The sequence below is a fragment of the Durio zibethinus genome, chromosome 9, assembly GCF_047325235.1.
Source record: "Durio zibethinus cultivar Kanyao isolate XHJ-2024 chromosome 9, ASM4732523v1, whole genome shotgun sequence".
NCBI lineage: Eukaryota > Viridiplantae > Streptophyta > Magnoliopsida > Malvales > Malvaceae > Durio > Durio zibethinus.
Window position 1 is genome coordinate 5,530,805 of NC_143170.1, and position 57,632 is coordinate 5,588,436.

Consider the following 57,632-nt stretch of genomic DNA (forward strand, 5'->3'; position numbering starts at 1 on the left):
ATGAATATTTATGAATATTTATTTCATATATTCTAATTCTTATATTATGATAATTTAATAGGAATCAGTGAGCTCTGACACTGAAGTTTCCATATGGGATGTCTGGAAACAAAAACATCTACGAAATGATGGATCCTTTACAGATGAAACAACCGAAGAAATGACTAAAAAGATTGTATGTATAACTGCTTGTTTAATATCATGTATGATTGGCATTATGGTTGTATGCATAACTCTATACTAGCTTGTATAGATTTGTTGTTACAGCATATGTTATTATTGTCTTTCAAGATGATTATGTTGTCAAAGTTAAATTCAGTAAACTGGCCACCCAGTATGGCAAAAATCCATTAACTTTATCATTAAGTGCTAAAAAAAGGTATGGTAGGGTTTGTGGGGTTGGTAAATTTGTGTTGTCATCAAAATTTTTTAGTAATCAACCCAAAACCCTGAAAACGACAAATGCATAATATAAAGTAATCATTAAGCAACAACAACAATGACTTGATGACCAGGAGCAACTCCTTAATGAGCAATAGCAAAAACTCACTGTTTTGGAGACCATGTTAGCAATAATGTAACATAACATGCCTGTAGGCTAGTCGAATAGCATCGTCCATGTAGGACAAGCTTTCGTTGCAAGTAAAGCAGTGAACCTAACCTCCACTACCAGCCATGAAGTATGATTTTGTTTATAAGTTTAATATTAATCTGTTTATTATATTTATTGATTTGATTTTAATGCTTATATTTCATTAAATATTATAAGAGGATGTTGGGACTCAGAGTATGACCCTTGCTCAGGTTACTATGGATGAGTTATCTAATTATTCGCTCGAGCATTTATCTGGAGGAAACTTCATAACCATTGAGTTTGAAAAAGGATTATTTGATAAACCATTATTTTCTTACATTAGAGTAGATGAGGTTAAAGAATTTTACGAACTAGATAAAATATCAACTGTTGATATTGTTGCTTATATGAGGTTAGCTTATAAAAACAAATATGCATACTCAATATATATTAATCTATATTACGGTGTTCTCATAACTAGTATTTTGATTGTTATCGTTTAGCTTCCTATATAGAGAGCTCAGTGCGTGACAATTGACCAATATATTTAGATTCATTAACCCTGACTTCATAAGTGAGCAAAGTGACACAGTCGCTTATCGTGCTAATCATGTGATTGAATTCATGAAAAGATCGACTGATTATTATTTGCTCCCGTATAATGCGCAATAAGTTATATTTATACAAATAATTATTTCAACCTTATACAAATAATTATTCCAACCTAATCTGAGTATATCATTGTTATTATTTTGTAGTCGTCATTAGGTGCTTATTATGATTGATACCAAATCCTTAACGCCATACTTACTTAATTCAGTTAATCTAACAGTGATGCCTAACCCCGAAATTTAAACTTTTATAAAGAGGTATTACACTTTAATATATTATGTATCTTCTATTTCTTCAAAAGTAATTTTATTTATATATTAAGTAATTATTTCCTTTTCAATTTAAGGTAATATCTGCATTCGATAAGAAGGTAAAGAAAAAATGAGTGTCGTTATCGGTAAATGTGATATTTATTCTTTTATGCTGAGTTTGTGTAGATAAATATTTCTTAAACCCACTCAATTTAATTTTCAGGTACCTCATTAACTCAGAAATATTGAATGTGGATATTATGTCCTTCATTTTATGTGAGAGATAGTTTTATATGATTTTATGATAACACCATTCAAGGTTAGTATAAATTTCATAAACGTGTTATATCTTCAAAAAATAAAAAACTAAATTATGTTTTCATTTATTAACATTTACTTTTGATATTTCATTTTTAGTGGGAGAGTAAAGAAAGCTTCACGGTAGAGAAATTAGATGAAGTCCATAAAGAATGGTGTGAATATGTATTATCATTTATGGATAAACCTTGAGGTTGGATATTATTGGTTAAATGTAATATATGAGGAACAAATTGTTATAATATTTTTAACATGTCATGTTGAATGAATAATTTAAGTTTGTAGATTGGGGTATTGATTTAATATTATTTGTATATATTTGTTTTATATGAATACTCTATATGTACTCAATATATTATTGAGTACGATTATTTGAGAAAAATATATTAATATGGCAACGTTATCAGTTTTAAATTTGGATGTGTGGTTAATTTATTAAAATACAATAATGTTCATAATGTAAATTTCAAAATATAATTCGTAGTATCACATATATAAACCAAATGTTTTCTGGCATAAATCTACAATTGACTTCAAATATTTTTTGCACATACACCTACAACTGACTTTACATATACACAAAAAAAAATTGATGAGATTAATAAAGGCGTTTTTAGCAAGAAAATGACTTGAAGAATCTTTAACAAAATGTTATTGAAGGTTTTTTTAACTAAAATTGCCTTTAATAATCCCACCTAAAAATTTATTATATAGAATATTAAAGGATTTCAAGCCAAAAATGCCTTCAAGAATTCGTTCCAATTTTTTTGTATGGATTATTGAAGGCATTTTTGACAAAAATCACCTTCAATAATCCCAACTAAAAATTTATTGATTGAATTATTGAATGAGCTTTTCGCTAAAAACACCTTCAAAATTTCATTCCATATTTTTCTTATGAATTATTAAGGATGTTTTTAGTAAGAAAATACCTTGAATAATTCCTAATAAAATATTATTAAAGATATTTTTGATCAAAATCACCTTTAATAATCTCACCTGAAAATTTATTATGTGGAATATTAAAAGCGTTTTAGGCCAAAATCGCCTTCAAGAATCCATTTCAACTTTTTTGTATGGATTATTAAAGATATTTTTGACAAAAACCACCTTCAATAATCTCAACTAAAAATTTATTTATTTGATTATTGAAGGCGTTTTCAGCAAAAAACGCTTTCAAGAATCTATCCCATATTTTTTTTTATAGATTATTAAGGGCATTTTCACCAAGAGAAAGCCTTGAATAATCCTTAACAAAATGTTATTGAATATGTTTTTGACCAAAACCACATTCAATAATCTCACCTAAAAATTTATTGTGTGGAATATTAAAGACATTTTGAGCTAAGAACGCCTTCAAGAATCCATTCCAACTTTTTTGTATGAATTATTGAATATGTTTTTAACAAAATCGCCTTTAATAATCCAAACTAAAAATTTATTGATTTGATTATTAAAAGCGCTTTCGGTCAAAAGCGCTTTCGGTCAAAAGCGCCTTCAATATTCTCTTCAAGTTTTTTTAAATCAATTGGTGAAAGTGTTTTTGTCCAAAAAAGCAAAAACGCCTACAATAATTCATTACAAATAATCTCTACAAAAACCCAAAAAAGATTAAAGGGATGAATCGAACCTACCACTTTATGGTTAACATCTGTATGATCCTAAAATTTTGATATAATATTTATTGAAGAGGTTTTTGACAAAAAACGCCTTCAATAAGCTTGTGAAATTTTTTTGTGGAATTATTAAAGGCGTTTCTTGTAGAAAATGTCTTCAATAATCAAATACATGATTATTCAAAGTGTTGTCTGTCAAAAACGCTTTCAGTAATTCCCTATTAAGTTTTTTAACTGGATTATTCAGGTTATTTTCTGACAAAAACGTATTTAGCATTCACTCAAATTTTTAAGATAGGATTATTCAAGGTATTTTAGTCGATAAATGCCACTAATATCAAGTTTTGGATGATGTTTATAAGTAATAACGTCGCTATTTGAATATTTAGTGACGTTTTGATAATAAACATCTTAAATTTTATAAAAACACAAAAGCTAACGATATTTATAAGTGAAATATCGCTACAAAATTATCACTAACCTTTCATTTTCTTGTAGTGCTTTAAAGGTTCCTTTGGCGTTGAACATAACCCCGAGAGGATTGTCCACCAGAATGTGAGTTTGGATGACATAAAACTAGTGAAAGCTGCGATGGGCATGGTAATTGGTACATTTCACCCATTACTTCTTAATTAATTAATTAGTAAGTAATTTAGTTTTTTTTTTTTCTTGAAGTTCATAGAATTAATTCCCCGATTTTATTTTTTCACTAATATTTTACTAGACCGTCAATGATATCATTTTGGGAGTAACACAAGCTGGTCTCTCACGATATCTAAATCGAGAATATGGTGAGTTTTTTTTTCCTTTTATATTTCAAAAATGTAGATGATGAAAATACGATAGTTGTACATATAGCTTTTCTAGTACTCGATGGTCAAAGGACGAGTCTGGATTCCATCGTACTTTCTATGTTATGAAATTTAAGTTCATTTTTGGATCAATTGTATCGTGAGATACATTTGAATAGCATCTCGCGATGCATTGGCCTGGCATCCTTCTGATCTCTTTGGACATTTTAACATTTAGCTGTTTTCTGTAAAAATTGAAAATCAAGATATATTTTAATTATGATAGTCAAATTATTTTGGCGTGGCAATTGAGTGTTATATTCAATTATAACATTATATTTATATTTAAACATATATTTCATTGTTATAATATTTAATTTTATTTAATTTTATTATCATTATTATTTTTAATTTCACCGAAACATATGGATTATTCATCCAAATAAACCTAAAGTCAGGTAAAGGATTTTTTTTTTTTTTTACTTTATTATACTTTAGGTGAAGTGGACAGAGGCAAGGGAGCGAAACAAAAGTCGAATCAACTTCCCATCTAAAGGCAACTGTTTTGGTGAACATTAGACGACCTGCTGGGATCCAGGTGATAATTACAGTTCTTAAACATTAATTTTATCTTTCTACAATATTGATTTAAGCAATTAAAAACCATGGGAATTTTCTTATTCTTCTGTATTCTAATGCTTTTCCATGGACAGGCTTTGGCTGATATGATGACTATGAAGTCCAAGGCCAAGTGGGGTAATAAAATCGGATTCATATTGATCCCTATACCCATTGCTTTACAAAATGATCATCCTTTAGATTATCTTCGAGGAGCTAAATCTACAGCAGATCGGAAAAAGCTATCTCTTGAATCTATATTTACATACTTAACAAGCAAATACACAATCAAGTTATTTGGATCCAGTCCATTTTCTCAACTTATATATCCAACCATAGATAGAAAGAAATTAAAGGCCTGAATGTCATGCAAATATAATCTCTATTGAATGCAGCCATCGGGAGCTTTGGCATATAGAATTACTTTCAACACTACAATGTCGTTTTCAAATTTGGCTGGACCAGTAGAAGAAATTAGCCTTTTTGGTCATCCAATAGCTTTTATTGCTCCCACTGTTGATGGCCATCCACAGGTAAATCCTCTACAAATTTACAAATTAGTTGGCCAATTTTGAAACTTTGTCCAAAAAAAAGGCTGAAACTATTAAACCCCTTGTTCCCTTCTTTCTTTTTATTCCATTTTTTGTTGCAGGCTTGGACATTTCACTTCCAGAGCTACATTAATAAGACGAGCATTGTTGTAGCAGTTGACCCAAACGGGATTCCTGACCCTCATCTTGTTTGCGATGATTTAGAAGAATTGCTCAAAATGTTCAAGCCAGCTGTCTTAACAAACGACGGTGCTTGCTAAGGATGCATCTGCCTTTTTAGCTGGTCGGCCCGGAATTAGTTCAAAAATTTTCTTCTAAACTTCTAACATCTTCTTTATTGAAGATCGAATAATTTAGCATTCTTTTAAACTCTTTTACGTAATTCAAAGTTGTTGAGTGAATAAATTCGGGCTTAAGGTTTATTAGTTCTTCTTAAAAAGTGATAACTAATAAAAGTGATTTTCAAATGTTAATATCTATTTTTATTTAATTTTTAAATTGTAATTTCCCTTGAAAAAAATTTATTAGATGAATAATGAATCTAATAGAATGATAATTCTATTACTATGTTATCTTAATCACGGTATGCCTCAGCGACTGTGTGGCAGATGGCATTTGATCATGGATGATGCTTTGAAGAAGTCTGAAGGAGGATGGCATGGCAACCTTAGCTTGTGAGACTTGTCTCGACCACATGGTGAACTTTCATTTGAGTCGTAAAGGGCGGGCGCCATCATTCTCCAGTCAAACCCAGTTTATTTGTTTATATATGTAAAGCATTCCATTTTCTAAATTAATCTTGGTGATAAAATTCCTATCAAATTTTGGTTGAAGTAAACTCTTGTTAAGAAGAAAAATATAATAATAAAATTTAACTATCATTTACATTTACATTGATTTATTCAGTTTCTCTAATATTCCCATCCATATAACTTTTACTAATTTATTTCATTTTTTATATAAATATAAAAAATTTTCTGAACCAAAATTAAAAAATCATTTAATTCATTATCATTTTATTGTAATAAATTATATTTTTAAATATTTATTTTTCACCAATTAAATCATTATTAAACAAAAATTGATTAATTGTCATTTTTTTCTCAATTTAATGAAAATAAAATATTAAAATTTTAATTAAATAAAAATTAATATTTAAAAACTCAATTAATTATACTAAAACATAAAAGTTTAGATAATTATTTAATTTTTATTAAAGGTTTTCTTTTATATTTAAGCCTCTCATTTTTCTAGTTTACTGGTAATTCGAAAAAAAAAATCCCAATTTCTGATTTGGGTTTTAGGTGCGCTAGAGCCCAAAGGTATACAGACAAAAATCAGAAATGCAGTGTTGAAGTTTCTGCAAGAAAAAATAACAAAGAAGAAGAGAGAAGACAGAGGAAATAGAGATAACAAAGAAAGAAGAGAGAGAGTCAGAGTTTGACAATTCTGCTGTAATATTCATTTCTGTCACATCTCTATCACTTTTATCATTTTATATTCATTACAATCGTAATTCCTTCAACTATTTACTCGCTACAAAATAACTAACTTTGGTTAACTCCTAGCAAGACTGCTGACTACTCTATGACTACTAAAATGGGTTTTTATGGTTAGGATGGTCCCACGGCCGACTCCATTTCAGCTCATATCATAAAACTCAGGCCGACACGGGGCATGCCAGACGGGGAAGTTATTAGCCGCCGACGCGGACCGGTTCGTGTGTAACTTTGTGCTTGGAGTAAGGAATTTGAAGTCATTTTGTCTTAGCATTTGAATTTTTAACAAAAGTTTAAGAATCAACAGCAAAAACATCAATTAAGTGAACTTCAATGACTCACCGAAATGACAGATCAAATATCGAAAAGTAGCACAGACAGGACACGGAGAAGTAGCAAACTATCATGGGTCCACGTGCAAGTTTGTATTGGAGAAAAATATTTCTGGCTTTCTGGCTAAGAGGTATTAAATCACTACCCAAAATTCATTTCCTAAACCCCGATGGAGGGTAATATTTGTAGGAAACTATGAAATTTTGTATTAGATTTAATTAAATTAAAATTAAAATTAAAATTAAAAAATTAAAAAATTTATTATATAAATTAAATGTATAAAATTTAAAAAATTTTGAAAAAATTTTAAAAAAATTTATATATTTTTGGATAAATAATTTTAATAAAAATATTAATAAAATTTTTATCATTAAATAAATATTGATTAAATTTAAATTATAAATAATATTTTTAATAATAATATTTTACATATTATTAATATTAAATTTAACTTTATCAATATATAAATTTAAATTTTTTATTATAACTTTTATTAAATTATTTTTTTTTTAAATTTTGTCAACTTCACCTAAGAAGCAATACTCGCATGAAATTTTTTTTAAGCAAAGTTTTTAGAATTTTTCAATAAAATTAAAATATCTGTTAAAATTACTTACTTAGCATATTATTCACAACAACTTTTTTCACCGCGTTAAAGTTTAAACCCTCAAACGCTCTTCTTTTTATTAGGAAAAAGAAAAAAAGAAAACTCTTATTTAAAATACAAAGAGCGTCAGCCATAAACTCTGTTTCTTATACAGAGTGTCTTTCCCATATTTCTAATACTAGTGATTCTTCTTTTCCCTGTTTCTTAAACTGTCTCTTTTTCAATGAAACATTTTCTTCCCCTGTTTCTTGTACTAGTGTTTTTGTGTTCTGCGTCTCACTCATCTTAGCCATAAACTCTGCACCAAATGCAAAAATCTTCATCTTGTTAAGAGTCATCATCGACTCTCATGGTATACTGCCACTTGGTTTTCATCATCGACTGCTGTAGCCTGATTTGGTATTAGTTTACGTTGTCAGTAGATAGGTTGTTAACTGTGACTACTTTTCTAATCGGTTGTATTTAAATGTTTTATTAGCTTAGCAAAAAATGTGTGTCGTGTTGTGCTATGATTGTAGTGTGCAAAACACTTTGTAATTATTGTGTTAAGTGTTGCAGGGAGTTTTTCCCGAGTACCCAAAGGTTTGTTTGTATGTACTAAGAGCACTGCCTGCTCAATGTTTGATAAAATGCTTAACTGAATTTCCCGTTCTTCGAATTCTGTTCTGTTTTTTCATTTGAATTGATACTCTTTTGCAATGAATGCCCAAGATCGTACCAAGGCAAAAACATCTATCCTTACCATTTGCCATCGCAAAAAAGTCAAGACCTCAATTACAACCAAAAACTAACTTCATCGAGGATAGTAAAATATGGTACTAAGATTGACGCATTAAATAGATGGAAAACAAAGGAATTTAGTTTAATCACTAAAGCCAAACCAAAGAATCTCATGGCATGATAAATAACACATCAATATCTTCTCTTGTTATAGTTGGATATTATTAGAGTCATTGACCGACAATGATGGAGTTTTTCCCTTCTTCAGTCAGTTATAAGTTTTGCTAAGAGGAATTTTGCTTACAAAGGAGAACTTTTGCTTTTGGTGCAGGGCTTATTTATGCGATAAAGGCTAAGTGAAAAAAAAGAAGATGAAGAGTGTTTGAGGATTTAACGGTAGTAAATAAATGTTAAGTAAATAATATACTGACTAAATTTTAACCGATGTTTTAGTTTTATTAAAAAACTTTAAAATTTTCACTTAAATAACTTCGCATAAATTCTTTTACCCCACATAAGCCTTTAGCTTTGTATAATGAAAAAAATTGAAATCCCCAGAGCTGCCCATCTTAAACCAACCCACACATAATTTTTAATAATTTCGTTTGATATTCAAAATTCTAACGTTGACTGGCGGCTGATTCTGATATCTGTATAAGATCAGTTTAGTCAACCGCCTATTTTCATTTTATGTTGCAAAGCCAAAGCTCTTTAGCCAAAGGTCTTATATCAATGGATGCAATAGAAATAACAGTAAATTCTGAAGAAGTAGAAGAAGCCAAGATAGGTGCAGTCGACAAGGCATCAGCACGGAAGGATGAAGGGGCGCCCTTGAGTCCTGCTTCCCTCCTATTTCTTGAACCAGGAACTAACTGCTGCATTATAGCGATGGTGGGATGCAAGAAGAAGCTTGATCCTGGGCTCGTCAAAGAGGGACTATACCGTAACCTGGTTAAGCATCCTCGTTTCTCCAGCAAGCTGGTAACAAAAATCATATAAATTAATTACTATTTATCACTAGAAACTCCGGTGTCTTTCATTTACTTACTTTCGGTTTTCGAATAAAAAATTATTAAAAAAATTAGTTGCGCGTCATATGTTTGGTTATAAAACTACTCCATGAAAACGAAGAACTCGTATAGAAAATTAATCAAGTTTTAGAGATGAAAACTTCCAGGGAGGATGCACATGTACTAGTAGGATGCATATATACAAGTAAGGTGTCCATGGACACTCCTTAAATTTTGGTTTGCGATGAATTGGTAAATATATCTTTCGAGTTTCAATACAATATATTATTATATGTTCTTGAAAAACAATGTTCATATATAGGTGATTAATGGAGGTAAGAAGAAATGGATTCAGACACAAGTAAATTTGGACAAACATGTTACAGTCCCAGAGGTAGACACAGAAATGGAATCTACAAGCCAATTTATTGAGGACTACGTCTCCAATCTCACCACAATTCCACTTGACCTCTCCAAACCATTGTGGGAGCTTCACCTTCTTAATCTCAAAACCCGGGAGGCAGAAGCTGTTGGCATCTGGCGGATCCACCATTCAATCGGAGATGGCATGTCCCTCATATCTCTTCTATTTGCCTGTTGCCGAAAGTCCTCCGACCCGGAAGCCTTGCCTACTCTTCCTAAGCAAAAACAGACAGATCATTCAAGAAACCCACGTCGTTTTTTGTGGTTATTCTCGGCTGTTTGGTCAGTGTTAAAGTTACTTTTCAACACCATTGTGGACGTTTTGCATTTTGTGGCAACATGTATATTTTTGAAAGACACGAAGACTCCTCTTAAGGGTTCATCTGGCGTCGAGCATAACCCCAAGAGGATTGTCTACCGGACTGTGAGTTTGGATGATATAAAACTAGTCAAGGCTGCGATGGGCATGGTAATTGGTACATTTCACCCATTACTTCTTAATTAATTAATTAGTAAGTAATTTAGTTTTTTTTTCCTTTGAAGTTCATAGCCTTAACTCCCCATTTGTTTTTCACTAATTATTTTACTAGACTGTCAATGATGTCATTTTGGGAGTAACACAGGCTGGTCTCTCACGATATCTAAATCGAAAATACGGTGAGTTTTATATATATATATATATATATATATATATATATATATATATATATATATATATATATATTTCAGAAATGCAGATGATGAAAAGTTGTATATGGAGTTTAATTCTAACATTTAGTTTTTTTCTGGACAGTTAAAGGATTATTTTTTACTAATTGATGGGATTCACGAAATATTTTTATTTATTTAATATAAATATGTATATATATATACAAATTAATTTCTTTTCAAAATTATATATATATATATATACAAATTAAATTTTTTTTCAAATTATATTCAAATCATTAAAACTCATAGCATTTATAAAATTTATATATATTAATTTGTCATTAAAAAATAATTTTTTTAAAAATAGTATGAAAAAAATTATGTCTTTCCTTTGGATTTTTAAAAAAAATTATATTTATACACCTATAAGATTATATCAAATAAAAATAAACTATGCTTTTCTTAAAAAAATAAAAATATATATTATTGAATGATAAATTAAATAACAAAAGAAATATTAAAATACTTTCACTTTAGTAATCTTGACTAAATTATTATGTAAAATATGAAAAATGTTAGAAAATATGTGAAAAAATAAATAAATTAAAAAATTATTATTTTTCATAAGAATGAAATTGTAATAACAATAAAATATATCTTGAAAAAAATTATAAAAAAAAATTACAATAGTAATAGAATATAACTTGAAAAAAAAGTTACTAAAAAAATAAAAAAATTTGATGTATAATACATAACATTTGTAGTCTTAAATTTGTAAAAAAATTCTTTAGTCGCAATTAGGATTAAATAGATAATTTTTAAATTAATTTTTTAAAATTTAAAATAGATATAATAAGTGATAAAGATAATATTAAATTTTTTGCATTTATTTGAAATATAAATTTGATAATTAGAGTTCAAATGGATATAATCATTTTGATAGTCTTATTATTTAAAAATTTAAAATAAAAATTTTTTGAATTTTCAAAATCTTATATAAAATTGCTTGAATTTTTAATGTTTTACGTAAATTTTTTAAAAGATAATTTTTTAAATCAAGATAAAAAAGATTATTGAAAGATTTAAATAAACTTAATCTTTGTAATTTTTAAACATATTTGAAAGATTTTGATAATTAAATAATTTTTTAAATACAATTATTTGATAAACAACTAAAATTACTTATTAAAAAAATAAAATCCATATTTCATATTTCATATTTTAGAAACTATATCTCTAAATTGATTTGATTTTTAATTATAATTTGAATAATTTTGATATTTAAATAAATTTAAAATTATTTAATTTATAATTAAAAGAAACTATCTTATTATTTTAAAAAATTATCTTATGTGTCATTTAAGAGAATTATCTACATAGGTGCCCATGTGATAAACTTGTTTATATATGCTATTATAATATATATATATATATTAGATTACATCACAATTACGGTGTGATGCAATATAAGCTTTTTTTGTTCAACTGCACCATAGGGTTAATTTGGATAACATTTTGTGAAACAATTTGTTGGGCTTAGTTTCTTCCAAGTGAAGATGGCCTAAAACTAAAGCCCATTTACCAGAGACTTTTTAGTCCTTTCATGTTTGGTTATAAGATTTTAAATCCTTATATGGCTAAAAAAAAAAAAAAAACCAAGAGAGTGTGGCAACAAAATAGATAGAAAAAGGAGAAAATAAGGTTTTGTGTAGTTTCGGTCAAATAGTTTGATCAAAGTTAATCCGTTGTCCGATTGAGTTAAAAATTTATCAATGTGTTTAGGACTCATTGTTTTTCAGTTTGAATAGTGAAGATTAGGTTTCAAGTTTTCTACCTATTAATTTGTGAGTATTTGTTAATCCCTAAATTTGTTTAGATTTTTCTAATTTTCTCTTACAAGATTGTTTGGTTACCAAGATTGTTTAATCTTAAGATATTGTGGTTGTATACCTCTAGTTTTAGTTAGAGAAAACTTTGTATTCTCATTATTTTAATAGTAGAGATTATTTGTTGTTGTCTGTGATTTTTTACTCATTGTTTTAAGAAGGTTTTTCACGTAAAATTGCTTGTGTCCTTGTGCTCGTAGTTTGGTGATTTATTTGTTAGGTCTATTTGTTTCATTCCTACTAGATTCACACAACAAAAGGATAATTTGATTTTTTTCGCTACATGACATATTTGGTTTGAATATTATTTGAAGTTATTTTATCCCATCAAAGTGGTATCAAAGCTCAGGCTATTTAATTTGTATTTTATGTTGAATAATGGAAGTTAATACAAATAGAATGATTAATTTGAATGATTCAAATTACCATGTGTGAAAAAAAAAGATAAAATACCTATTTTATGTGAAATACTATTATTTGCTTGTGTTTACCACTGAAAAACCTAAAAATAAAACAAATATGGAATGTAATTTATTTCATTAATAGGTGTGTGGTTAGAAGATGAGATACATGGCTTATGGCTTTTTGGTACATTGTTGGACTCCTAGGAGAAATTTAAAATAATGTTATCTAACTTAGCCCTAAATGATATTATTACTATGGATTTGGCTAAGAGTGATGTTTTAAATAAAGATATAAGAAGAAAGTCATAGGGTTTCTCTTCACAGTCTAAGATCTTAGTCACAGAAAATAGGGAAAAAATAAAAGTAATGATCCAAAAAATAAAGATAAAAGCAAGAGTAAGTTCAACAGATTTGTCAATGTTAAATGTCATTGTTATGGTATGAAAGTGCATATAAGAAAATATTGATGAAAGTTGAAAGAAGACAACAATGATAACAAAGATAAGGAAAAAAGAATGATGATGGTAATGATGCTACTAAAGTGTTATTATCACAAATGACTTTCTTATTTTATATGATGATGATGTTGTTAACCTTGCACGCCATGAGACTAGTTTGGTGATTAATACTAGTGCAACAATTCATGTTACATCTTAGAAAAACTATTTTGCATCTTACACATCTGATGATTTTGGGAGTACTAGAATGAATAATGATGGCTCAGCTAAAGCCATTGGTATGAAATATATGTTCTTGAAGACCAATAATGGCATTATATTGGTCTTGAAAAATGTTAAACATATTCTTAGAATTCACATGAATTTGATTTCTACAAATAAGCTTGATGATGAAGGGTTTTGCAATACTTTTTATGATGGTCAGTGAAAGCTCACTAAAGGTTTTATAGTTACAGCTAGAGGTATGAAGTACTCCTCAATGTATTTGATACAGGTAAATGTATCTAATTTCATTATCAATGCAATAGATAATGATGATACAACTGAGTTTTGGTACAAGCGACTTAGTTATATGAGTGAGAAGGGTTTAAAGGTTTTGGCCAAGAAAAATATTTTTTTTTTGGAGTGAAAAATGTATCCTTAAAAAAATGTGATCATTGTTTGGCAAAAAAATAAATCAAAGTTGTATTCAAGACATCCATTCTATCAAAAAAGTCAAGTATATTTGATTTAGTATAATCTAGTGTTTATGATCCTATGAGAACAAAAACACTTAATGGTTCCATCTATTTTATGACTTTTACATATGATCATTCAAGAAAAATATGGGCTTATATCTTGAAATCAAAAGAGCAAATGTTAGATATATTTAAACAATTTCATGCTTTAGTTGAAAGACAAACAAGATTAAAATTGAAATGCATAAAGACAATAAAGGGGGTGAGTACACTGGATCTTGTGATGAGTATTATAGACAACAGGGTACTAGACATCAAAGGTCACCTCCTAAAATTCCTCAGTTGAATGGGTTACCTAAGAGGATAAACAGGACACTAATAGAAAGAGTGAGATGTTTGCTTTCACAAGCATAATTATCAAAATCTTTTTAGGGTGAAGCTTTAAGTACAATTGTACATGTTTTGAATCTCTCACCATGTGTTCCTCTAGATTTAGATGTTTCAGATAGAGTTTGATCAGGCAAAGATATATCTTATGATCACTTGTGTAACTTTGAATGTAAGGTTTTTGTGCATATTTGCAAAGATAAGAGGTCCAAGCTTGATATCAAGACTAGATAGGGTGTGTTCCTTGGTTATAGCTAGGATAGTTTGGCTACAAGTTTTATGATCCAATACAAAAAAAACTTGTGAGAAATAGGAATGTTATTTTTGTTAAAGACCAGATTATACAAGATATTCAAAAAACTGATACATCAGTTCACGATACAGTGATGGTTTGATTGACTTGGATTTAGTTCCTCTAATACATATGCTTACAGAGGTTGAAGATGTTGAGGATAACCAATATAACATATATGATGTTGATACCAGTTTTACATAAGTTGAGGTGGGCGATGATACCTATGAACAGTCACCAGTATCAAAGGTTCAACCGGAGGTTTTACCAAAAGTTTCACTTAAGAGGTCTACTAGAGATCAATAGCCTTCCATACGGTATTCTGTTGATGAGCATGTGCTACTAACTGATAGAAAAAAACTCGAATATTATGCAAAAGCTATAGAAGATGAACACAAGAATAAGTGGCTTGATGCCTTGCAAGATGAGATGAAGTTTTTGTATGAGAATAATACTTTTGAACTAGTAAAGCTACCTAAGGGAAAAAAAGCTTTGAAAAATAGATAAGTATATAGAGTGAAGCAAGAAAAGCACATTTCATAGTCACGTTTCAAAGCTAGATTGGTTGTTAAGGGATTCAATCAAAAAAAAAGTATTGACTTTGATGAAATTTTTTCTCCTATTGTTAAGATATCATCTATTCGTGTAGTTCTGGGTTTAACAATTAGTCTTGATTTGGAGATTGAGCAGATGGATGTCCAAACTACTTTTCTCCATAGTGACTTAGACAAGAAGATTTACATAGAGTAGCTAAAGGGTTTCATAATAATAAAAAAAAAGATTTAGTGTACAAGTTGAAGAAAAGTCTTTATAGGTTGAAGCAAGCACCGAGATATTGGTATAAGAAGTTTGAGTCAGTTATAGGTAAGCAAGGTTACCGAAAAACTACTTCTGACCATTATGTGTTTGTGCAAAAATTTTTTAATAATGATTTTATCATATTATTGCTTTCTATTGTTGACATGTTGATTGTTGGTAAAAATGATATAGAATTGACTAGTTAAATAAGCAATTGAGTAGAACTTTTGCTATAAAAAACTTGTGACTAACAAGCAAATTTTTAGAATTTACATTTATCGAGATAGAACAATCAAGAAATTATACGTATCATAAAAGTACCATATTGAAAAGGTGTTTGAAAGGTTCAATATGGATCAAGCTAAAATAGTTAGCTTTCCTCTTACTACACACTTTAAACTAAGTATTAATCAGAGCCCTTCTACAGCTAAAGAGAAAAAAGACATTAGAAGAGTTTCATATGCTTCAGCAGTAGAAAGTTTGATATATGCAATAGTGTATACTAGGCTAGACATAGCCTATGCAGTTTGTATTGTTAATTGCTTTTTATCAAATATAGGAAGAGAGCATTAGAATGCAGTTAAGTGAATCATAAGATATCTCTAAGGCACTTTCAACTTGAGACTCACATTTGAAAATGAAAAACTAGTGCTAGTTGGCTACACTGATTTAGATATGGCAGAAGATGTTGATTCCCGAAAGTCTATTTCGGGTTATTTGATTATATTCTCAGGTGGGGCTGTATCTTGGCAATTGAGACTACAGAAATGCGTTGCACTTTCTACAATAGAGGCTAAGTATGTTGCAGCCATTAAAGCATATAAAGAGTTGTTGTGGATGAAAAAATTCATACAGGAACTTGGTTTCAAACAGCAGCTATGTGATATTTTGTGACAATCAAAGCACAATTCACCTTGATAAGAATTTTACTTTTCATTCAAGATCAAAGCACATTGTTATAAGGTACCATTGGTTAAGAGATACTTTTAATGATATCTTGTTTGAACTTGAGAAGATTCACTCCAATCACAATGGTTCTGATATGTTAACAAAAACACTACTAAGAGAGAAACTTAAAGTTTGTCATTTGATTACCGAAATGGGGATTCCATCCACATAGTTGGAAATGGGGAGATTTATTGGGCTTAGTTTCCTTGATGTAGCTGTGGCTTAAAATTAAAGCCCATTTACCATGGATTTTTTAGTCCTTTCATGCTTGGTTATAAAGTTTTAAACCTCTATATGGCTGAAAAAAGAAACAAGAGAATGTGGCAGCAAAATAGAGAAAAAAGGGAAAAAAGAAAATTTTATGTAGTTCCGATCAAATAGTTTGATCAAGGTTAATCCATTATTCGATTGAACTAAAATTTTAATAATATGTTTAGGACTCATTGTTCTTCAATCTGAACAGTGAAGATTGAGTTTTGAGTTTTTTATCTACTAATTTCATGGGTATTTGTTAATCCCTAAATTTACTAAGATTTCTCCAATTTTTTCTTGTAAGATTGTTTCTTTACCAAGATCGTTTAATCTTGAGATACTGTAGTTGTATACTTCTAGTTCTAGTTAGAGAGAACCTTGTATTCTCATTATTTTGATAATAGAGATTATTTGTTACTGTACATGATTTTTACTCCTAGTTTTGGAGAGGTTTTTCACGTAAATTGCTTGTGTCCTTGTGCTTATGGTTTGATGATTTATTTGTTAACTCTATTTGTTTGATTCCTACTACATTCACACAAGAGAGAGATAATTTGATTTTTTTTCACTGCATAATATTTGATTTAAATATTATTTAAGGTTATTTTATCCCATTACAGTTCAATCTCTCCGATCTTTGATCGGAGAGATTGAACATTTCTGCAATAGACTATTCTAATGTAAAAATGAAAATGAAAAAAATTTTCAATTATGACAATCTGATTTTTTTTTAATAATTAATTATCATATCCAATCTTATCATCATTGTTATATTTGTATCCAAACATATATTTTATTATTAATTTTAATATTTTCATTATAATACTTAATTTTACTAAATTTAACCGTCATCTTCAATCTCACTTAAATCAATCATCAAAATGAATCCAAATTCAATGAAAGGATTTTTTTTTTTTTACTTGATTATACTTGGCAGGTGAAGTGGACAGAGGCAAGGGAGCGAAGCAGAAGTCGAATCAACTGCCCAGAAACATCCGTCTAAGGGCAACTGTTTTGGTGAACATTAGACAATCTGCAGGGATCCAGGTGATGATTACAGTTCTTTTACAGTAATGTTATCTTTCTACAATATTGATTTAAGCAATTAAACACTATGGGAATTTTCTTCTTCTTCTATATATTCTAATGCTTTTCCACGGACAGGCTTTGGCTGATATGATGAACAAGAAGTCCAAGGCCAAGTGGGGTAATAAAATCGGATTCATATTGATCCCTATCACCATTGCTTTACAAAATGATCATCCTTTAGATTATCTTCGAGGAGCTAAAGCTACAGCAGATCGGAAAAAGCTCTCTCTTGAAGCTATATTTACATACTTAGCAAGCAAATACACAACAAAGTTATTTGGATCCAAGGTCCATTTTCTCAAGCTCAATGATCTCTTCTCTTACTTGCATATCCAACCATAGATAGAAAGTAATTAAAGGCCTGAATGTTATGTAAATATAATCTCCATTGAATGCAGCTGTCGGGAGTTTTGGCATATAGAATTACTTTCAACACTACAATGTCGATTTCAAATTTGGCTGGACCAGTAGAAGAAATTAGCTTTTTTGGTCATCCAATAGCTTTCATTGCTCCTACTGTTTATGGCCAACCACAGGTGTGTATATAATCCTCTACAAACTTTGATACTTTGTCAAAAAAAAAAGCTGAAATTATTAAATCCTTTGTTCCTGTTTGTTTTTTCCATTTCTTTGTTGCAGGCTTTGACGCTTCATTTCCAGAGCTACATTAATAAGATGAGCATTGTTGCAGCAGTTGACCCAAACGTGATTCCTGACCCTCACCTTCTTTGTGATGATTTAGAAGAATCGCTCAAAATCTTCAAGCACGCTGTCTTAACAAACAACAGTGCATGCTAAGGATGCATCTGCTTGATTAGGTGGGGGGGAATTACTTCAAAATTTCTCTCCTAAACTTTCTAACATCGTCTTTATTGGAGACTGAATAATTATTTATTTCATTCATTTTGTTTCACAAATAAAATAGTTGATGAGAGGGAGCATGGGCTGCCTATAAAAACTTGCTTTGTTTTTATAATTCTTTTATTTAGTTCATAGATGTTGAGTGAACAAAACTCGGGTCAATTGTTTTCGTAGAAAAAAGTTATCGAATGAATAATGCATAAAATAGAATGTCAATTCTATTACTATATATTTTAATCACGGCATGCCTCAGAGATTATGTGTGGCAGATTGCATTTGATTATGATAATTTGAAGAAATATGAACGAGGATCGCATGGCAATAGCAATTTTTATTTTTATTTTTAAATTTTTATATTATATCTATCATCATACTTATATTTAATGAATATTTTAAATTTATTTTTATCTTAATTTTTATAAATATTTAATGAGTATACGTAATTTTTGTTCTTATAAATTTTTTTAAAAAATTATAAACTATAATTTTTTTAATTTTTTTATCTTATATATTTAAATAATTTTTTATAAATAATATTAATATATATATTTTTTAATAAAAATATATTAATTTTAATTAATTTAAAATAATAATTTATATTATTTAATAAAAATTTTATCTATTAAATATATACAATATATATAAGAAACAAATATTATATTACTCATTTCTATTTTTATTTTCAACCTTATTTTCGTGTTTTTATTCATAATATAATATCTTTTTCCGTCACGTTCAAATAAAATATTTAAATTTTCATTAAATATGAAACCTTAGCTTGTCTGACTTTTCTCAACCACTAGGTGAACATTCATTGATTGAGGCCTTAAAAGGCACGCGCCATCACTCCCCATTCAAACCCAGTTTATTTTGGTTATTTATGTTAAGCAAGGCATGTGAAATTAGTGAAAAATGATTATATCATTTTAGTAATAAACGATGAAATGACAGACGATTCAGCAAATACAATAGAAAATGAAAAAAAAAAAAAAAACAGAAAAGCCGAAACTTGGAAAAGAAATGTTCTGGAACTCTCGATGAAATTTGGAACTCCCGTCCGTACATGAGCCCTGACGACACTCCAACTGCCAACCAAAAATTAACATACTCTGTTTTTTTTTAGTCATGGCAATAATCTCCGAGTTCCTAGAAGAAGAGGCAAAACCCTTGACTTCTTCATCGCCCCCTCGTAAAGCCGTGACGTTTAACGCGAGCTTGGATTGACCCAGTTGGTTTTTTGGCGAAGGTTTTCGATTTTCTGGCAGAAGAAAGTGATTTTCTTGGGAAAGAGAACGTCGATAAGGAGATCGCGGCGGTTGTAAGAGTTGTGAAGGAGAAGAGCAAGAAGAAGATTGAAGAGGTGGCTTCGAAGGTGGAGATAAAGAAGGAAGAGAAGGAGATCAAGAAAGAAGTGAAGAGGGAGCCAATGGAGGTCGATAAAAACGAGGATAGGAAGGAGGAAATGACTACCTCTGGCTTGAAAGGTTCATATTTCTGAATTTCTTTTAATTTTCTTATTACTATTATTGTTGTTGTTGTTGTAATTCTAATGCATGCAAGGCTAACTGATGAAAAGTTGGGGACAAAAAGGAAATTTGAGGCTTTTTTTAAAAGGTAAAATAATAATCTGAGGTATGCAATGCTAAATGTTTGCTTCCTTGTATTTTAAACTTTAAATGATGGAAAATGTGAGGATATAAATTTGGGGGAGTTTAAAAACAAAGGTTTAAAGGTTAAAGAATGTGTATTTTTGGGTTCTGAGGAACAAATTTGTTCCAAATCCAAGGATAAAGGGCAAAGAAAATTTGTTTTTAAACGCTAGACAAGGGTTTTAATTTGTGTTTATACCACTGTTTGCTTGTGGTTGTGAGGAACGAAATGAAGTAACAACTTGCTTTTTGCTGTCCTGAACTTGAGTTGAGGCTCTTTTATTTTGTTTATGGAAGGGAAAACCCTATGTTAAGCAAGCTTGAGCAAGTTTCAAGAATTGAGTTACATAGTCAAGCTGAGCTTTGTACCGTCTGACTATGGGTTTGGCTCAGCTCAAATTGCACCCCTAATGATGTAATGCTGGTCCTCCTGTTCCGCTATTTGTGTCATAAATTATAATGGTATTATACGTGAATCTCTTTTACTAAAACTGAAGTTAGTAGTTGTCCCTTGTGTGAGGCCTTTTTAGCTGCTTGTTTTGTTATCTGGAGAACACATGGAAATATGTTGGGCAGAATTCTTTTGCCCCTATATGTTTTGGATTTCAGCAGAAGCAGGGATGTTTGATTGAGTAAGCTTAATGATACTCTTGGTGTAAGTTGGGTTTGATTTCCTTGCCCTGAGCTTGACAACTTTTAGAAATGTGGTAGTAAAAGATTTTAATTAACAACAATGTTTAGAAATTGAGGGAGGTGAGGAACCGATGTTATACTTGGTTCAATCACTCACCGAACTAATGTTGAACTTTGTGTAAATTCTTCTGGTCTTTGATGTTTTACATGGTGTTAGATTCTGCAAATTGTTTCTTATATGTTGAATTACATGGTTTTCTCTCTCTGCTTCATCTTTGTGTTGGTGTGTTAGCCAATTTAAATGTGCATTCTCACGATTGGAGCTAATGGTAGTCCTAAATGGTATGATTTTATTATATGTTGTTGTGTCTGTTAATTCCATCAGTTGGCTACAAAAAGACATACACCCTGTTGGAATGCTTGTAAGAAAGAGGACTTTCTTTACTTTTGGTTGTGTGCGTGTCTTCTTTTAATTGGTTAGAGGGTTGGGGGGTTTATAGTTGCATACGAGTTGGGGTTAACATTTGATTAAGTTTTGCATGGAAGATTTCGACTTTGGTACTGTTAGATGTATGTGAAAGTTTTTATTGGTCAGTGAGCTGGGGCAGTTATAATTGCATAAACAATTGGGTTGAGATAAAAAAGAACCATCTAAAAGTTGGACTCAAGGGCCAGCCTTCTGTTATTGATGTAAGTTAGTCCATATTCTCTTCAAATAGGTCCTAGTTGGTTTACATCCTAATAACATATTTCTTTTTATTTGCAGGGGGAACTTTTCTAATCTGTCAAACCTGATGATTGTTACTGGAGCACAGGTATGTTACCTCGAAAATAAGGGACAAATACTGAAAATCAAGCATCACTTTCAACTTTTCCTTTCCCCCTTCAGCTAGAGTTTACAAGTTTGTAATTATTAGGTTATTGCAAGTATATTAACAATGTTGGGTGTGCACAGTTTTAAATTTTTAAATAAAAGCTGTGAATTAATTAAAGATTTGGACCTTGCAGTAAATTTGAAAGTGGCATTAGGATTAATACGTTTTCTTTATGAGCAGAATTTGCATAACTGTCATTAAGATAAATATTTATTGTTACCTACAAATTTTGTTGATCAATTTTTATTTGCATTTAAGTGATAAAAACTAATTTATTTAAAATCCATTTTAGTAAATCTTTTGTCATATCTGAAATCAATGTTATAGTTTTGATTGAAATTGGTTCTTATCTTCTCTCCTAGTTTATGGTATTTCATTCTATGCAAATCACTTGAACACTATGCGAAAATGCTTTTGAATCTTTCTTCTCTTTTTTGTCAAGGGAAAAGAAGTTAATATTTTGGTTAAATTTTACATTGCATTTCAGTCTTGTAAATGTGTAACTTTCTCCTTTTTATTTTCTTGATCTCGAATGTACCCATTGCAATTGTGATCTTGAAATTCCATTTATTAATATATTTTTGTGGAAATGAACAATAATGTTCAATTCTGCAAACATTCTCATTAATTGGCAATATAAAAATCTTCCCACACTTCTTGTAGAGGATAATTGTTCACTCTCAATCCTTTTGACTAAGCACAACCAAATGGAGTGGTGGAAATCATTGGTAAAAGGAGATCCTGAAATTTACACTCAAAAAGTGTAACCGGAGAACAGCAAACTATCTGACTTGGATCCAGAAACAAGACAAACTTTAGAGAAGATGATGGTAATTAGTTCTGCCTTTTACATTATATTTTGCTTCTCCCTAGTTTCTATCTAAGATCATGTCAAATTACCTAGGTTTTTTGTTTTTGTTTTAGTTCCAACTGTAATTTTACTAATGGTTGTCTGAGATAGTTTGCTAGTCTCATTAGTATTAGCCTTTTATATTTAAATTCTATCCTTCTTGTTTCGTGAACTTTGGATTCATCATAATTGGTACTTGTCAACTTGTGCTCTTGTCCAGTTTGACCAGAGACAGAAGGACATGGGCCTTCCAACCAGTGATGAGTTTCAGAAGCAGGAAATTCTAAAGAAATTCATGTCCGAGGTAACTATTGTCTTCAGAAATTTGTTCACCCAACTGCGTACATGACAAAAAAAAGCACATATACATTGCTGTCCTTCCCTACCTGCTTTGTTAATCCCAATATGCAGCTTCAGCTGACGAAATTTGGTCAATGTTTTTGTTGGTTTGTTGCAGCATCCTGAGATGGATTTTTCAAGGGCGAAGCTCATGTAAATGGGAGTGTACCACTTCACACCTGTCTCCAGTCATATATATAGAAGTTTTCTCCCCTTTTTCTTATGAACCTTTTGGGCGGATCCTTTGTTTTGCGAGGCATAAATAGAAATTAGGAACAGTTTGAACTTGGTTCATAGTGTATATTAATTTTTTTTTACACTTGAATCTAGAGTAATTTAAGAGTTTAGCTGCTCTCTTTTAACTTTCGAATGCTTTCTCTCTCTACACAATTTGCCTTGAGCATGGTAATCAGTAGGACTGTATTATATTGATATTCTTATCGAAGCCCTTGGTTGCTGCAAATTAGTTGTCCCCTCCCCTAGTTGGAGGACCAGTTCGTGAATTTGGCAGAGGCTCTCACCCAAGTTATAGAGATATGTACGTATGTATTTATGCATGTATCCTTTGTAATTATATGTTTGTAAATTTTGTATGCTTAAATGGGAAATCAACATACGTTGTATGTTTTTAGTTTGGGCTGTCCTTGGATGTTTCATAGGCATTAGCTTTGGTAGCCTGATGTCAATACATTACAGGGAGAGCTACACTGCCGACTGATGTCAATCCATTATGATTGAGTTTGCCTTTAATTGATTGTTGTTTGATGCTTTATGCGCTCCTTCCCCTTTTTGATACTCTCCTCATTCTGGGGGCCAGTTTCTTCCAATGCAAAAACATTCCTGAAGAATGAAAAAACTGTTGACAATTATTAAAGGAATCTTCTTTCCTCTGTCTCTTCCAATGGTTGGGCTGTGCAAACATTGGGAAAGCAAGCATTAGTGAATTAGTGCTTGCCCCGCTGGACCCAAATTAAACCGTAGACGAACGGAAATTTGCCTTGAAAGTTGAAATTTTCTTGTGGATAAATTCTTCTGCTAGGTTACGAGTCTTTCTGTAGGACTCGGCGGCTGGTCACGATCAAAGACTCCAACCAACCAACCAACCAACCAACCAACCAACAGGTATTTGAGAATTATCATCATCAAACAGCATTGAATTCATTTTAATCGCTTCTTAATTAATTAATCAACCTTGAGCTAAACTAATCCTGCTTCTATTTTTTGTGTTCGAAAAAAATACAAAAGTCTTGACGTGATCATGAGCTGCTTTTCACTCCCTTGGTGGGATTTCATCAAGCCCAATAATGAGATATTGGCGAAGCAGACAAGACAAAACTGGAAACAATAAGCCTCACCCTTTCACTTCGCAACAGTTGAAGATGCAACCATGAAACAACACGTGCCCAGAAAAGCCGCGTATGTCACCCTCACATGCCCTTTTCCGTAAAAAGTTATCGGGGCTCACTTGAGTGGCACCACCACCAAATTGTACGATTCGGGGGCAGGTGTTTTTAGCTGAGCCAAAGCCCTCCCCCGAGAGAGACTATTTTTTTTGTTTGTTAGCTTTCTCCAGAATCTGCCTTGGCTTCCCTCCTTTACTAGCCAAGCTTCTTTCAATTCCGCATCAAACATCTCACAGCCTGGAATGGTCCTTCGTTCCCTCTTCTGTCCGTCATTCATTCATATTGTTATATTCTGGCAGCAGAGTTGACATTTTGACCGTAAAATTAACACTCTATAGTTAGTCAAAGTTACTATTATCTCAACTGATTCAGCAATTAACCAATATCAAATAAATCAAACGAATCATATCAGTACAAGCCAACTGATTCTATTAATATCAATCCATTACAAAAGTATGCATATGTTTCATTTTGAATCCCTCACTTCTACTCTTACCTTTTTTACATTTTTTTCTCTATGCCTTCCTTTACTTATTATATTTTGCTGATGTTAAATTTTAAATAAAAATGTTTATGTAAAAGAAAATAAGTAAAAAAAAAAAAAAACGAAAACAAGAACACAAAAAAATATGTGATTTGATCATTATGACTTATATGAAAAATGCCAAAAAAAAGCTATATTTTTAATATTCTTGACTTATATAAAAAAATTCATAGAATTCCTATTTATTTAAGAGCGGTAAATAATATATAAAAAAGATAATAATAAGAAAAATACTAAAACAAAAGATAAAAAACACAAAGAGATACGTGATTCAGCTATTTTGACTTACATCAATGAAAAAACATTCAAAAGGCTACATTTTAATATTCTTGACTTACATAAAAAAAATACATAAAATCTTTATTTATATAGATGTTGCAAATAACACATAAAAATAATAATGAGAAATATGAAGAATTATAACTTATTATAACTGATTCTAAATATATTTTTTAAATCAATAATTGAATACTCCTTCATTACTAGAAACTAAGTTTTAAAAAAAAAACTAATAGCCATGGCAGTACTGATTCGTAAACGAACACTCTTAATGTTCAATGAAATACGAGACAAAGAGATTGGGAGTTGGAATTCTTTGTTCGTTTTCAGTGTAATATCACTTTCACATCATTTCTTTCAAAAGAAAATACTAGATTTTGAGAATAGCATGCTCCTAGATTTTCAACGGTTTTTTTTTTTTAATTGTTGGATATATTTTTTAGACTTCTATTCGTAGAATTAAACAATTGGGATATATAGTCTTTATAACTATTTTTTCTCTCTCTCTCTCTTTTTTTTTTTTTTTTTTTGGGTTTAAGGGGTCTTAACTAACTACATAATAGGGTTTAATATTGTAGAGTCATTATTTAATGTTTCTTTCAAGATATTCTATTATACTTGGGAAAAGACACTAATTTCTTCTTTTTTATTTGTCTTGAATTGATTATTATTTCTAATCTAACCAGGTTTTTTATTGAAAGAATACAAATTGAATTATATACTGAATAAAATAGTTTACAAGTCTATTTAGATTAGAACTGTTTACAGATTTGATTTTGGATAAAATTTTTGAATTTGGTTTGAGATATTAAATTATTAATAAAAAATATTTTAAATTTAATTTAAATTAATAATATATTTAGAATATTAAAATATTAATATGTTAATAATTTTTAACATTTTAATATATATATATTTTTAAATTACATATCTCTTAAATTCAACACATTAGAGTGAACTTTGGATAAAACCTTTAAAAAACTTATCAGACTTGATTCAATCTGATTTATAAATACTTTTAATCTTAATAATAAAAGGATATAAACTTTGTGATCTAATATTTCACTTTTTATATAAGTGATTATATATATATATATATATTGTAGACATCTTATTTAGTCCGGACTCAAGCTCATTGAACCTGGTCCAATAAGATTTGGGTCTAAGTCTATTAGACCCGGTTTAAGATCCAATTAGTTGGCCTCAATGGGCTTATATTTTTATTTTTTATTTTTTTTATCTATTAATATTTTTATTATTTATTTACTTTTATTATTTATTATTATTTATCTATTTCTTTTATTTATCTAATTATTTTTTTTGTCATCTATTAATATATTTATCTTTTTTTGTTATCTATTAATATATTTATCTCTTTGTTTTGATTAATTTTCAGTTAAGATTAGGATAAAAAAATTGGAATGAATTTGGCTATGATTTGAAAATTAGCAGAGTTGGGATTAGATTTAAAGATTGAATCCAAATCTCAGAAAGAGTTGGGATTGATCAGAAATTCTTCTGATCAATCCCTATAAATAGGTGCTGGAAGAACAAAAGGAAACACACAGAAAAAAGATAGACACAGAGAAAGAAATGCAGACGGAGAAGAAACAGAAGCTAAAAAAAAGGGTTTGGGTACGTTAGAACAGTTCTAAGAATCGGTGGAAATTTTTTAGAATTTTTTTTTGGCGAATTTTTTTTTAGAAATTTTTGAAAAATTTTCAAATTTCGATTGAATTTTTCGATGACTATTCCGGCCAAATTTGAAGTTTTCGACCAACTTTCCAGTTTTTGACTACCATTTCCAGAATTTGATCAATTTTTCGATGAACTTCCGACGAAAAACCCAGATTCTGATGAAAACTTTCAGAATCCGACGGGTATTCAACCAGAGTTCTTCGGGTTTTTAGAAAGAAGAGAGAGAAGAGGAAGGAAGAGAGAGAGAAAAGAAAGGTTCTGCTGAAAAAACGAAGGAATCAACCTTATATACCCTTCAAAAATGATATTATTTTTGCGTTAAGTAACTCAGAGGATCCGCGCGTTTTGTCAAGATCCGACTCGACCCGAGCACCGACCCGCTTTCGACCCGCGTGCGACCCGCTTCTCAAGCCGTTAGCTAAGCCGAGCCAACACCCCTGAACCGCGTCTCCAAGCCATTTTTTCTTCCTCAAGTCGAGCCGAGCCGAGCCACAAGCCGAGCCGTTCCCATTTTTTTTTTCATTATTTATTTATTTATTTATTGTTATTATTATTACATCAGAATTGTTTAATATTTTTATTTTTATTTATTTATTTTATTTATTTTTATTTTCATTTTATTTATTTTATTTTTTTAAAATAAAATTCAAAAAAAAATATTTTTGAAGAAAAATTGAAAGTATCAATTTTCTTCGAAATTAAAAGTTTCCAAAAAATATTTTTAGGGAAAAGTTGAAAGTATCAATTTTTCTCGAAATTAAAAGTTTTTCAAAAAATATTTTTGAGGAAAAGTTGAAAGTATCAATTTTTCTCGAAATTAAAGTTTCAAAAGAATATTTTTGGAGAAAAGATGAAAGTATCAATTTTCTCTACACAAAAACAATCATTTTTTTCTTTTTTATTTTTTTTAATGTTAAATAATCCGACGATAGAGCCTCTACAAGTGAAATAGTAGTTTTCTTGCATACTCTTAAGGTGAGGAGATTTTTTTAATTTTTTGCTAAAAGTATTAGAGTTAATTGAGAACAATTTCTAACAACTAATTACTTGGTAAATTTTTAAGGCTTATTGGATAACACAAAATTAAGCCGGTACTATCTTTTGATGGGCGTTGTAAGGGTGCTATAACCTTCCTTACACGTAATCGAACTCTCGAACCCTGTTCTAGTTAGTAGACCCAAACATATTCTTTTAAGGACCCTTAAACTTAGGTGTTCCCTGAAAGGATAGATTTCTTAGGTGACCAATCGTACCTAGGAAAAAAAGATTGGTGGTGACTCTTTAAGCTAATGTCTAGCTATAGATCTCCGGATCTAGACGTTATGATAGCTTGACGACTCCACTGGGGACTCTGAGAGTCAGGCCAGCAAATAAATTTGTGTTATCCAAAAGCCTAATAAAACTGAACCTTTTGTATAGATTTTTTGTTCATTCATGTTTATTTACTTTATTAATTATGTCATTCATATGCATATGCATAACATAAGCTCTACACTCGAGCTTCGTCCCTCTAGGAGGGAGTAAAGTACCTATTGCTTTCGTGAGGTTTAATGCCTCCGTAGTGGCTAGCGAAATAGTCCCATTCAAATTGAACCTTTTTCACTTGTAGCCTGTAATGGGTGAGGATTAGGGTGCCTTACTAGTCTGTGATAGACAATGATGTAAAGAGCAATTTGGAAACCTTTAGACTTTAACCTTGAACCACATATAGTGAACCTTAGAAGTGCCTAAACCTAAGATAGAGCCTTTTCTACCTAATGATAGGTGTACCCTAAAACTAGGACACAAGAAGAATGTTTATCTAATTATTTTGATTATCTGACTTTGTGCATCATTTTCATTATCATATGGAACATTATGCATCGACATCACTTTCAATTCATCTGTGAAACTGACCATGTTGTTTGTCTGATTTTATGCGTATGTATTATTTTCATGATCATGTTTTAACATTATCATTTGCATCCATTTCATATTAGATTTCATTCATGAAAATGTACATTTTATTCGTCCATCAACGTATCATACATAAAGCATAACATAGCATTTCTAATCATAATTGTGGTGCTAAAAGTTCAAGGATAGCTCCATCTAGCGAGAACCATATCCATCGATATAACACAAGAGCCAGAGCCAGACAAATGGAGCAGAAAAACTCTCACAGATTTAAAAAGCTAGAAAAAGCACAGGAAAAGATTGAGAATGAGTTAAGTAAAATTTTGGATGCTATCAACAAGTTAAATAAGGGGAAAGGAGTAGAAGAAAACACAAGCCAACAAGGTCCTGTATCGTAAAAAGTGACTGACCCCTTATATCCTCCTGATTTTGATCCACCTCAAGCTCAGTCTACATAAGAGGTTTCACCACAACACTTCACATATCCTATATATCCTAGAATGCCATTAGCTTCTAATCCAGGGCATTACCATAGCTATGTGAATTCTGTTTTTACTGAAAAAGCAGTTAAACCAATTCAAATCCTTGATCTGGATGAACTGAAAGAAAAAAATAAGGGAAAAATAAAAGTGAAAACTCATAAAAACTATAAAATTAGTATACTAGAACAAAGGCTACGGGCTGTGGAAGAAATTGATTTCTATGGTTCAGTTGATGCTACTGGGCTTTACTTAGTCCCTAATATGGCCATTCCTCCTAAGTTCAAAGTAACAGAATTTAAAAAATATGATGGCACAAAGTGCCCAAAAACTCATATTACCATGTATTGTCGAAAGATGGCAGCCCATGCTCATGACGAAAAGTTATTAATGCATATTTTCCAAAACAGTCTTACTAGTTCTGCTGTTAGGTGGTATATCCAGCTAGACAGAACTCGCATTCGTTCCTGAAGTGACATGACCCATGATTTTATCAGTTAATATCGACATATCATGGATTTGGCCCATGATCATTTGTCTTTACAAAACCTGGAGAAAAAGGCCAATGAGACTTTTAAAGAGTATGCCCAGAGGTAGAGGGGTATTGTTTCTCAAGTACAGCCTTCTCTAACTGAGAAAAAAATCACAGTGTTGTTTGTCAGCACTTTGAAGTCTCTCTATTATGAAAAGATGATAGGGAATGCAACAAAGAATTTCGTCAACATGGTGATCTCTGGATAAATTATTGAAAGTACCATAAAAAATGGTAAGTTGAAAGGAGGAGAAACTAATAAGGCATCAGAAAAGAAAAAAGCTCAAGCTCAAGCTGTGAGCTTTGATAGACAATAATTCAGGGGTTATCAACCCTATCCACCCCAAGGTTACTCTTCATACTATCCTGTTGTGAATAATGCCCATTCTACCCATATCAGCTAATTCTACAACCATCTTATTCATCCACACACCGATCAATTTTTAGCCCTCAAGATTTTATATATAGCCTTAACATTCAAGCTCCTGCAAGAATCCAAATTCGCCTTACTAACCCAGTAAGTGGTTCACGAGAATAATGGATTACTTAAGAAAAATCTGTATTTGATCCAATCCTCATGATTTATACGAAGTTATATCGAGAACTCTATAATAGCCATTTGATTACCCCAACCATGTGGAGCCACTTAAGCTATCCTATCCTAAGTGGTATGATCCTACAGCCTACTGCGACTACCACTATGAAATTACTGGCCATTCTACTAAAAATTACGTTACTTTAAAGCATAAGGTGCAATGATTGATCAATGATGGAATGGTAAGTTTTGATCAAGAAAAAGTAACAACACCTGATGTTAGTGCTTGAGTGACAATCAAGAACACATTGGTCAGAAAGGGTCCAGAGAGTCATAATGAATTGAGGGGCAAGATGTCAATAGAGATTCTTCATCTGATCGCATAAGGGGATAATTTTGAAGAATGGAGATAAGGCTGGTTGAAGGTTTTTTTTTGTCATTTTAGGATTTTTTTTTCGAGTAATGTTAGATTTTTTTTTGCAATATAACTTCACTTGTTATCATTTTAATAAAGGCAAGTTAATGCATTTCATTACATTTTCTCTTTCACTCGACCATTACTCCATGCTCTGCTACCTTTCATAAATTTTCTATTCTCAAATTTCAGATGATGAATATTTAGATAATGATAACAATAATTCTAGGATTTAATTTTGAAAACTCATCCACATTAATATGATGAGATGATTTGAGCAAAAAAGTAAGTTGTTACCAGAGGTGGAATAGATATGTCTTGAAGATGTGTAATCTTTTATACAGATTCATGAGCTTTGTTCAATAGATGATATTCAAGAAAAGTATTCACAATTGAGATAAAAAATGGTGATCTTTTTGTACCATTCAAAAAATAATTCATTGCTAACCCTTTGAGCCTATTATGATTTCTTTTTCTAAAGAACCCCAACCAAGGATCTCCCTCTACACTGGAGGGTAATTTTTAAAAAAGATACACAAAAGGTCTCAAAGATGGAAAAAAATAAAAGATAAAATAAATGTCACACATGATTTGAGATAAAATAATGAGAATCTTTTGTGTGAAGAAAGAAAAAAGTAGTGAAATGATGTGAGGGCAAAATGCCAAGTTACATCAAATGATCCTTTGGTCTTGAACCTTTTTAATACATGTTTTGAGCCTATTATATCCATTTTTTTATGACCCTTCACCTTGACCTACATTACAACTTTGAAAAGTCCATTTAGATCAAGTGTGACTACTCAAATTGAATGATCATATGTTGGACGAATGCATGCTCATGATGAAATAATGGAATCATGCTACATTGCTTTAAGGTTTGATGTGTGGAAAGATATCAACAATGGATGACAAAATGAGGAAAAAAAAAGATGATGAAAAAATAGAGAAAAAAAAAAGAAAGAAAAATGAAAAAAAAATTCAAATTGAAAACTTGAAAAGGTGATTTGGGTATAAAAAGATCATGTCAAATGGTTCACATGGGTGAAAGATCAAAGACATCTAAAGATCCCTTAAAGACTGGAGTAAAGTTCGTCAAGCTCAAAATGACTTCAACAGTAAATGGAATGAGTTTTTAAAAAAGAATCCTAGATTAATGTTAAGAATTGTCTGAATATTCATCATTTGGACATACCATTCATCCCAATGACATGTATCCAATTTGTTTCCTTTTCCATTTGCTTTGTACCAAAATAGATCTTCATTGATTATCTTTACTATAATTCACCTTGTGTTCTTTCATTGTTACACCCCTAGAATAAATTGAGAAAATGCTTAATTGTATTATATTTGTCAAGAATTGAGATGATAATGAATGAATGAATATGTGCTTAAAAGAGTCTTGCATTCATTTGAAAAAAAATCTAAGATGATGATGGTAACAAAATGAAAAAATGGTAGAAACCTAAAAGAGATGATTTGAAAGGACATATGATGTGACCAAATGAAGAATATGATGATGAATATGAAGCACATAAAATGAAGATGAAGCAAATCTTGAAAAATGGTATGATCAAGTGATGAATATGAAGATGTATTGGTTGATATAACCTATGAGTTATGGTTAAATAATGAAAATGATATGGGGTAATAGATGAAATTGGTGTTAAGAAGCTTATGAATGATGACCAAGTGACAGATGATGAAATTTATTTTGAAATGATTAGTGCTGATAAGCCTGGCATGTGGGGTAATAAGTAAAATTTATTGGTGCTAAGAAACTTCCTGATGGTGATCAAGTAATGGAAACAATGATGATCAGTTGATGAAGCTTGTTCCAAAATGTTGAGAAGCTAAATAAGGGGAAAATGTGAGATGGTAGGGTCTTAAGGACCATATTCCATAATTATTTAGGATTTCATGACATTATTGACATTCGCATTACATGCAACATGTTGGCATCGTTGCTTGAATAGTACATGCACATAATTTGATAAATTAAATTTTGTTTGGACATGCATGGCACTATGAGAATATAGGTTGCTGCATTTGCATCATTAAGAAGGCATTTGCATCTTTGGTCATAACATTCATTCATGCAAATTGTTGAGTCACTTGAAAAAGAAATTATGAATATTTTGATGAGAATTTTTGAGAACTCAAATGAGAATCTTTGAGTTTCAAAATGAAAATCTTTGAGGAGTGAAACCCTAAAGTTCGTCGAATGTAAATCTTCGAACAAATGAAAAGTTTTGAACTTTTGGATGTAAATATCCAAAATACAAAGCTTCAATTTTTTGGATATGAATTTCTAATGTTTTAAATGAGAACCTTTGAACTTAGATACGAAACTCTAAGTTTTATTCCATGTAAGCCTTTGAACTCAAATGAGAAGCTTTGAATTTTTGGATGTGAATCTCCAAAATTCAAATGAAAAGCTTTTGATTTTTGGATATGAATTCCAAGTTTGCCAATGAGAATCTTTGAAAAAAAGCCTTGAACTTTTGGATGTGAATCTCCAAAATTCAAATAAGGATTTTTACTGCGAGTCTTACAAGTTGCAAATGCAAATCTTGAGATCTTGCAAATTTGAATGAAACTAAAATTTTGAGAATCAAATTTTTCTTACGAAGTTGGAAGGTTCTTGCGAATCTGAACCTATGAATGTGAACTCAAATTGTGAATCTTTCAGTTCTCATTACAAAATTTTTTCAATCACGATCTATAACTCCTTTGGACATGATTGTCAAGGAGCCATTTATTTTCCAAAAGTTGAGGTGCCTCTATTTAGAGGAGCAATTTATTTTTCAAAGTTGTGGTGCCTCTATTTAGAGGAGCAATTTACTTTTCAAAAGTTGAGGTGCCTCTGTTTAGAGGAGCAATTTACTTTCCAAAGTTGTGGTGCCTCTATTTAGAGGAGCAATTTACTTTTCAAAGTTGTTGAGCCTCTGATTAGAGGAGCCATTTATTTTTTCAAAGTCGTTGAGCCTCTGATTAGAGGAGCCATTTATTTTTTCAAAGTCGTTGAGCCTCTGATTAGAAGAGCCATTTATTTTTTTAAAGCTCAACCAGAGGAGCCATTTATTTTTTTAAAGTCGTTGAGCCTCTGATTAGAAGAGCCATTTACTTTTCAAAGTTGTTGAGCCTCTGATTAGAGGAGCCGTTTATTTTTTCAGAGTCGTTGAGCCTCTGATTAGAAGTGTCATTTATTTTTTCAAAGTTGTTGAGCCTCTGATTAGAGAAGCCATTTATTTTTCCAAAGTCGTTAAGTCGTTGAGCCTCTAATTAGAGGAGCCATTTATTTTTTCAAAGTCGTTGAGCATCTGATTAGATGAGCCATTTACTTTTCAAAGTTGTTGAGTCTCTGATTAGAGAAGTCGTTTATTTTTTCAGAGTCGTTGAGCCTCTGATTAGAGGAGTCGTTTATTTTTCAAAAGTCATTGAGCCTCTGATTAGAGGAGCTTTATTTATGTTTCTCAAAGTCGTTAAGCCTTTGCTTAGAGGAGCTTTGATCAAATTTTTAACAAACAAAAAAACAAAAAAAAAATGTCAAGTTGAGTCTTAAATGGTTGTCTACGTCTTTGCACAATTTTTGCTTCACAGAAAATGTGCAAAAAGGGACAGCTGTAGACACCTTATTTAGTCCATACCCAAGCCTATTGGGCTGGTTCAATAGGATTTGGGTCTAAGCCCATTGGACTCTGGTTCAATAGGATTTGGGTCTAAGCCCATTGGACCCGATTTAAGATCCAATTAGCTGGCCCCAATGGGCTTATATTTTTATGTTTTTATCTATTAATATTTTTATTATTTATCTACTTTTATTTTTTTATTATTATTTATCTATTTCTTTTATTTATCTAATTATTTTTTTTGTCATCTATTAATATATTTATCTTTTTTTGTTATCTATTAATATATTTATATTTTTTTGTTATCTATTAATATATTTATCTTTTTGTTTTGATTAATTTTCGGTTAAGATTAGAATAAAAAAATTGAAATGAATTTGGCTGTGATTTGAGAATTGACAGAGTTGGGATTTAGATTCAATGAATCCAAATCTCAGAAAGAGTTGGGATTGATCAGAAACTCTTCTGATTAATTTTTATAAATAGTTGTTGGAAGAACAGAAGAAAACACACAAAAAAAAGGTAGACACAAAGAAAGAAAGGCAGACGAAGAAGAAACAGAAGCTAAAAAGAGGGTTTGGGTGCGTTAGAACAGTTCTAGGAATCAGTGGATTTTAGAATTTTTTTTTGGTGAATTTTTTTTTGAAAATTTTTGAAAATTTTCTAAATTTCGGTTGAATTTTTCGACGAAGGATGAATTTTTTTGTGACTATTCCGGTCAAGTTTGAAGTTTTCGACCAACTTCTGAGGTTTCAACTACCATTTCCAAAAATCAATCAGTTTTTCGATGAACTTTCGACGAAAAACCTAGATTCTGACAAAAATTTTCAAAATTCGGTGGGTATTCAAACAAAGTTCTTCGGGTTTTTAGAGAGAATGGATAGAAGAAGAAAGAGGAGAGAGAGAGAGAAAAAAGAAGGGTTCTGATGAAAAAATGAAGGAATCAACCTTATATACCCTCCTAAAAACTTCATCGTTTTTGCGTTAAGTAACCTAGAGGATCCGCGCGTTTTGCCAAGATTCGACCCGACCCAAGCGTCGACCCGCTTTCGACCCGTGTCTCAAGCCGTTAGTCGAGCCGAGCCGACACCTCTGAGCCGCATCTCCAAGCCATTTTTTCTTCCTCAAGCCGAGTCGAGCTGAGCCGCAAGCCGAGCTATTCTCATATTTTTTTTTCGTTTTTTTTTTTTTTGTTATTATTATTATATCATAAATTGTTTAATATTTTTATTTTTATTTTTATTTTTATTTATCTTTTTTATTTATTTTCATTTTCATTTTATTTATTTTATTTTTTTATTTTATTTTTTAAAATAAAATTCAAAAAAAATTATTTTTGAGGAAAAGTTGAAAGTATCAATTTTTCTTGAAATTAAAAGTTTCCAAAAAATATTTTTGGGAAAAAGTTAAAAGTATCAATTTTTTTCGAAATTAAAAGTTTTCCAAAAAATATTTATGGGAAAAAGTTGAAAGTATCAATTTTCCTTAAAAATAAATTTTAAAAAAAAATTTTGAGGAAAAGTTGAAAGTATCAATTTTTCTTACACAAAAATATCATTTTTTCCTTTTTATTGTTTTAATGCTAAATAATCCGACGATGAAGCCTCTACAAGTAAAACAGTAGTTTTCTTACATACTCTTGAGGTGAAGGGATTTTTTCAATTTTCTGCTAAAAGAATTAGAGTTAATTAAGAACAATTTCCAACAACTAATTACTTGGTAAATTTTTAAGGCTTATTGGATAACACAAAATTAAATCGATACCATCTTTTGATGGGCGTTGTGAGGGTGCTATAACATTTCTTACACGTAATCGAACTCTCGAACCATGTTCTAGTTAGTAGACCCTAACCTATTCTTTTAAGGACCCTTAAATTTAGGTATTCCCTGAAAGGATAGATTCCTTAGGTGACCAATTGTACCTAGATAAAAAATATTTATGGTGACTCCTTAAGTCAATGTCTAGTGATAGATCTCCGGATCTAGACGTTATGACATATACATATATTTAAGCCATAAATGCATGATATTATGCAAAATACTTTAGGCTTTCAACAACTCTCTTCAATAGTATTGGTAATAAAAAATATTTTCATAATTCTGTAAAAGGCAACTTTAAGATATACTCCAATCTGGCAGTGAAAGAACTAGGTGAAGTTATCATAGATTAGGAATAGTAACTCAAATTTCATAATAAATTTATTTAAGATTGATTAAATATTACTTGATAGACAAAAAAATTAACAAAAGAAGAATTCTAAGAAGAAAAAAATTCTTGATAAGTAAGTTTGTATAATTATAAATAGGTGGAATCTCTACAGAGTTAGACATAAGAAAAAAATGTAAGAGAATTGTAGGATTTTAAGAAATAGACACCCCATAGGACTACTGAAGATTTATGTCTTATAAGTATATATGTTTATATGTTTGTGAGTAAATTAAAGGAGATTGAGATGGTCCACACAAGTATGGTACATAGGTGTATATGGGTATATATTTGTTTGAGTTAAGAATATTCATAGAACTAGAGGAGATTGAGAGGGTCTATGGATATTAATTGTGAGTAAGATTGATTTGTCTTGGTGTAATTCTTTATAATTAGTGGATCTTATTTCTCATCCATAGATATAGGTCGATTGGTTTGAACCATATTAAGTTATTATCTCTTATTGAGTGGTTGTTTAATTTTAGGAAATAAACACCCCATAGGACTACTGAAGATTTATGTCTTATAAGTATATATGTTTATATGTTTGTGAGTGAATTAAAGGAGATTGAGATGGTCAACATAGGTATGGTACATAGGTGCATATGGGTATATATTTGTTTGAGTTAAGAATATTCATAGAACTAGAGGAGATTGAGAGGGTCTATGGGTATTAATTGTGAGTAAGATTGATTTGTCTTGGTGTAATTCTCTATAATTAGTGGATCTTATTTCTCATCCATAGATATAGGTCGATTGGTTTGAACCATATTAAATTATTATCTCTTATTGAGTGGTTGTTTGATTGTTTGATTGTCCGATTGTTTGATTATGCTTTCGCTAGCTTTGATGTTTAATTGAATTAGGGTTTTTTGCTTAACAAGTGATATCAGAGCTATCGTGATTCCTAACAAGTGGTATCATAGCTAAAAGTTTGAGAAATTTGAAGAGGTAAGCCAAGAGGAGCTCGATTTAAGAGATAAGTTGAGTTTGTGTTTTGAGAATTGATGATTGATTTACGTGAAGTTTGAAGACACACAAGAGAATATAATTGTGATACTTCCATTTGTAGGTGGAGTCAAGCATGTCTAGTATGAAAATTGATGTTAATGGAATTTGAGTCAAGGTGAAAATTGTTAGAAATAGTGACTCAAATCTTATAACAGATTATTTGATATTAGTTAGATATTGTTTGATGGATAAGAAGACTTGCAAAAAAATTTTTTAAAAGAAAAGAGATTCTTGATAAATAAGTCTGTATAGTTATAAATAGATAAAGTTTTTATAGAGTTAGGCATGAGAAAAAGATGTAAGACAGTTGTAGGATTTTATAGTATAGACACCTCCATAGGGCTACTAGAGATTTATGCATTATAGGTATATATGTTCATATGTTTGTATGTAGATTAAAGGAGATTGAGATGGTTTATATATGTATAATACATAGGTGCACATAGATATATATTTGTTTGGGTTGAAAATACTCTATAAGATTAAAGGAAATTAAAAAAGGTTTATAGGTATTAATTGTGAGTAAGATTGATTTATTTTGATATAATTTTTTACAATTAGTAGATTTTATTTTTCATTCGTGGACTTATGTAGATTGGGCTAAATCAAATTAAATCGTTGTCTGTTGTTGAGTGTTTGTTTGATTATTTGATTATGCTTCTACTGACTTGAATGTTTAATTGAATTGAGATTTTTTACCTAGTAAATGGTATCAGAGCTGTCATAATCATCAATAAAATATTGATCAAAATGTTTACAACTAACATTTCTTCAACTTACTTAAAATGAAATGACATAAGATCCTATTTGAACCAAACATGTATTTTAATTTTTAATCATTCATCACCCAAAATACAATTAAAATAAATAAATAATAAAATTAACAATTAAAAGAAACTATTAAAATGAACTATTAATATTTTGAAACATATGAATATGTTTCTAACAAAAAAAATATGAATATGTATTGACACTCGAAATTAAACAAGCTCATTTTTTTTTGTCACATGGATATTGATATGATGTTTGAGGTGACAAATTCATTGTAATTTTATAATGATTATTGAAATTAATGAATTTAATTTTTTTTAAAAAAATAATAGATCCAAAAATAAAAATTTAAAAATCAAAAATAAAAATAAAATATCATAAAAAAATGATAAATGTATAATGCAATTTACTCATTTCTTAACATGTACTATATAATAATCATAGATAAATGAAAATGTAGGGTTTACAAACTATAAATTGTTCTATAAAATCATAGTAACAAATACTAGTAGAACAAAAGTAATAGATTATCATCAATCACTTAAAATAAGTAATTGAAATTTCTTTAAAAAAAGTTAAGTAATTAAAATAAAAATATTAAATACTAACATTAACATTTTCATTTTCATTTTTTTTATCCAAACATCTTATTCAAATTCATAATCCATTATTCAAAATTCAAGTACTAATCATATATATATATATATATTATATTACAAAATACATAGTTACCAGATAGCAATTGTTGACGTGAATGCTTACGTGGATAGTTTTTTTTTTTGACACATAAGATAATTCCTAAAACTTTTCATTATGATGACACATAAGATATTTATTAATTTTAAATTATTTATAAAAAAATATTTTTTAAAAATTATTAAATTATCTAAAATTTTAAAATTTAATCAAAAACCAATTTAAATTTTAATGAAATTTCTTTTTCCTGTACATCATCTCATCTCAATTTAAACTAATTTTAAAATAATTTATCTTTTTTAATTTATCTAAAGTTATCATGAGTATTTAAATTTATTAAAACTTTTAAAAATATTATTTAATATCTCTAATATTTTTTTATAAATAATCATTGCATTTTTTTTAGCTTTTAAATATATTTCACAAAGGAATGTGAAAAAAATATATAAATACTAGAACAACTTCAGAAAAGTTTTTCCTACACATTACATTATCTCAATTTAGAACCAATTTTAAAGTAATTTATCTTTTTCAATTTATCTGCAGTTAATATGAATATTTACATTTATCATAACTTTTAAAAATATTATTTAATATCTTTAATATTTTTAATAAGTAATCTTTACATTATCTTCAGTTTTTAAATATATTTTACAAAGGAAATGTGAAAACATATAGAAATACAAAAAAAAATTTAAGAAAGTTTCTCTTGTACATCAAGTTTCTCTTGTACATCAAGTTTCTCTTTTATATCATCTCATCTCAATTTAAAATTAATTTAAAAGTAATTTATCTTTTTCAATTTATCTGCAATGAACATAAATATTTAAATTTATCACAACTTTTAAAAATATTATTATTATATTATCTTCAATTTTTAAATATATTTCACAAAAAAATGTGAATATATATATATAAATACCAAAATAATTTCAAGAAAGCCCTTATTGTTGAGCTAAATGTATTTTTTCTTACTAGTAATTTAGTCTCTCTTTTTATTAGTTTATTCTTGCTATAGGACTATTAGTTTATTCTTGCTATAGGAACTAACATGCTTTTTCTAATGATAGATACTATTTCACTAAATATACTATTTACTCCATCAGAAGAACTATTTCACTAAACATACTATTCACTCCATTAGGTAGGATTTTTTTTTCAAATCAACTTAATATATATTTTTTTAAAAAAACTACAAAAACACATATTCTTATATTTTTATTGATGTTGTTTGCAGATTTTTTTTATTTTTTTACGGATTCTTCACTCAATCATGTAATATATTTTATCTTTTAATTGATTATTTACCCAATATTTCATCTTCATATAAAATAAAAATGATACTCTGATTAATTGATATAATAGAGTTATGTGCCCTAAATAGAAACTTATATCTAGTTGTACATTTAAAGAGTGAATAATTTTTTAACTCATATCCTCATTATGAAACATGTAACATAATTTCAAATTAGAAGATTATTTTTCATAAAAAAAATAAAATTGAAAAGAAATAATTCAAAGATAATCTCATCAATAGTATTAATTTCAAATTCATTTATATTTCAACTAAAAAAAACCTTAGAACCATAAAGATTTCACCATGATTCTCAAAAAAAAAAAAAGATATAAATCCTATGATAACTCTGCAATTATAGAATAAAAAATTTCTTGTAGCCTTTCGCAGAATTTAAAAAAATTATATTTTTATTATGATTTGATATTTTAATTATATTATTTATATGTTACATATATTTTAAATATATAAATAATTCAATAATATTAATTTTTATTTTTATTTAAATTTAAATAAAATAAAAATAATCTATACATTGCATGAATAGCAAGCTAATTAATAGAAATCAAATAACCTTTTCCCTAAATTAAAAAAAAAATAAAACAATTTCAGTTCTTATAGCAATGAGCAACGGCATGCCAAGTTGGACGCTCTGATGTGGCGTGGCAAGCCACTTGCCCCAGTCACTTTTTATGCAAGTGGCAGCGCATTGGACCAACGTTAGATATTTTTCTATGTTCAAGTAAAAGCACTCAATATTATCAATTATATTAGAATTCATTTTAATATTAAAAATTCAAATCTCAATTATAATTTAAAAAAATTCACGCTTCGAGGTTAAAATGATTATTTTTTAAGCTCAAAAGAGATAATAGTAATTTTGTCTAAGTATAGTCAATAAAAATTAACTAAGTAATTAAGATTTAAATTTTAAATATAAAGTATCTAAATTTAAATTTTTATAATTTTTTATTAATAAATGATTTGTAAATTTAAAAAGTTCTTATAAAAAAATTCATAAATTTTTTTATGAATCGACAATTTATCTTATAAACGATTTGAAAATCCGAAAAATTATTATGAAAAAAATTCATGAATTCTTTTATAAATTAATGATTTATTCTGATTTTAGAGATGATATAATTTTTTTATTTTTATATTTTTTTTGAATAAAAAAAAATTGCCAAGCACTTACTAATTAGCAGTATTTTTCAAGTACTGTTTGTTTGATTACATTATTGTACTTTGCTGAGATTGGCACAGCAATGTTGCTATTCGTATTGTACCGCATAAAAAAAAAAAATTGAAATACGACAATCTTGTAAAATTGTATTACAACATAGAATTGCATGAGAAAAATCTTAACTTTAATTTAACTTTTTCTTTCTTCTTCTTTATTAGATTTCAGTGTCAATCTACTGAAAAAGAATATGAAGTCCTCTAACTTTTGCAATCACACTTATTGTTTCCATAATGATTGAGTTGAAAGTTTTGTTTTTTTTATAAAAGATATCGAAATGAAAAAAAAAAATTATAAAGATTAAAATTTTAAATCTTACTAAATATTAATTTTTAAAAGTAATTATATAAATTATACAAAAATAATATTCTATTAAGTTCAAAAAAAAAAAAACTCTCGCCGATCTATCAAAGAGTTTTGGTAGTTTAAAAACTAGTTTTTGAACAGTAGCCAATGAAGTAAAGTATTCCTTCAAATTGAACATAAACAGAGAAAAAAAGGGGGGGGGGGGGGGGGGATCAGTTCCAGCAATTTGATAGTGGAAAATATTAAAGCAGTGACAAATCATGAACTGCAAGCCATTGGTTCATTTTACTTCAGATTCAGTGCATGATTAATTTTCACCAACTCATATCTCTGCTGCATGGAAAATTCCCAGTATTACAGAATAAAGACTTTTTTTTTTTTCATTCTGTGTTTGGAATCACACTTTGATTTAAGTGTTTTGCCAGATTTTGAGTTCTTGATTAGGACTTGCAAACGTAAACCGAACGTCAGAATTATTGCATTAATTCTTTCATTCCTTTAAAAACATATTTATGAGAAAGAAGAGAAGAAAAGAAAAGAGAAATCAAAATTCAAAGGTATTGAGCTTTTGATCTTGTAGCCCAAGGCATCTTAAACAAGGTCATCCGGTAATTTACAACTGAACAACATCAAGCTTTCATGTACATGGACTTTGACAGAAGTGAAGGAGTGGAACTCACCTTTAGCCTTTAAGTCAATGTCCACCAGTTAAATTTGAAGGCCATTAGCTCTTCCTCAACCATCAAGCTTCTTTTCTTTCCCTTCGACATCATTTCAGGCTTCCATCCAAAAGAATCCAAAAAGCGCCTTCAAGTTTGGGCCATGTAAGATGGGTGCGATGGGGTCCCATTTACCAAAAACAATTCTGAATTCCCATTACCTCTCCCTCTACATAGACCAAAAGCACTATCTGACAATCCTCTCCAGCTGTTTTTCTAATAAAGTCCCCACCCTCTCCACCCTTTCTGTAGCTCTCAACACATTTCGCATTCATGTTTTCTACTTGTAATTCCAGCTCTCCAAATGCCAAAGGCCCCTGATTGATTGGAATCTTAATCTGACGGCAATCTTGAAACTAAAACTATAGCTTTTGAAGCTCAGTTTGATGTAAATAAAGTTACATTGTAACTTAAGCATAGAAAAAAAATTATAAATGTGAAGATTTAAATCTTAAATTTATCAAATATCACCTTAAAATTTATTATACGAATCAATGAATTAAGTTTTGAGTTTAAAACTAGATTCACGTCGTCTCCTCCATTAACAATTTAGTTTCTTTTCTTTTTCAAGTCAACCAAGTGCAAATTTGGGTTCCACACGCCGGCAGGCAATTCCATTGAGTTTGCTTTCAATTTCCCATCCTTTCAAATAGTGTAGTTTTGCATTACAACCATAAAAAAAATAGTAAGAGACACTTTTGTTGATTCAGTTAAACACCTACTTATTCTTGCAAAATTGAAAATGCATGCATTCGGCCAGCTTTAATCATAGATGATATAAGTAAAACATTTTTCATTCTTTTGTCTGCTAAAGTCCACTACAAAAAATTGCGGCTTCAACAAGTGGTGCGACCAGAATGCACCATGTGTAGCCGTCTAATTGGATCAAAGTGTCGCCCACGTGACATGGACATAAAAATTATAACATGTGTAACTCAAGTGGTTTTTTTCGAGGTTTACATGGGTATGGGGAGCCTTCCCCTTTTTCCAATTTCCTTTTCCTAATGTGGGAATTTTAAGGTGTTTTTTTTGGGTACCGTCCCGTGAGCCATCCCAAAGTGTACACTACATTCTTCTCTGAAGCGTGGCATATACACACTCTGTCCCTGCTTTTTTCATTTTAAACTTCAAAAGGGTTTTGCTAGAAAATTCTCTTACAGTTGACAGCCCAATTCCATATTCCATTCCACCCATCATTTCTTTTGTTTCTTTCAAACTTGAAAGCTACTTGACCTTTGTAAGAAGCAATTAAACAAAACTTCTGAAAGGGAAATTCTTTAGTGGGGTTTCACAAATTTGTGACTTCTGTTCTCACACATAGTTCCAACAGATGCTTGATCAATCCGATGGGCACTCATTAATATTCCCAAACTTATTTTCTTCTCGTACGTCCAAAGTAAAAGATACATCAGAGTATTTGATTCAGTAATTAATGTGTAATTTTTTATTAAAAATACGTATTTAAAATTTACTTTTTCAAATCAAAGATAAAAATAAATTCCTTTCTAATATTCTAAAATAAATAAATAAAATTTAGACGGAAAACCTTCCGTCTTGCATTAATAAGCATGACAAAAAATTGTTTGTTGCATACCTTAATTTGTCACTTTGCTTCGGATGATCTTAGATTGCATTGAGACAATTATAATTAATGCAAGCATGGAAACTATGAGCAGTCCACCATTTTCTTTAAAACCAGTCCATCATCTCGACCACAAAATTTGTCCCAAAGAAAGTGACAACCAGATTAAACTTTCTTCAAAACTTTTAAAAATGATTTCATTTTTTGATTAAAAAAAAAATGTGTAAAAGTGCAATCCCATCAAAGTGAAGGATTTTAAAGCTTTTTGTTTCATTATTGTTATTATTATTTTTGCTAAGAAACCTGAATGGTTTGATGTTTTGTCTCATTGTTTGCAACTTGGATTTGTCTTTTAATCAAGGGCTTGTTATCCTATAGCTAGACTGATAATCAGGAAAGAACAGAAACAAAAAATAGTAGAGATATATATCACTCCAACAAGTAACATGCCCTTCGAAATGGAGGCAGTAAACCTGGATTAATAAAACTTATCTCCCTTCTTTAAATTATTTCCTTAACCTAATTCTTTATGAACGGTTTATATTTGATAACTGTTAATATATAAATATTATATATTGTAGGTGAATCAAAAAATGACATTTTATAAAAAATTAATTTTAAAATTTTAAAAAATAAATACACTCAATCTTAAAAATATATGTAAAATTATTTTTTTTTATGAGATATCATTATATTTTTTACTGTTAGTATACAACTTTCATACCTTAACAATGGATTAAATATATATATATATATATATATTTTTATTTTTTTTTTTATTTTATGCTTGGAATATGACTGTTTCAAAAAAGGGACAAAAGTAGGTTGACACTTTGAAAGAAACTCTTTGTTAAATCCAAATTGCTATGTGTGGAGGAATACGGCTCACGCCATTGATAGATAATTTGAATAATTTTGATCAAATTGGAAGACAGCTAAATTTTTTTTCTTTTCTTTCTGTGTTTTTCTCCTAAAGAGAAAGTAAAAAAGAAATTATTTTCTTTCCAAGCCAGATATTCCATCTCTTGTCAGTCATGATGTATCTTCTTGAATTTACCCAGAAGCTTCTTATAATTTTCACCAGCTAAATATATATATATATATATATATTTATTTATATAGCAGAGAACCGAAGTACTCTGTTCACTTTTCAGCATCTGACAGTGAAACCTAACAATTTCAGCTTGTATTAGTCGGCAACATTAACATATCGCTATCGCCTACCGTGGAGTTGACACCTTTAACTTCAGTATTAAGGTTTTTTTTTAAGTAATATATTTGTTATATCATTTCTTTCACTTTTTTTTTTTTAATTTTTCATGCAGCATAATCAAAATATGTAAGTTTTTCATTTAAATAAGATATTATTCAATCATTTTAGCAATGAACTTGAAAACAAAACTCAAAGAAATGATTATGGAGAGAGTGTTATTTTTTTTCTTTTCGGTGTACAATATTTTTTCCATTTGAGGATATTCCAGTGTAACCCGAATATCCTTGGTTCATGTAACTAATATTTTAATCTGCTCAATGCATAAAGCCAAAGACCATAAACCAGATAATAATGATATATATATTTAATTAACAAATAACGATCTTTCAATTTATGGCACTAGAAATGTACCCAAAAAAAAAAAATGAAACTCTTTCGCTTTTGCAGCCTTTATTTGTCACTTCAGCTTACCACACCTTGTATTTAAGATGATTGGTTTTAGAACCCTAGTGGCCATAACCATTTGCAACTAGGTAGAGAGGCGGTTCTTGGTTCGTAAATTTGACCTGCCTTCGGCTATAGTTTGCTTTCAAACTATTAGGGTGCTTTGAAGGGAAATTTTGAAATTTTGAAAAAGTTTGAAATGTTAGTATTTCGAAAAAGAAATTATTTGATAATAGTAGAGGGTTTTTTTCAATTTCACAAAAAAAATTTAAATGACAACGTATGTTTTTTTTAATTAATTATTTTAAATATATAATAGATATATGTTACCATTTTAATCTTGTTTGTAAGGTTAAAAAACTCGACTACAATTTATTTGATAACTTCTTATTTCGAAATGCATCAATTTAAAATAATAAAATTTGTAATTATATTGTTGAATAATTATTTTTTAGAAATATATTTTAAATATTGAAACTTGATAAGATAAAAAATAATTATAATCGATAAATAATGATATTAGAAATAGAAAAAGTAAAATATTAAAAAATATAAGTAATATTGGTGTTATTAAATTTGTAAAAATGTGAAAATATTACTAATAATATAAAAATTAAAAAATAAAATTTATAATGAGTTTGTTATTTAAAATAGAAGAAAATAAAAGTTGTATTAAAAAATGAAACATAGTGATTATTAACTTCTTAAGAAAAAACTAAAAAATTCACAAATTCCAATTCTTGAAAAGAGCATTTGAGTCCCCTAAAAATCCTCATTCAAATTTTAAGAATTTTTATAATTTCAATTTTCATTTTGCTAAATAAGGTAAGTCTATTTTAAAATTTTAAAAATCTCTTTATAATTGAAATCTCTCATCCAAACGCATTGTTATAAAGCTCACTATCAAGTAGCAAGCTCAATTATTTAAATAATTAAGATTTAAGAGTAGTTAATTACACTTTTGGTACTTAAAACTTTGAAAAACGTACAAATTGATATTTAAAACATAAAATATACAATTTGTTCCCTAAACTTTTAAATAATATAGCATTTTAATCTAAATTCTAATATCATTAACTTAACTAGCCTATAAAGTATCTAACCACTATAATTTTATTATATGCATATTATTTGTTAAATAAAAAGTGTTAAATATTTTGTAAAAAGATCATGTCAATACAACATGATAAATAATAATTGATTGATTCTAAACAATTTTCACAGTTTAGATAAAAAAAAATATTGTTTAGATCCTTTTTATTTAAAATAGATATTGCTAGTATATATGTGAGGTGAATATATAATTCAATAATATTTTTTATGATGCCATATATAAATTGAGATGGTTAACGTGATAGAGTATGGATTAATATGATACATAATTTGAAAGTTCAATGCACAAATTGCATATTTTGTTTCTTTTAGATATCAATTTGTATATTTTTTCAAAGTTTGGGTAATTAACTCAATAATTAAAGAATGAATGAATATAATGTAATATGTGTTGTGTATTGATGATATTTCAAGGCTGCTAAATTAAATTTTATGCTACTTAAATTGATTTTAACTTAAATGCTTAATAATTTTTCAAAAAATAATGAATATCAACGTAATAAATTTAGGATGATATTAAGTTCATAAAAATTGAGAACAGAGATTTGATTGTTTTTTGTTAATAACAAGTGAATGAGTTATTGCATTCAAAAATTAAATTTAGTGACTAATGTTTGATTCTTTATTAAAAATAATATTAGAATAATCTTTTCTCCAATATAAAAGAGGAATAATAAACTCTCAAATTTTAATATAAATAAATATAAATCATAAATATTTTATTATATGAAATTAAGATTATGAATTTTTATTTTATTATAATTATCTTCATAAATTTTTAAAATAAAAGAATAAAGTCTAATTAACTAATTTTTTGAATAACATTATATTTCCTCAAATACTTATAATTTAACTCATTTAAATAATTCTAAGTGAATGCCTTTATAAATGAAATAATTCAATTAAAAAGATTAAAAAAAATTGTAATTTTACTTTCACGTAGATTATTTTATTTTATTTTTTAATCAAACTCAATGATTAATTTAGATACTAATGCCTATAAAATAAATTATCCTACCCTACCCAAATTTTGTCATGCATTCGTACAGTGTTTTCCCCTTTTAGCCTACAATGCTTAAGATGCCTAAGCTCTAGATGTGAAGTTGTGTTCTTTCCTCTTATGAATAATATGGTTTTCAGGTTTACGTTGATAGACATGGCTTTTGCAAGGTTTATCTTTCAAGGCCGACATACATGAAATCCATGAGTCAAATCAAACTGACTTTCAGTTTCTGTTCATTGCATGCTTAATGCCTTAAACCTACTCAATGGTGGATCAATTTTTAACTTATTGGACTACGGAAAGCTGCAAGTTGGTCAGGATTCCATAACTTCATATGATTGCCTTAAGATCTTTTTCTTTTTTCTTTTTTTTTATAATTAATTTACTGTTTCATTGTTTTCAAATCAGCATATCATTAAAAAATTTTGTCACCATAGAATTATTATTGTTCTTTTTCAACAGGGTATAATATCATCTTTGATTAAAATCAAAAAGAAACTTGAACCTTAGCTTGTTGCGTCTTTTTTATTACTTTATGCTAATGCAATTGTTTATTATATATTAAGTATAAATGACTAGTGGTCAATAAGACCTTGACTTAATAGAAAAGAGAAGATATCAAAATTTAAATATTTTAAATTTAAATTTTATTGTATATGAATTTCATTGTTAGAATAAATTATAATTTATTAATTGATATAATAATTAATTATATAAATGTAATATTTGATTATGAATATAACTTTAAAAAGTATATATAACATGTGAAAAGTGTAAACATTTATGCATAAACCTAATAAAAACTATACTTTGTGGCACAAAATTATAGTTTGAAAATTTATCATACTTTTAAATAGTAAATTTTTTTATATTTTTAAAATTAATAAAGTAACACAAATTTTTTAAAGTATAATAAAAAATAAAAAATTTTAAATATTAGATGTGAAACAACCTCTCTAGTTTATAAAATTTTAAAAATTACACAATCAATATATCAAAACTAAACTTGTATAATTTATTGATTAAAGCTTCAAAAACTATTGTTGATTGGACTTTGTTTTTCAACCATTACAAGTCTTGTGGCTTTAAAATTAAAATTAATATCCATACACTGACAGTGTATCATTCCTATATACTGTTAGTCGATAAAACAATGACAACTCATGTAATAAATAAAATTTAAACTTTTCAAGCCCTTAAAAATAATATTAATAAATTTATTTAAGGTTAATTAAAGTTTTAATTATAATTATTTCACCCTAAATACATTTATTAATATTTATTTTTAAAAACTTGAAAAGTTTAAATTTTATTCATTAATGAGATGTCTTTATATTATAGATTGATAATGTATAGGGGTGATAAACACTATCACTGTATGAAATATTAATCTTTAAAATTAACCTTTGTTTCATAAAAATTGCAGAAGGTAATGTTACATCATGTATAAAAAGATAACTAAGCCAAAATTTCACTCAGAAGCTTGATTTTACATAATGGCACGTGCTTTTTATCATGATAAGATATTTAAGTCTTATCAAATCTAATCTAATTTTTTTAATTAGATTGTTAATTCTAACCTAATTTATTAAAATTATGAAAAATTTTTGATGTAACCATATAGCTTGTCCTTATTCATAAATTTTTTATTAAAAATTATTGTAATTTGAGATAAAAGAAAGAATTATAAATATTAAGATTTGAACTTTAAAATCATTATTGCATAGGATTACATGGTATTTATTAAATACAATAATTTAATCATCATAATTTTTTGAATGATCATCATATTTCAAGCACTATCTTAACGTAAAGTTTAATTTTCAAATAACATAAAAAAGGCATAAATTGTGATTAGAAATGTTCATGAATCGAGTTCGAATCGGGCTCATTCTTAATATTAATAATTTATTTGCTTGTTCAAACCTGGTTCAACCTTAAATTTCAGACTTCAAAATTTTTTAAATTTAGTTCAAATTAAAAAAAATCCTAAATCCACCCATCAAACTTAATTTACATAACAAAAAATTTAAAAAGGTATAATTAAATTAACTTTAATGGAATTATATTTAATTCCTATATATATAAATTAAAAATAAAAATTAAGTTTAATAATATATTATTTTTTTAATATATATTAATTAATTTATATATAATTTACAAATATATATATAAATAAATAATTTATATATATATATATATATATGAAATGGAGGTTCAAGTTTTAATCATTTTGTTTAAAGTTTGGTTCGAAATTTAAATGAATTTAAAAATTATGTCCAAATTTATTTAACGCGTTTTAAATTTTTTATCCAAATTTTTTTAAAATTTTAATAAATTTTCGAATTTTGACAAATAATTCAACCTTTAAACATGTTTAGTTATGATACGATTCTTTATCCTTTACAATTTATAATTGGAATCATGATATCTGTTTTAGCATCTTTCCAAACTTTAGATCAGTAGTTCTTATCACGTAATAAATAAATTTTAGATATATCTCGTCGTTAAGAAGAACGTGATGTTTATCCATATCTGTTCCTTAAACCTCACTTATTTTATATGTAAAAGATCCAACTTAAAATCTTATTACAAGTTTAACTTCACTGTCAAGCTAAAACATGCTTCTTGTGTTCTACTTCAAGTGATTAACGGGGAGATCAGAAGTTAAAAAAAAAAAAATCCAGAACAGGGACAAAGCCGCAAAGCTCTCAAACAAGCGAAGAACAAAAATCCCATCAGCTCTTTGCTTCTTTTTCTTCTCCCATTTGTTTGACTGGCAACAAAAAATCTGGACTGCTACCAAAAAAATTGCTGCAGCCGAGTATCCCTATCATCCACATGCTAGGAAATTGTACGACACGCGCACAATAATCGCGTCGGGAACAATTGTTTCTCTCTGACAAGAGATATAAAGGACGGAGTGATTGATGAGCACTGTCCAGCCCACAAACTTGTCCAAAGCATGGCTCATTCACCAATGCAAATTGCTGTTATACTAATATAAAAATTTTATTTCATTATTAATTCCCAAAAAAAAAAATCAATAAAACCCTAATAATTATTATATTTATAATAATAAATAATACGGACTCTGTTAAATAAAAGCCATGATAAGGACAATGGGGACAGACCACAATATACCATGTCCTTTTACACCTTGTCGTTTTACTACCTATTTATAACTTTTTTTTTTATTTTTTTTCCGTAAAAAGCTTAGTACTAAATTAATAGCACCTCTGATTATTATAAATATATAAATTTTCTTTCTTATGAAGTCCAACATCATAGCCAAAACCAATCAAATTTCTCTCCCTTAACATTTTGGCTGCTAGGTTTTTAAGTTAGCACTTTGCCTACTTTGGAACTCTGTTTTCTAGAGAAGTGACGTCTCTTGTTCATTTACGAGAGAAGAAGAAAAGAGGTTCTTTTCTTTCTCTGAAAGAATCAAAGAAAGTGTGTGCCTGTTGGTGGAGAAATGTATGCAGAGACAGGGCTGTTTTTCCCTTACATGCTGAACTTTTCTCAAGATTTTCAGCAGTTTGAAGACTACTGCAAAACGCATAAACCCAAAGCTTCAATGGTAATGGATATCTCAATCTTTGTCTCTGATATCTTGTCCTCACTTTCATTGCTTTGGTTTCTTTGGGGCGATCTGCATTTGTTTGATTAGGCCTAGCTTTGATTGTCCGCATCTGAGGAATTGGGGTGTTTGTTTTTTGTACTGTAATAATTCTTTATTTTTGTTGCTTTTAAAATGGAGCAAAAAATGGAGACGATTTTGTGTTTCAGTTAAAATTTCTTCTAGTTTTTAAGTGATTTCATAGTGGGACTTCATTTCCGCATATTAAAGATTTCAACTTCTACGGAAATTTTTGTTTCATGTTCCCCTCTAATGTATTTTAGAAGCTTCAGCCTTCATGATCTATGCTTTTTGGGTTCTCGTGAAAAGGGGGACTTTAATTAGTTTATTCTCTTAAAACACTTTCTCAGCAACCAAACAAGTCTGAAATGGAAAAAAAATTGAAAGTTATGTTTACATGCTGGATCTGGAAAAAGGAAAGAAAACAAAGAAAAGTTGGAATATAATTGGAAATTATTTCCATGTCACGAATTCCGCGTTCTTGAACATTTCTTCCATTTTCTTCAACTTTTTTGTGTGAACTGTTATTCGGTTTTTCACTTTTTAACCCACTTATACAGAGATACTAGAAAAAAAATAAAAAAAGAAGAAAAAAGTCGTTTTTTTTAGTTTTCTTAGTATAAAAGGTCAAAAAAGGAGGGTAAGTACCCAAGTAGAAAAGCTTCATATTGCTTTTTAGTTTAGTTGGTGTCAAAAGTGCAAAATCAAAATTTGGAGAAAGTAGTAGAAATAAAAATTACCCTTTAAATGGTTGTTATAGATCTTTTCTTACTGTAATAAGGGTAATTTTCTGATAAATAGTTATCTTGTTACCAGAGAATATGTTGACCGTGAGAAGGATTTTTGAATTTGATTAATAGAGTTTGATTGCCATATTGTCTTCGGATATAGTCTTTTACTGTGTGCATACTGAACACGGAAACAAGCCGCCATGAGAATTTATCTTTGGTTCTTTTTCCTTTCACCATAATCTTTTCGGTGGCAATCTTACACAACTATACAAACTTGAGTTTATGTTCGAATTTGGTATTGTATATCACGGACGTGTTTAAGCTACAGTAAGTTGTTACTAAAATGAAATTTAGATTGATTCCTTAAACAATCGAATATTTGAATTTAGTTGTGTTCTGAACTGGTTTTTATGGATGGCAGAGGAGGAGGTGGTCGAGGAGCACATTTAAATGAACATGATTAGCTAAGCTGGTTGCTGACCTTTGCGCTAGAATCTTTGGGATTGAGTTTAACATGTCTGATGTGGGACAATTCATTTGTAAAAGACTAAAGATAATAAGACTGTTTATGAGAGAAAAAGAAAAGAAGATGTGATGAAACTGAACTCATATATCTTGAGATTGGTCAAAATTGCATTGTTTTGTCTAGGGCTCTAGGCTAAAGCTTTTTTTTGGAGTTGACTAGAATATGGAATCTTTTCTCTTTGGACAATACCAAGCAAAGTGCGTTTCTGCCTGTATTAATCTTTAAGATTTTTATACTGAATTATTGTTATAGCCTCTCCTACTTTTGTTTCATTCAGGAAAAAACCCTATTCAACATTTAATAGTATTTGTTTCTTAACCTTCCTTTACTTGTTCTTGCCTAACGTAGGACAACCTTGTTCAGACCTCCACAATATCTGAATATGACCTGGGAGGAGAAGGTGATCTGTTCAAAGCTCCAGAACCCATCATTGAAGAATCAATTGTGAGCCTTGATCCCGTGACAGCAGCCATCTCATTAATCTCCTGTGGTGAAGATGTCATTACTTCACAAGGACTTAAGGCTGCAGATATCGAATCAATTCAAAATGAGCAGCTTTTAGAGGTTCTCTATGAGTGTGAGAAGGATCTGATGGCACAAGCAGCAATAGAAACTCCGCTGTCTGAGGTCCTGGATATCGAGATTCCTGCTGTGAAGACGGATGAAAACCAAAACAAAGAAAAAAAAGTGCTCTGTGATGTACCATTCCAGAAAAGTGTCAGCTCAGGTTGTCTAAGCTCAATGGAATGGATGCAAGGGTCTGCAATCAATCCTAATTTTCTGGATTTCCCTGGAATGGATTTTGGTTCTGTTTTTGGAATGAGGAGATCACTTAGTGAAGGAGATATAAAGGTCAGCCTTAATTATTTTTGTGTTTTTTTCTACCTTTGTACTTGTCCAGTGACTGATATGGAGGCTTTTAGCTTTTTTGTTGGCATTTGTGTGGATTACCATATTCTTTCTTAAAATTAATCCGATTTTATACTTGATTTCTTTAGCTTATGCACCCGACTTTAAAATGTTAGAGCCACAAATTACCTGGACCTTTTCTAATTAGAGGAGGCATCTTTCCATCCATAACTCTCCCTGCATTCAACTTTCACCTTCTGCTGTACTTTTGCTGTTGGAACCCAAAAACTCACCTAGTATGAACCATTTGGGTTAATCTGCTAACATGTTCCCTCCCTTACAAGGACTTCAGCAAATACTATGTCATAGCCACTTATGAACACAACAGTGTTTATCCTTGTCAAAAACACACCAGGAAGCAATGGGGATCCTGCTTTGCAGTTAAAATTCTACTGATATCTAAAATTCAAACATTCTCCTTTTGTCTTCATAAAAAACCTCAGTGTTTTCTTCGTCATTTCCCTTAACAAACCCACCAGAATCAAGTGACTCATCAAATTGCAGTTGAGCACTGCGTATGTACTGTCTTTGTAACAAAGTCTTCGGACTAAGAAACTTTTAGATGTTTCTGGCCATTTCCACAGGATGGGCTGGGTCATTGATACTGAGTTTTTATGACAGACTCTTGGCAATGGTAATACAAGTGTCATCCATTCTCCCCTTGAGCGACCATTAATTGTCAGCATCTGTTCTTCCGAAGATAGAAGGGAAAAGCTCTCCAGATACAGGAATAAGAAGACAAAGAGGAACTTTGGAAGGAAAATCAAGGTAAAAATTAAAGTTGATTCTGCTTCCGTTAATGTCAGTTGCATTTGTTTCTTAGTTTTTGAGATCAAACAAGATGACTAACTACCTAGAGTGTTTGGCAAGGAATACATTTAAGACTCCATGGTTATTTTTCCTATTCCATACATGCCCTTTATTGGACTTTGTACTGAAACTCATGATTTTTTTTTTTTTTCAGTATGCTTGCAGGAAGGCTCTTGCTGACAGTCAACCGAGGATCCGTGGAAGGTTTGCAAGGACTGAAGAATCTGGTAACTTCAAGAGGCAATAAATGTTGACTGATTAAATTATTACTAAGCAAAACAGGAATGAAGTAGCAAGGTCCAAGAAGGTAATGGAAATAATCAGCAGTGTCAATTTGGCATATATAGCCTTCGTGGAAATCTTAGACAGGTACTGCTAAATAAACCAGAACCCAGCTCCTGAGAAATAGTTCTATCTTATTTGCTGTAATAACCTCCTGTATAACGGTAATGGCCAAGTAGGATGTACATAGTGTTTGTTCAATAAAATGCAGTGTTTGTTCAATAAAATGGCAAAGCAGAAATTTGTACTTGTTCATATATGTTTTATAAAATGATGATGTTTTCTCCATCTTGGTGTCTCAGCCAAAATAGATGATAGTAACTTGGGATTTAGTACAAATGGGTCATTCATTTTCATTATTGCGAGGCTGATGTTTGATTCTCAACACTACAAATTTTTCCTTCCCCATTTTTCCATAACCTTTGACCTGTTTCCCCTGTGATCCCATTTAGTAATTTTATTAAATGGTTTTACTCTTGTGCAACAATCAAGGCTCATTTCTACCGAAGTTGCCCTTTCCTCAGAGGGTTGATGATAAAAATACATTAAATCGATGTGTTCCATCATGATCACATCTGACAAATCTAATCGATTTCTTCTAATTGGACTGCAGTGGCTGCCAATCCACTTCGCAATCTTAGATCATGAACAGAAAGGTTTTGGATTTTTCTATGACAGCACGAAGGTATATACCTGTCCAGAAGGGTCTTTTTCTTTTCGATTAGGTGTCACGTGTCCATTAGGTTTCAATATTGGTATGATTGCCGAAGCTTTCAATAATTTTGTCAAGAGAAGTATTATTACTCTGGCAGTTTAATATCTACCATCGATTGCTACCACAATTCTCACATGTGGACAAACACAGAAGAATCCCAATTGTGGTTATATCATTCTTAATAGTAAGTTGAGCAACCGGAGTCATAGGACAAGAAGAAACAACTCATTATTGCATACTTCACAGCACTACTAATTTGCAGGGCGCCTGTCCCTAATTACCCTGGCTTATGAAACATTGAGCTGACTCACTGGACATCCCGAGTTTCAGTTAATGTTCGCTGAGTTAAACAAACGGTCATGTTACATGAGATGGATGTACTGACATGGACAGTAGTCGTGAAGCCCACTACCACTAGACGGCTGGAGTCGGTTTCCAATTTCCCATGCAACTATTTCTGTACGTCGTGGCCTCCTTTCAATCCCTTTGTTTTTCTCCTGATTTCGATGCTGAGATTCACTCTCGTTTGTTCCATGTTCAATCCTCCACTGCCTCAGCAATCTGTTTATCTGTCTTCTTCCACTTATCTATTTCTTTTCTTTTAAAAAGTATCGGTTCTCTGCTATCTGTTCCATGTTCCTTCTATGCCACTAGTTTTCTTCAAAAGCATCATCCAATCCATACTGATTCCAAAGTCAAACTCCATAGCTCTGGTGACTTGGAGATGGTGGGATTGCAACCTCTTTCAACCTGCTCACAACAACCAGATGAAACTGAAATCAATTGAGCCAAATCAGAGGAGAGTCCAGGCTAACCTATGCACACATCAAATCCAACGATGTGGAACTCTATACTCCACAAAGCAAGTAGTTTTGGATTTTGACTAGAAGATTGACTCCATCTCTAGACCCACGTGATCCAAACCAAAAGACCTCTCTCTCTCTCAAATTTTGGGCTTTCGGGCACGGCCATGATCATTAGTTCATTACTCATTAGTCATTACCAAACCATTTTGACTCCAGCTCGCTGCCTGATGCAGTGAAAAGAAAAAAAAACAAGAAGATCCATGTTTCGAGTTAGGTATAAGATCTGATTTCATCTGTTAGACTTTGAGCAGAAACAGTTGAATTTACCAAATAAAACCTATATATAAATTTGTCCATGGCCCCTCTTCCCCAAATTATTACTTGTAACTCCTCTTTCTCAACTTCCTCGTCTTTTCTCTCTCTAAAGAAAGAAGAAATTGTTGACTTTCCATTGCGCAGCTAATTGCTTGAAAACAGGACGTCCTCTCCAAACATGGATCAGAGTCTTGTTGCATCATAGTAGCGACCCAACCCTACCCATAAACAAAAATATTGTCAAGTTCTTTCTTTTCCACCCAAATTTCTTGTCAAATGGCATGTTCTTACAAAACATTGATAATTTCTGAATGTCCTGCTTGTTGGCTGTTATTTTGTCTCAGCTGCTTACTGGTTCTGTCCCCTTCAATCTGGGTCTTGAAGATCAGTCAACTGATGGGCACAGGCTGAACGGTAATGGATTCAGATACCCATCTGCCCCAAAAATATCTGGCCCAAAACTCGTCATCTTCAAAAATCAAAACACAGATTTGTACACCTTTGACAGACCATCATTTACGTTATCATTTCGAAACCCATGTATCCAACTGGCAATTCCACCAACTTGTTTTAACTCGATACATGATCCAACTAATGAATTTAATCTTCACCAGTTCACCAGATCCGGGATTTTCAGCAATTCCAAATGATTAAAAACTTGGTACATAATTGAAAAGATTGTTGATATTTGGAAAGCTGGAGAGTTATTAAAAAAAAAAATTGAAAAAGAGACAAGAAAAGCAACATAAACTCAAATTGTCAAAATATCCATCTACCTCGAAGCTTACCCTAAACCGCCACTCCAAGAAAATGTGCCAAAAGTCAAGAAAATTGCAATATATGCGATTAATAAAGAGCCATGAACACCCCAACATGAAAATTCCTCCACTTTAGCAATAATTTCTGATCAGCCCG

At 29.8% G+C, this 57,632-nt stretch overlaps 3 protein-coding genes and 1 pseudogene across 5 annotated transcripts; all 4 read left to right on the forward strand.

Moving 5' to 3' along the window:
• Nucleotides 1–1,567: 1,567 nt before the first annotated feature.
• Nucleotides 1,568–6,195, forward strand: LOC111302874 (wax ester synthase/diacylglycerol acyltransferase 11-like). Its single transcript, XM_089765206.1, has 9 exons — nucleotides 1,568–1,583; nucleotides 3,619–3,680; nucleotides 3,870–3,971; nucleotides 4,096–4,162; nucleotides 4,230–4,273; nucleotides 4,674–4,760; nucleotides 4,816–5,086; nucleotides 5,186–5,313; nucleotides 5,433–6,195. The coding sequence occupies exons 1-9, from the start codon at nucleotides 1,568–1,570 to the stop codon at nucleotides 5,589–5,591; spliced, it is 936 nt and encodes a 311-aa protein (XP_089621332.1). The 3' UTR covers nucleotides 5,592–6,195.
• A 1,643-nt stretch (nucleotides 6,196–7,838) lies between these two features.
• On the forward strand, nucleotides 7,839–18,850 carry FOP1 (O-acyltransferase (WSD1-like) family protein). Of its 2 annotated transcripts, XM_022908146.2 has the most exons (7): nucleotides 7,839–9,471; nucleotides 9,823–10,392; nucleotides 10,514–10,580; nucleotides 17,614–17,723; nucleotides 17,841–18,053; nucleotides 18,164–18,301; nucleotides 18,405–18,850. In XM_022908146.2, the coding sequence occupies exons 1-7, from the start codon at nucleotides 9,181–9,183 to the stop codon at nucleotides 18,561–18,563; spliced, it is 1,548 nt and encodes a 515-aa protein (XP_022763881.1). In that variant the 5' UTR covers nucleotides 7,839–9,180; the 3' UTR covers nucleotides 18,564–18,850. The 2 variants fall into 2 exon arrangements, with proteins under 2 accessions (XP_022763881.1, XP_089621815.1); XM_089765689.1 differs by lacking the exon at nucleotides 10,514–10,580 and having other exon boundaries at nucleotides 9,823–10,399.
• A 594-nt stretch (nucleotides 18,851–19,444) lies between these two features.
• LOC111309199 (protein BOBBER 1-like) lies at nucleotides 19,445–23,603 on the forward strand (annotated as a pseudogene). Its single transcript, XR_016345096.1, has 6 exons — nucleotides 19,445–20,110; nucleotides 21,504–21,598; nucleotides 21,675–21,723; nucleotides 22,447–22,613; nucleotides 22,854–22,937; nucleotides 23,091–23,603. The product of XR_016345096.1 is annotated as a protein BOBBER 1-like (transcript).
• A 27,658-nt stretch (nucleotides 23,604–51,261) lies between these two features.
• LOC111316156 (uncharacterized) lies at nucleotides 51,262–55,169 on the forward strand. The gene is made up of 4 exons (XM_022918170.2): nucleotides 51,262–51,563; nucleotides 53,229–53,732; nucleotides 54,411–54,557; nucleotides 54,754–55,169. Exons 1-4 carry the CDS (start codon nucleotides 51,459–51,461, stop codon nucleotides 54,844–54,846), a joined length of 849 nt encoding a protein of 282 aa, XP_022773905.1. The 5' UTR covers nucleotides 51,262–51,458; the 3' UTR covers nucleotides 54,847–55,169.
• The last annotated feature ends 2,463 nt before the right edge of the window (nucleotides 55,170–57,632 follow it).

Bases quoted from the DNA above. Each gene is read 5' to 3' on its own strand.
- LOC111302874 (XM_089765206.1), top strand. The intron at 3,972-4,095 runs GTAATTGGTACA...ATATTTTACTAG, and splicing joins TGAAAGCTGCGATGGGCATG to ACCGTCAATGATATCATTTT. The intron at 4,761-4,815 runs GTGATAATTACA...TATTGATTTAAG, and splicing joins GACGACCTGCTGGGATCCAG to CAATTAAAAACCATGGGAAT.
- FOP1 (XM_022908146.2), top strand. From the start codon at position 9,181: ATGTTGCAAAGCCAAAGCTCTTTAGCCAAAGGTCTTATATCAATGGAT. The intron at 9,472-9,822 runs GTAACAAAAATC...GTTCATATATAG, and splicing joins CTCGTTTCTCCAGCAAGCTG to GTGATTAATGGAGGTAAGAA. The intron at 10,581-17,613 runs GTGAGTTTTATA...TATACTTGGCAG, and splicing joins ATATCTAAATCGAAAATACG to GTGAAGTGGACAGAGGCAAG.
- LOC111316156 (XM_022918170.2), top strand. From the start codon at position 51,459: ATGTATGCAGAGACAGGGCTGTTTTTCCCTTACATGCTGAACTTTTCT. The intron at 51,564-53,228 runs GTAATGGATATC...TGCCTAACGTAG, and splicing joins ATAAACCCAAAGCTTCAATG to GACAACCTTGTTCAGACCTC. The intron at 53,733-54,410 runs GTCAGCCTTAAT...TTTTTATGACAG, and splicing joins TTAGTGAAGGAGATATAAAG to ACTCTTGGCAATGGTAATAC.